This window comes from Mauremys mutica, chromosome 6 (assembly GCF_020497125.1).
Source record: "Mauremys mutica isolate MM-2020 ecotype Southern chromosome 6, ASM2049712v1, whole genome shotgun sequence".
Lineage (NCBI taxonomy): Eukaryota > Metazoa > Chordata > Testudines > Geoemydidae > Mauremys > Mauremys mutica.
Window position 1 is genome coordinate 69,336,118 of NC_059077.1, and position 69,503 is coordinate 69,405,620.

Below are 69,503 nucleotides of genomic sequence, written 5' to 3' on the forward strand. Positions count from 1 at the left end.
AAGTTTCAGAGCTTATAACCACCTACTAAGATTTCCAGCGCCCTCACTCTTATTTCAGAATCAGTCAAGTCATATGGTATTGCTCTTTAATAGCTGTATTTATTACTATAAGTATAGTAAGCAACCTCAGGAAATCACCAGTGTCACTGGATTGTTTTGAACACGGAATTCTATTACTGAACAGTTCTTGGTTGTGTCTCCTAGAATAATCCTAGTTGTACAAGTTTTTACTTGACAAAAATTGCACACACACACTGCTCATTAACATAAATGGAAAAATCAATATCAATCCTGCTTCTTAGTAGTGCAGATCATATCATTTTCTCCATCTTTGTGTTATTTCATTACATCTTTTATCTTCAAGTGCACGCATGCAATCACACACATACAGCCCTCTGCCTAATGAAACTCAGATTTATCTGTTTTGTTTAATTAATGCCTTCAAAAGTATGTTAAGCAAGAACCACAGCCTAAGAGGAGCATTTACAAGAAATTAGCTTTCCTTACACATGCAAATACAGAGATTCTTACTTTGGGAGGACTTAATTTTTATGATGAACAAAAACCTGGCATTTTTTGTTCAATAAGATATTCATAATGGTACTTTTCTTTAGCAACAATAAAGAATTTTCAGTCATGAAGCAACCCGATATAATGGGGAACTAAAGAACAAAATATCCACCCCATTATTTCTTTGTTTTATTGCCAGAGCAATCTGCACAGCACCTGATAGGAAACCAACCAGTTACACAATGCATTGCATCTCAAGTAACAGTTGTATATTAGTGCAAACACACACTTTTTAGAGTAGAAGTTTTTGTTCAACACACGACACAGACAGTGTAATTGCTATAAGCAGTGTAGAATTCTATAGCATGAGAATGTAGTCTGCAGCATATCCTTCCAATGGTCGCAGAGGCAGCAAAGCAGAGATTATAAAAGGACTTTAGAAAATCATGAATTCTGACTTGCCAATAGCCAAAGCAATAGTCTGGTGCCATATCCCAGTTCAGAACTACGACTTTGACCCTGCAAACCCTTCATCATGAAAGTAATTTCTTTGACTAGCAAAACGAGATGTTTGTTTCTGTCTGCATTTGAAACAAGCATTAGATATACATATACTTCCACAAACAATACATTATGGATTAGTGTGGTATATAGGTTCTATTTGCATGAGTTTGGGATGGTCACATTACTCACACATGGCAAAATCAGGCCATCCCAAATAGTAAAACACCACCCCCTCTCCAAAAACACACACACACACACCATGATATAGTCTCTATATGCCACATAGGTTACAGAAAACTACTTTGGGAATGTTTTAGAGAGAGCCCTTTAAACACACTGTGATGGGGTGGACTAGGCCCTGAGGCCCCTACTGGAGGCCTTGTGGTCCTGCCATACCCCACCCCAGAAAACAGCAGTAGAGAGGTCCTCCAAGCTGCTTAGAGTGGCTGTGTGGGATGCAGCCAGTCAGGAAAGGGGCTGCAGAGAGCAGCCAGTCAGGACCCAACAGGCTCCTATAAAAGGAGCTGCAGGGCCCGCATGAGTTCAGTCTGCTGGCAGGGACTGGGGGAGCAAGACGTGCTCCTGTGGCTGAAGCAAGCAGTTACTGGCAGGGAGCAAGAGAATAGCTTCTAGCTGGTTGCCGAGACTCAACTAGGATGGGCTACAGGGAAGTGGCCCGGGGATACGTAGAGCGGCAATTAGTAAAGGGATGCAGCACAAGGCTAATATACTTAAAGGGTGCCTGGGTTGGGACCCAGAGGGTGGGACTGCCCCCCCCCAGCCACTAGGGGGAAGTGGCTGTGCCCTAAGGAAGGGAATTAGAACTGTGGCACCGCAGAGAAGGGCACCGCACTACTGGGACTACTCAGCAGGGAGCTGTGGTCAGCAAACTGAGTCCAAGAAGGGTGGCTCAGCAGGAAGCCTGGGGTCACTGAGGACTTAAGTAGAGATAAGGAGTTCCCAGGGAAGAAACCCTCTGGGCGCTGCTCAAGTAGGAGCCTTGCAAACTAGCCGGACCAAGTGAGGGTACTGTGATGGGCCCTGTTGGACTCTTTGAGAAGACTGAGCGCAGGGAGGGCTGCAGGACATTGAGGACATTTTGGACTGTGTACACCAGAAGGGGTTTGTTTGTTTTGCACATGGACAGAGTGTGACTCGGCCAGAGGGCTGAGTCACCATAGACCCACCTGATGAGCACAGCGTCCGACGGGGGGCACCAGGAGCAGAGGAAATTGAGAAAAAACTGAAGGCATGCACACTTGACCAAGTGGTGCTCCCAAGAGGTGAGTGCACCCCGTTACATTCACACACACACAATTTCTTGAATCTCTCAGCTTACAAAGCCAGGTATCTTAGTCACAATGAGTCCAGATGTCATGAGCTCAGAAGATCTCTACCAGCAACTAAAATAGCTTTTCTAGCCACAAAATGTCAGGACTGCACCGTCTATGCCTAGTAGTGAAAGCTTATGCTCAAATCAATTGGTTAGTCTCTAAGGTGCCACAAGTACTCCTCGTTCTTTTTGCTGATACAGACTAACACGGCTACCACTCTGAAAACAGATTTGGAAATCCTCCCATCCTAAAGGGGTAAAACTTTGATTTCTAGTCCTATAGAGAGATGAGATTCCAGCCTTTAATGTCATGATGTTGTTATGTATAGGAAAGCTGATACTTGTGGTTATAGGTGCAGGATCAAATCTCATCCATCCTGGGCCTCAGGCAGTGCAGCTTGGGAGAAATATCACACATCAAGGTCACAGATCTAGGACTCCTAGGTACTCAGTATTGCCCACTCTCCTGTTGGAATTTCAGAGGGGGCTGGAGCTCATCTCATGCTGACATGAGAAACTCAAGACTTCTCATCAAGTTCAGCCCTTTCAGAAGCCTCTTTCTCATGGGCTGCCCCCAGCTCTGCCCCTTCTGCCTCCTCCCGTGGCCTGAGCCCCCCTGCCCTCCCATGGCTGGAGCCCAAAGACTTCCTGCCCCCCAGCCCCATGGCCAGAGGAGCCGTGGGACAGCCAGAGCCCTGAGGCCGCCCCATATGGAGGAGCCTCCAGAGCCGCTCCTCCCCGTTGCAGACCCCAAGCTGCCACCAAAATTCAAAAGCTCTTCTCTTCTTCTCTCTTCCAGAAGAAGAACCTAAGTTTTTGCTATGCCCCATGCAGCTTATGGGGCAGCAGAGGAGGTGGTAGGTTTTACTCAGCATCCCAGGTTCATTAGTAATCTCCCTGGAGTCAGCAACCCAGGAAGCTGAATAGCACATACTGCCTCCTCAGCCGCCACAGAACCTGCATGGGGCATAACAAAAAACAAAATTTTCCCCCACCAAACCTGCAACCGGGGACCCACCGCAGTGGCTGCGCTAGGGGGCAGAGCCTCCCCTGGCCTATTATACCTACCACCCATGCACTCTCTCCTTCACTCACTTTCTCCCTGGGGGTGGGGAGAGGGAAGAGGAGGGAGCAAAGAGCGCAGCAGCTCAGGATGGCTCCACTCCCCCTACTCTCCTTGGTGAGCAACTGCAACAGGATGATGCCTCGGCTCCTTCCCCTTCCCCCATGCAGCAACTGGCCTGGGAAGGTGGGGCAGGGGCTGAAGCGCTCCTGGAGCTGCTCCCCCAGTCTGTGAAGAGGGAGAGGGGACCTCACTGCAGGTCCCCAGGCCTGGGGGACAGGGTGTGAAGAACCCCAGGAGGAACAGAAGTGAGCTTGGGGCAGGGGCAGAATTGATTGGGATGTAGAAGGCTGAACTGATGTGGGCAGTGCTGGGTAGGAGTAGGATTGATTTGGAGTTCATGGAGGGCAGAATTAGCTGCTGGGCACAGGACGGACATGCACACAAACCCTTAAGGAATCTATTAATGGTAGGGTGGGCAAAAATTGAACCCCTCCCCCCCCCGACAGGTGTGTAAAAGGCTGGAACAGCAGCGGGGTGAACTTAAATGGAGCTCAGTGACAAAACAACATATTTAAATACAGCATAATTGAGTATGCTCATGAGGGGAGTCTGAGAAGGAGATATGGACTACGGGGCACACCAGGCCTGCAGCGCTTCCACTTCTGCAGGTAAGTTTTCCTCATGGCAGGTTTTCTGCTACAACAGCACTATCTGAACTTCAAGGGAGCAGAATTGCCTGAGAACCATCTAGGAGTCAGGACCTGAACTGTGACGATGAGAGGTTGGGGTGGATTATAGTGCCCAATTCCTGTGTTGGGGAAGGCAAGAAGGCACACTGCTGAGACGTCTATGCCATGGGAGATGCACCAATTCCATAGCTTTATCAATGCTGCACAAAGACTCAGATCCTGCTTGTCCCTAGCCACTCTGTTGTCTAGCATTACTGTGGCTGAGTGGCCCCTGATGTGTAGGAAGTGATGACAAATGTGGCAAGCTGCCTGAGTTCCAGAATGTTGATGTGGAAGGACGACTCTCAGGGAAGTCTGGGGTGTGACGTCTTGGAGATGAGCACCCCAACCTAACAGTGAGGCATTCATGGCAATTTATCCTCATTGAGGATAGACATGAAAAGGAGACTCCCACACAAAGTTTATAGTGTTCTTCCAGCAGTTGAGAGCATTGAGACACTCGTTTGGAGAGAGAGAGAGAGAGCTGGATGCATAAGTATATGAAAGTATGCATACTGGAGGTCAAGACGTGACAAACTAGTACCCAGGATCGAAGTATGGAATTGTCATTGCTGAGGCCGCCATCTTGAAATGCTGCAAAAGTATAAAGGTGTTCAGAGTCTCAGGTCTAGGATTGGTCTCAGTCATCCTGTTTTCTTAGAAACCAAGTAGTACCTGGAGTACATTTCCCTATGAAATCAGGGGAATGGGTTTGACTGCCCCCACAAGCAGGATAGATTGAATCTCCTACCTTAAGAGACCCTCATGAGAAGGGCCTCTGGATAGGGACCGGTGTTGGGGAAGTAACTGGAGTTGAATTGGGTGGAATTTCCAGTTGTCACCACATCTAGGAACTACTTGTCTGAAATGATAAGCTCCCGGGCAGGTAGGAAATGAGAGAGAAGGTTTCCATAGGGTGGAGGAAGCATAGTTTCATGCAGCATGAGATCCAGAATAAGGAGTGATCTGTGACCCTCAACCATTGGGTTAAAACAGTCACTTATAGGCAGCTGTCAGTTGCATGGTCACTGTAGATGAAGGCCCCTTTTTATGAAATCTGGACCTTTTTCTGGGTGGTTCTGTTGCTCTCAGGGAAGTTTGGTATCAGACTGGGAGAGATCATTGTGCCATCTGTGATTTACTGAATCTTCTCTTTGTTGTATGTGCACATATACACTGAGGAATCAGTCACCCTGGAGTCTTTTAGTGAATGAAGAGAATCATCTGTGCCATTGCTAAAGAGCTTACGTTGGTATTTTGCACCCACTGGGAAGGCGAGACGCTGCAGTCAAGAGGCTTGACACATATCAATGGTGGTAGCCACTGAACACAAGGTTGTGTCCTCCATATCAAGAGAAGCCCATAACAAAGATTTTGCAATCATCTGGCCTTCCATAAATAGTGGTTGAAACTGCTCTTTTTGGTCCTATGACAATAGAATGTGAAAATTTACTGGAACTGTTTAAGTAATATTTTTCCATCAATGCCTGATAGTTCACAGCTCTAAATTGGAGAGCTGTTAAGGAACAGCTTTTGTGATCAGAAAGTTCCAAGCACTTTTTATTGGAGGCAGTCAACCTGTCAAAATGTCTATTTCTGTCTCACACAGCATTGACTACTAAAGAGTTAGTGTTACTGCCCAAAAGGGTCCGAGGTACTCTGCAAGAACGAGACCGACTCCACACTGAGAGTAATTGGCTTTAATGAAGGTAAAGTGACACATCTGCAACGGGGACCCCAAGCGTTGCTGTCACTGAGACGGGGACCCAGCGCCCTGTAGCTCGGCCTGGGGTGAAGTCCTAAAACAAACACAAAGCATGCTCATTTTATACAAAACAGCAGCATATCAGCTCATACATAATGCAATAGAAACTCTCCACCCTCTGGGGCTGCCCCCCTGGCCAACAGCCAGGGGCTTGCCACGCAGCAGTCCCAGCCGGTTGAGGCAGGTCAAAGCTAGCATGCTGTGTCCTACAATAACCGGAGGCTGAGAAAGCGGAATTGCCTGAGCTAAGCCATAACAAAATCTTCCAAGGTTCCCTAGACTGCTACAGTTAGGGTTGGAGATGGAAGAAAAAAAATACTCCAAACCCTTAGTCGGCACATAATACTTTTTGTCAGCCCTCTTGTACATGGGGGAGATGATAGCTGGTGTCTACCATAACATACGGGCTGGTAAGAGTAATGCTTTGTTAATGGGAAAAGCAATATTTTCCTGAGGGGTGGTATTCAGAATATCCACAAAGGAGTGTTGAGTTTCTTGTATCTCCTCCAACGGAATTTGTTGAGATTCTGCTATTCTTTTCATCAGGTTTTGAAGAGCCCTGAAATCATCCACACAGAAGGGTGGTGGGGGCATAACCACCTTGTCAGGTGAGGAGGAGACATGTTGGATGGTGGCATGTCCTCCTCAATCACTAGCGCCTGCTACAAGTATCCTCCTGGCAAGAAGGTCCTGCAGTATTGGTGACTGTTTGTTAGTCTGGACAGATCATCGTGGGTGAGGGCACGCTATAATATTGGTCACCATAAGGGGCCATGAGATTCCAAAAAGTCCACTGTGGTGGAGTGTAGGGAATGGGAGCAGGACCCCAAAGGTGTTCCTACCAGAGCTGATGTGGAGGACATCGGTTTGTTCTGGGGATCTACTCCTCAGGAAATACCTCTGGCAAAGAAGATTGGAATAGGTAGGTGGTGGACTCCTGGACAGAAATGTCCAAATCCGAGAAGGTGTCATCTCTCCTATCAGATGGAGGAGTTACTGCTATCAGTACCAGCGGTCAAGGCGAGACTGGCAACCAAGTTGGTACTGGAGGCTAAGTCTTAGGATGGGGGTGCACTAGCATGGACAGGTAGAGTCCTGCATGGATACAAAATTTGTATCCGCATCCAATCCGTGATCCAAAAATATGGTCTGCAGATATCTGCATCTGGATATCCATGGATATAAAGCAGATTCCACAGATTTGCAGGGCTCTATCAATAGGTACTCCATCCCCAGAGGGAGTGTGGGTACGAGCCAGCGTTCTCTATTGGTACCCCTTAGAAGAAGAGATTGGGGTTCCTCCACGCCTTGGAGGTCCACATGGGAGAGGAATCTAGTCAGCACTAGTGAACCTGGGTGGAGCTCTACTATGACACTGAGTGGTACCAGGAGACAATATGGGATGAACAGTCTGTACATTCTTTGTGGCCATGACCCCCAAAAGATGGTTCCACAACATTTGTCAAGGATGATTTCTCAGAGTCTTTCCTCCCGGAGGAGTCCTGGTGCTTGGAGGGCTCTGATTCTGGTACTGATGACAGTGCCTTGCAAGGTTGCTTGCCCATTATGAGTTGAGGGTGGAAGTCTTTTTAGGAAGTACCAGTATCTCAGTATTAGAGCCAGTAGAAATCTCAGCAGTACCCACATAGGGCATAAAGTCTCCTTGTTCCCTGACTTTAAAGGTGACTTACCCATTCTTTTAGAGTTCCCTCTCCAGGGAATGGGTTTTATTTTTCTGAATACTTCAAAGTGTCCAAATCTACCCCAGGGTCTCTGCTTACCTAGGCCACAGAAGTCACCTGAGTGCCCTGAGTGGTTAAGGCCGATGTACAGAAGGGAGATTTGGATCCCACAGGTCTCAGGGTCCACTCCATGAGGAGGCGCTTTAGTCTATCTGCTCTTGTACTTAGATCGGACATGGACCTCTCTGAGGCAACTGGAATGCCAGTCTCTAAGGGGAAATGACATGTGGCAGATCTGGCAGGGTTTGAAACCAGGGGTCTTTGGCATAACTCACTCAGAAAAGGCTTCAAACAAACCAGGGCCAACAGCAAAGGAGGCCTTGACCGCAAGGAGGAGAAAACCACCTGGAAGCATAACCTTGTGTGAAACAACATAAAATGATATAAAAAAATGTAAATAATTAAATACATTTAAAAAATTGAAGAAAGCTGCAATGCTAATAAGCGGACACCACAAAGCTCCATCTCAAGCCAAAGTCTGTTGAGAAGGAACCAGAGCAGCAGCAGGTCTCTCTCTCCCTATATATATCCTCATAGGGTGCAGGAGTGGACTTGTGGACACTAACAAATCTCCAGTCAAGAGTGACAGGCGCACACATATCCTGATGCAGAGCACCCATTGGGCTAACAACTCAGAAGAACCCCAGAGTACATTGTGGGGAACGAATCACTTCCTGAGTCTTGCAGGTGACGGGCGGATTCTAAATATTGTACAGATGGTGTATGTACCATTTCATCCACTCTGACTTCCCCCTTAAGCAGTACTCTGCAGAATATGACAGTTGAAGGTGCCCCTCTACAGAATTTTGAAATCTCTTCCCTCGTGATCTTACGCTTCTTTACATTGAATTTCATAAGCAACTGACCTTTCCATACTCATGGTTTAAGTAGGGCATTCTGAATTTAGTTACTGTCCTCCTTTTGTAGAGATCCAATCTCCCTTTATATTTCTGCAGCTATCACTTAGCTGCACTAGTTTACTACTAGTTATTTTATTATGGTAGCACCTTGTACCTCCTACTGGGATCCTGGCTCACTGTACTAGGCACTGTACAAACACATAGTAAGACACAGTTCCTGTCCTGAGGAACTCAACATCTGAACAGATGAAACAAACAAAAGGAAGTATTATCAGTGCTTAATTTGTGCCAGGCTTCCCAGAAACTGGAACTCCATCAGCTGCTGTGCTTGGTCATTGGTTCTCCACAGATAATGCAGGAACACTCTTCCCTATCTCACCTCAGCCACCTAAGTTCCTTGTGACAACTTTTAAAAGCTCCACCAGAAACCTTCCTTACTGAGCAAGGACCAAGAACAGAGGGTTCATCCTGGCCTCCATTCTGAGATAACTTGGATATGGTGCCAGTTCCTGGAAAATTATGACAGTTTCCTATGGAATTAAAGAGACAAGAGACAAGCTTGGGCGCTTAAATTCATAACTTTGTTAGACACTAAAAATCATACACTTAATAAAGACCCTGGATTTATGGCTCATTGGAACAATTTGTAACCCATTAACTCACCTTTGTCCTAGAACTTGAGGTATTAACTACCCACTTCACCTTGGTCTCCTGTAACATGTTAATTCTTGATGCTAAACAATCTGTTCCACCTTTTACTTAGCTGTGACACTCTGAGTACCTTTCCCAGATCTGAAGAAGAGCTCTGTGTAAGCTCCAAAGTTTCATCAACAGAAGTTGGTCCAATGAAAGATATTACTTCACCCACCTTGTCTTTCTAATATTCTAGGGCCAACGGGGCTACAACAACCTGTAAACGAATATGGAATTATGGGAGTTGGACTTCTGCCACAATTCTACTGAGTTGTCAAGAGGCCCTTTGAAATCTCCCAGAAGTCACTGCATCGGAGAGTTGTGTTGGGACAAGCAGGGCAGTGTACCATCTACAGCAGACTACCATGCAAGTAACGATATGGGGCAAGTTACAGCCAAGGTAGCACAGCTTATGTTAACACATAGCACACCAGTGGTGCTTACACCATATTCTTTAATTGGTTCATTTCTCTAATGTAGATGCAGCTTCTGTTTATCTAGCATTTGGTGCTTGCTTTCAGCATTTTCCCCTCTACCAATTATTGACAGTAGATGTTATAGCTCAGTCCTCTTAAGAAGAGTAAAAAAAAAATCCAACAACCCAGCTCTTCAACACTTTGTACAGCACAGACATACACTTTACTGGAAAAATCTCAGCTCTCAAATCTTCTGGGGTATATTGTATATAAACATATCAACTCGGTCAGAAAAACAATTCTCTAAATAACATGGCCCTGGAAGTCCTTTTAGTTTAAGGAATGAACCATCTGTAAACACAGAACTAGTTAATTTAAATCTGAGATTAGCTGATTGTAAACCAAGCAGATTTTTTGAAATAGAAACTCTTCTGCGCTGATTAAATGCCCTCTTCACTGAAATATGAATGTGTTCATTTTAAAAAAAAGTCATCTATAAAACTGCTATATTTTTTAGCATTGTGAGCTAGGCTGCTCTAGCCATTTCACATTAGGGTGACTGCATTCAGAATCAGCAGTAGTGTATTAACAAGCCACCGCGTATTTTAACCCTTTTCATGACTCAGGTGATTTCTGCGCTTAGTCTACATGTACACTTAAAACACTACAGCAGCACAGCTGCAGCTGTAGCCCTTCAGCGTAGACACTACTGCAGCTGTAGGTAATCTACTTCTCCAAAAGGCAGTAGCTAGATCGATGGAATTCTTCCATCTGCCTAGTGCTGTCCACATTAGGGGTTAGGTCGGCGTAACTACATCTCTCAGGGGTGTGGATTTTTCACACTCCTGAGAGACGTAGCTATGCTGATGTAATTTTGCAGAGTAGACCAGGCCTCAGTCTAAAACCAAGACTACTGCTACTGGAGCAAATCTCTCTCTTGAGACTTGTCTACAGTTAGATTTTATAGCGCTCTAATTGAAAAATCACCCCCCCTGAGCACAGCAAGTCTGAGCGCTTTAAAGCGCTAGTGTAGACAGGCTCCGAGCTCTGGGAGCCGCACTCCCAGAGCTCGGAGCTAATCCCCTCGTGAAGGTGGATTACCAGGAGCACTGCAAGAGCTCTGCATTTCAAAGTGCTGCCGTGGGAGCGTTCCCGCAGCAGAGCTTTGAAGTTTCCAGTGTAGACATACCCTTGGACAAACAGACCCAAACCCCTAATTTATACCTGAGACCAAAGCGTGAAGTTCCATCCCCCACACAGTGGCAGTGGAACAATTTTTATAGTGAGGGTGCTGAAGGCCATTGAACAAAACTATAAACCCTGTATGTGTTGGAAACCATTTCAAGCCGGTGGTGCTGCCACCAGCACCCCTACTTCCAGCACCCCTGCCCCCATGACAAAACCCTAATGAGTTTGTTACATCTTTCTTTGTTTAAGGTAGTTTGGTTGTGCTCCAGGAAAGGTTCTACATTACAATGTTTTATCAAATTAAGCCAAAGATTAACAAAGATAATAAAATAATTCCCTAGAAAGCTTCTGTAACAAGATTAATTTGGTTCCATAGAGGATTTTCCTTTTTATAGATTCTCTCTAAATTAAAGAACTATAAACAGAGGAATTGTAATTGACAATGAAAGATTTTCCCAAAATACACACATATTCCTTTCTATTGTACTTTCAGAGTCTCATTTTCATTCAAGCGTGTATACGCACCGTATATTATATCCACATACAATGCAATAAGAGAGCAATTTCTAGCCCAAGATATTAGTTTATTTCTATCTGATTCTGGTTATAGCATTACACTTAAAAATATTCTGGTGCTTCCAACTATTATATCCAATATCGCCTTTCTCTATATGACATCTGTCACAAGCTGGTCCAATTCCACTAGCTGAAGAGACACCAGTTTGTTGTGAAAGGATCCAGCCACTGAATCCTATGTTCTGCTGGCTCCCTGGGTCTGGTTAGTGACTTCTCGCTGTCCCTAGCTCTGGGTCACTCCCCAGATGCAGATCTTATGTCTGACATCCCACTTGGCCATTGGGCCTCACAATCCACTGCCTAGACCCTGAAACCAGTGCTTCAACCCTCCCAAGCTCCCTACTTGCTTAGAAACATCTCCCCAGAGTCCAACTCACTGTGGGAGCTTTGGGTGTCTCTAGTTACACCCTTCAGGGGCCAGGAGGCAGTAAACCAAGAACACACAGGTTTAGCAAATAAATTTCTTAAAACACGCACAACTCTTAAAAATGCACAAGAGGTACAGATATATGGAAAACAAACTCCTGAATGTAAGCTCCTTCATTCTAATCTCACCCTATTTTGTGAATCCCTGGTGCAAGTCCTTTAAGCAGGGATGTCAACTCTCACAGTATTCATTGCTTTTCTGAAAGTCTCAGCTCCTGGCATCCTGTGATTAGGTGAGAAACTCAGCTTTCATTTAAAAAAAAAAAGTTTCCAGCAATCATGATTTTGGAGAAAAGCTTGAAAATGTGAGACTTATGCCCCACAAGTGCTATAACCCCAGAAAAAAAAATCCAAAGCTCTTTGGCTTAGAAATCATTAGGGTTTTTTTTTTTTTGTTAAATTTCATGATTTTGGGGTGCCTGACATATGATTTTTCAATGTTTAGGGTTGGCAATTCTGTTTAAGGAGGTAAGGTCCCTCCTGCCGCCACTCCTCCATCTGGGTTTTCTGGTCCTGGCAATGAAATAATGGCCCCCTCCGGGAAGTTGGAAAAGCCTACCTTCTCCAACAGCTTCTGCCTCACTTAGTCAAGTGGTCAGCTGAAGAAACTGCAGGTCTTCCAATCACCTGCTCAGGCTGGAGAAGATTCCAGTATACCCAGCAGGTCTCTGTGACGAGATAGTCCATTCAAAGGCAAAGGCCTTGCAAGTAGCAACCCCTCTGTTTCACCTGGGAAGGGCCATTCAATGCTGATGGTCCTTGATTGCTTTGTCACAGTTCTTGAGACATAGCTTCCCTGTGTGTCCAGTTACTGCTACAAAATGGATGACTTACCCCATGATGACAGTTACCGAGTACAAGTAGCATTCATAATACCAAATGAATTCGCAGCTGGACACAGACATATTCCCCCAAACTGTCAAACATTGCCAACACTTTTTTTCATTTTTACAGTTAGATCATGTAGTATGGACCAATGTTATATGTTGCACTAATGGTGATTCTTTTTTTTAAAGGAAATGTTTTGCTGGCTGTCCATTTAACTCAATCGCTTCCCGGATTCCCAGCATTATTTCCTTTAAAATCTTTTAACAAAACACTTCTAGTGAATAAGAGTAAATGTATCTGCCCATTTCCTGTGAGGCCATCAGTGCTTTGTCCAATCTAAATCAATTTAAACCAGCGTCATAATCTGTCCAAATCTGCCCTAAAAAGGTTATGTTAAACATAAAAACCATATGTATCTATTTGATACTATTTTATTTTTCCATAAGCAGCTAACATCGACAAGAATTTTATGTAACACTGATATCAGACAACTGTATATGCGTTTATGTAGAATATATGTTACCATGATGAATATTAACCCCTCAACACTAACACACAAGCAAATATGAAAACACATCAAGAGTAAACAGAGTGGCTATTAATAGTACTAGTACTTATGTAGCCATTTTATTTTGCAAATATTAACTCAGGCCAAAATGTTCTGAACCTCAAATTAGTGGCCAATATGCCAGTTGTTGGATGCCCAGTCTGAGACACTTCAAGTACCTTCAGCTCCCGTTGACTTCAGCTGAAGTTGTGAGCGCTCAGCACTTCTGAGAATCAACCCTAAGATGTCAAGTTGGGCACTCAAAGTGAGGCACTCATAATCAGTAGGCAGTTTTGAAAAAGTTGACCTAAATGACTAGCTCAAGGCCCCCGCATAAGCCATTGTCAGACCTGGGATTAGAACTCAGGCCTTCCTGGCTTCTATCTGGTGTAGTTAGCTAGACCATGGTGCCTCCTTGATGTAAATACAGTGGTAAATGTTGATATTTTCAATAAATGTGTGCTTACATTTCATGACAGCAGCATGAAAATTGTGATCCATAGAGCCAGAATTAGTCACGTCTCAATTTGTTTCCAATTATTAAAGATTGTTTCCTACTCTATATGGACTTCTTCTCACACTGTTCAGCAATGCTCTTTCAACTGAGTTACCAGAACTCAGTTTAACAAGGAAGTAGGGTGACCAGATAGCAAATGTGAAAAATGAGAACACTTTTTTCTGGTGAGGGGGGTGGGTATAGTTGCACATATAAGACAAAGCCCCTAATATTGGGATGTTTTGAAGGAAGGCACCATTTCCACCCAGTTCCACTCATGTAACTAAGTGGCAGAGTCCTGAGTGAAGAGTCTGTGTTTCCCTGGCTACTGCCAAAGCCAACCACTTCAAATACATTGTGCAGAGGGCCAGCAGGAAGCTGAAGGAGGTCTGATCATTGGTCAGAGACTGGGTTAGTGAGCAGCCACTCACGCCCCAGACTGGCTCCTGAGGAAGCTATGCTGGAACTAGGTTTCCATTCATGTGTTTGGAAAAAAAACATTTCCATTTAAGGAAGTGATTTCATTTCAAATAGCCAGAAGAGTGGCACAGAATGATTTAAAGAAGTGGTATCTTTACCTTTGGAAAGAAAAGTGCTTTTATGGCATTCATTTGTTTTATTCTCAGTTTGTCATTAAAATTATAAGCCACTTTCTGCAGAGCACAGTAGGAATCCAGTCTCCTAGCAACACCCCTCCCACAGTCAACAAGAAGGCAAGACAGTATTAATTCCCTCACAGCGTTAGGAGATTCCGTAAACGATACAGATCGTGCTGTACGTTTTCCATGGGAAGCGGAGCTTGAAAGAAGCTGTCCCTTGTTGAATAGATACCACATCAAAAATTCTCTCTGTGACTAAGACAAATTCCAACCTTGTCCTAAAAATAGACTTGGGAAACTGATGTCCTTTTTTCCTCCCCCAGGGGATTCCATGCACAGAGTTCTGTGAAGAAAATGTGTATTTAATATATACAAGCCCCCACTACCCTAACATTGATTTAAAAGAAAGGGTTTCTTTTAAAACAGGATGTTTCTTTTAAACAGTGTGTTCCTTTTCTAATACACCACCGTGATTTACTGGCTGACATACACAACCATACAACAATTCTATTAATAGAGTCTGGACCCTCATGAAAAAGTCTGCAGCCAGCTCTTTTCAAAAATAATTGTCTGACTCAGACAGCACAGACTTTTAATGATTGTTTGTCTTAATATCTAGGCAAAATGCCACCCCCACCCCATATTTATGCCACAGTCTGCTTGAGGATATGTGATATTCAATCACTAAGGCCTAAATTCAGCCCTCAGATACATGACTCCAATTTGAAGGCAGAATTTGCCCTTAGTCTAGGACAGTAGCAGGTATTACGTGGTCAGGTTTGCAGGGTTTTTTTTTTAAAACCTTACCTACATTTCTCCATCCATTTAAGAAAGCAAAATAACATGGTAGGGCAGTTCTCCAATTGTCTGTTGACCACTTGTGGGTCTGGGGAGCATATCTAAGCTATTCATTGAGCTACTTCTGTCACATTGATGAAATCTGTCAGTGTTCAGGCTGTAACGACTCCAGTAGTTGTAGCCCCATCCAGGATGTTTTTAGGATTTCCAAAGGCTTGTTTAATGAGCTAAATTAAAGAAACAAGCACCTCTACACACTGCACCGTCTTCGTGCCTTGTTTCATTAGGGGCTTCTTAGTGTGAATCCAACTATGATCAAATTTGAAGACAGCATCAAAACTGGAAGAGCAGACAACATTCTGGAAGCCAAAACCAAACAGCAAAGTGACCTGGAGAGATTAGACTAGAAGGAACTGCAAACAACATGAGATTTGGTACGAATAAGTATATAGATCAATATAACTATCACAGCAGGGGGCAGACAACATAACCAAGCAGGTGTAGCCATTACAATAAAACAAGTGTAATTTAACCTTGTCTCCTTTATGCTACCCTACTAACACTATTTCATGTAAATAAGCACCACAGTAACTACACTGCTGGGAGAGGAGGTGAGCCATAAGATGATGCAGTCTCATCATATGGTGATAACATTCTTTTCATTCCACTAGTATCTCTGGAGGATGTTAAACAGAAGCTACTAAAGTTAGACATTTTTAAAATCTGTTTTAAAATAGCTGACTGTGGAGCTTAATGGACTGCTAATGTTGATTTTCAATAAGTTTTAGAGCACTGGGCAAGTTCCAGAAGACAGGAAGAAAACTAATGTGCCAATTTTTAAAAAGGGTGGATGGGGTGACCCAGGTAATTATAGGCCTGTCAGCCTGACATCAATCCCAGGCAAGATAATAGAGCAGCTGTTATGGGACTCTGTTAATAAAGAATTAAAGGGGGGTAATGTAATTATTGCAAATCAGCATAGGTTTATGGAAAATAGATCATGCCAATCTAACTTGGTATCTTTTTTTATGAGATTACAAGTTTGGTTGAGAAAGGAAATAGTGTTGCTGTAATATACTTAGACTTCTCTAAGGCATTTGATTTGGTACTGCACAATATTTTGATTAAAAAATTAGAGTGATATAAAATTAACATGGCACACATTGAATGGATTAAAAACTAGCTAACTGATAAATCTCAAAATGTATTTGTAAATGGGGAATCGTCATCACGCTGGTGTGTTTCCAGTGGGGTCCCACAGGGATCAGTTCTTTGCCCTACACTATTTAACATTTTTATTAATGACCTGGAAGAAAACATAAAATCACTGATAAAGTTTGAAGATGACACCAAAATTGGAGGAGCTACAGCCCACTTCATCAGATGCATAGATCTGCATAGATATGGCAACTTCCACCTTTTCATGTTCTCTGTATGTGTGTGTATATTATCAATATCTATATCTATCTTCTTACTATATGTTCCATTCTATGCATTTGATGAAGTGGGCTGTAGCTCACGAAAGCTTATGCTCAAATAAATGTGTTAGTCTCTAAGGTGCCACTAGAAATACAGGGTAAAATGGAGCTCTTGCATCTCAAGTGGCACTGACATTCAATAGTGACATACATAACTATTGGCTTTATTGATCATGTCTGCACTGTACGAGTATCCATATGACTATGCTCATGAAAACCTGCTCCAGCATGCATTGAACTCACTAAAATCTGGGAAGCTTTCTTTGGGGGTCAGAGGAAATGACTCTTAGTTGGTACTTTGAAATCCTTCTCAAAATCCCAGAGTAGATGTTCCCAGATAATACTAAGTAAAGTGAAGAAAAAGTATTCTTAATGATAAATTACCCAGTTTGTTCCTTCAAACCAAATTCCACATGACTGATTGACTGGACAGGGAAGGTTGAGTACAATATATACTGGATTTGAAGGGCAGTTAGTTAAAAACATAAGAACGGCCATACTGGGTCAGACCAAAGGTCCATCAAGCCTAGTATCCTGTTCTCTGACAGTGGCCAATGGCAGGAGCCCCAAAGGGAATGAACATCAAGTGATCCATGCCTTGTCACCCAATCCCAGCTTCTGGCAAACAGAGGCTAGGGACACCATTCCTGCCCATCCTGGCTAATAGCCATTGATGGACCTATCTTCCATGAATCTATCTAGCTCCCTTTTGAACCCCATTACAGTATTGGCCTTCACAACACCCTTTGGCAAGGAGTTCCAGAGGCTGACAGTGCGTTGTGTGCAAAAAATACTTTCTTGTGTTTGTTTTAAACTTGCTATCTATTAATTTCATTTGATGGCCCCTTGTTCTTGTATTATGAGGAGTAAATAACACTTTCTTATTTACTTTCTCTATACCACTCAAAATTTTATAGACTTGTATCATATCCCCCCTTAGTCGCCTCTTTTCCAAGCTGAAAAGTCCTAGTCTTATTAATCTCTCCTCATATGGAAGCCGTTCTATACCCCTAATAATTTTTGTTGCCCTTTTCTGAACCTTTTCCAATTCCAAGATCTCTTTTTTGAGATGGGGCAACCACATCTGCACTCAGTATTCAAGGCATGGGTGTACCATGGATTTATATAGAGGCAATATGATATTTTCTGACTCATTATCTATTCCTTTCTTGATGATTCCCAACATTCGGTTCACTTTTTTGACTGCTGCTGCACGTTGAGTGGATGATTTCAGAGAACTATCCACAATGACTCCAAGATCTCTTTCTTGAATGGTAACAGCTAATTTAGACCCCATCACTGTATATCTATAGTTCTATACATAGGTATATATGTATAGAAGCATAACTCCTCTCTGGCACACACACCCTTTTGAAACTAATATCCCTATTTTGGAACTCCTGTAACTTTAGCCAAATTGTTTTTATTGCCAATTTTTGCACTAAACCCCACAGCTAGCTCGCTGTGTTCCAACTAAGAATAATTTTAAGGACAAATTATACACCTCTGAACGTAGAGTCTTATAACATCACCATTTAGACAGCTTACACTTGCAGAAGCATACCAGACACTACTGTAACATCTAGGAAAATTAAACCTTATTCTATACATCAAAAGAAAAATAAAGGGAATGAAGTTTTTAACCCTACTGGTGAATCCAACAGTAAAACAGGTGGCTTCAAATCACTTGTGTGGCTGAAGTATCATAGACCACTACTCTACAATATTTTCCTGTTGATTAAGTTGTTGAACCTGCATCAGTTAATATACAATAAGAGTAAGTTTGATTTGCTGCAAAAGTTTGACTACACCTAAAACTATTTTTGTGATTATATATTCTCATAGCAGAGCTAGAATGTAGGTCTCTCAGCAACCAGTAATCATAACAAATGTGGTCACTTGATTATTTAAAGTGTATTCTCTTCCCAAAGGATCTAGTTTTTTCTGTGGCACCTGTTGCGTGAATGTTTAACATTTTTGACCTGAAATGACAGGCTCGGCATTATGCTCTAGTAAGTTATCACTTAACATTTACAAGGTTGTCATGCAGCATATGTACAGTCATCTCTGACTCATAGCATACTATAGTTACTCAAATCACATTTCAATACATGCATTGCCAGATGGACCAGTCGTATAGCGTACACTATGTAATTACGGATCACACACAGAACTGATAATAAAATGACATCTTTTTTCCAGATCTTAGTATAGCTGTGCTATCATTTTTCCATGCTTCTGAGTTTATTTTGTATTGCTCTACTACAGGGGTTGTAATGTCACTTTAGGCCCTATTCGTACTGAACACCGCTGTTCAATAGAGCACCAGAACAGGTATTAATGATGTAGCTAAGGTAGAAAAGCCTACCTGAGTCAAAAGACATACATAAGGGAGTGTGGAATGAAGGTATAGTTGATGCCTAAAAGCAGTACACGAACCATTCCAGCCAATGTCAATGCCACCATGAGCCAAACATTTCACCATGTGTTTGTCCTCACACAAATGCAGGGTCTATATTGGGCATCCAAAATTAGTGGAAACTTCTGACAGTTTTGGTCTTAATCTCTCTGTGCCTCAGCTGTAAAATGGGGATATAATACTCACTCATCTCACAACGGCATTGTGAAGATAAATTCATTAATATCTGTGAAGCAATCAGGGTTAGACCCTCAAAAGGTATTTAAGGAGGGTAACTCCAATTGAAATCAATGGGAGTCAGGTGCCTAAATGCCTTTGAGAAGCTGAGTTTTAGATTATCTCATGAATGCACCATAGAACCACCCAGGAGGAAATTAATAATGTAGTAGTCAGTGTAGGTTTGTTAAATAAAGTCCAGGGTCACACACTGAATGAGGATATTGAACAACTGCCCATTTGGTGAGCACTATCCCTCCTATGCATTGAATGAGGAAGGGGTCCTGTGGAAAAAATAGTATGTGATCATGTAATTAAAGACTGTATCATAATATACCAGGGCCGACTCCAGGCACCAGCACAGGAAGCAGGTGCTTGGGGTGGCCAATGGAAAGGGGCGGCACGTCCGGGTCTTCAGCGGTAATTCGGCGGCGGGTCCCTCAGTCCCTCTCGGAGGGAAGGACCAGCCGTCAAATTGCCGCTGAAGAATGAAGCAGTGCGGTGGAGCTGCTGCCTAAGTGCCGCCGATCGCGGCTTTATCTTTTTTTTTTTTTTTCTTCGCAGCTTGGGGCGGCAAAAAGCTGGAGCCAGCCCTGAATACACACACACACAGGGCCTGAATTAAAGTTGCACAGGCAGCCTTAATTCTCCCATTTCCTAACTTTGGAGTACTTGACCTTAATTTTGTGTGTGTAACCACACACACACACACACCGACCTGCTTGGTGTAAATCAAACAAGTCAAGGAAAAGATCTGAGATATTTGATGCTTCCAAGCGCAGGAGCATGAGATCAGAAAGGCAATAGGAAAGTAGAAGTGCATCTGAGATATGGGGAGCTGCCAAGGAGAGATTAGAGAGACAAGGAAGTGTTGGGAAGAAATGAGAGGCTCAGATGAGATCAGACTCATTAGAAAATTCTAGGGTGAAGACACTTGCAGTTTTGACTCATCAAATAAACCTTAACATCAATTTACCAAAGTAAGTAGGCAACTAGCAGCTTAAACCATACACACAATTTATAATGCATTTCCAGAACTTACTCTCCAGAGCATAGCAACGAATTCCACACTAGTCAAGATGGAAGCAGAAATTACCATACAGACTACGCTACCGCTACGCTGACTCTTACAACGCACACACAGAATTTTGCAGCCATGTGCAGAAAACAAGAATACCCATGAAAGCCAGCAGCAGACTTGGAGGATTCCATAAAATATACATATAATTTTAAGTTTGATGAGGAATCTGCAGCTACAAAATATGCTGTGTACTATGTGCACCCACAGCCATTAACTCAAGGCCAGATTCTGAAAGCCTCATTCGTACTGGGTATTACTCAGGTGAGTATTTCCAGCCTCCTTGATGTCATTGTCAACAGACCTATTCTTGTGAGGAAGGTTTGCAGAATGAGGCCCTTAGTTACCAGACTACTAGAAAATATAAGACAAGAGGCCAAGGTCAGTAAAGTTGCACCAGTATAGCAGAGAACAAAAGTTGGCTTAATGTACTGAGACCATCCAAAAGAGAAATCAGATGGTGCAAATTTGCTTGACAATAGCAATGCTGCAAATATCTTTTGAAAAATATTCATGTGTCTGCAAATGCATAGCTACAAGGGGATTTTATCTGAGCATTTTATAAGCTGCTATAGATACTGTCTTTGTACTATTAAATCACTTTATATACTAGTAGCTGGTAAGATTCCCTTTTCATAGAACATTATACTGCATTCCTAATTCTAAGAGTGAGTTAAGCCTATTTTAACACGTTGTGGATTGACACAGACTGAACATGTACAAATATTAGGGACTATATCCTACCTTCCTGTAACGAAACCCACACAAAAGTGACAGGTTTGACCATCTAGAGCCTGGGAAGGATGGGCCACCAGACTTGACTAGACTCTGCAAGAAAAGAAAAAAAAACAGCTCTCCACAGCAAGTGCCGCTCTTTAGTGAGGGCTTGCCTTGCCCCACCCATGGCAGCGATACTGGTTCTCCCCACCTCACCTGTGTGGCTCCTCCCTTGCAAGCTGAGTTCGATGTGTATGAGCAGGTGCAGAGCAAAGCTGATGCTTCTTCCAGCCCCCTTAATGCCTGTGTGGGTATTTGTCAGCTCACAAGGGGCGCGTGCTCTGAACTTCAGCTGATATGTTGGCACCATCTCTGCTGACCCACACAACCCTAATCCCGTTGATTGAAGACAGTACTTTTTGAAGGCTCAGGAGGAAGGAAATTATGACTGGAACAATTGCCTCTTCTCCCTGCCGTAGCCCTCCTCCAATTCCACTAGCTTCTTCCCAGCCAGAAGCAGGAAAGCACACAGCTCTGAGGGTGTAGTGAAAAGGACTTGGAGAATCACTGAAGCTCCCTTATAGCCCTGGACTTATTGTCCTATGCAACAAGATGTATATTAAGGACCTAGGAGAATGTAAACTGTGTAAGGACACACACAAGGAAAGCAGCTCTCTCTTTTGGTTTGTAGGTCTGACTCTTTTGTTAAAAAAAAAAAGGGGGGGGGGAAGAGGCATATCTTAAAGCAGGGTGCACTCGAAGTGGCCTGAAAGGCAAGTTGCCAGACAGAATACTCAGGAGGCTACTCTGAGGCTGTGCTCAGCTTTACTCCTATTTACACCTAAAGGGTCTGATTCTCCAGTTTTGCACCTTCTGCAGCGTAACCAACTATGACTTTCTGGGGTGAAATCCAAATCAGTGAGAAGTTGTGTCACCCCTGCCCTGCAATTTTGGGTGCCTCACAATGCTTTGCTGCTGTAGCTCCCACCTGGACTGCTCACAAACAGCATGCAGGTCACATCCTGAGTGTCTGTGTATAGCCACGGCCCTGGTCCAGCAAGTCTGACCCCAGCAGCCTGTCAGCAAACAACAGCCACCTTCTAGCAACCTTGATTACTACTTGCAGGGTGACCCCAACACACTCCCAGTCCTGAATTTTCCCTCTAAAGGGTGTGTTCTGTACTGTGCAGCCCTCTCCTTGACAGTCTAGATATACTAGGTTTTTTGCCTCTCTAAGGGGATCACCATACAACAGTCTGGTACCTTAAATGGAGTTACCCAAACAATTCACAACACTGGATTAGTGTTAAAGAATGAAAATTTTATTTTACTACAAGGCGTTAGGTTTTGAGCACAAGTACAAGGCATTAAAGTCAGAAATGGGTACAAGAGAAATAAAGACAAAACACTTTTAAGGACTAAAACTTAACAAGCTAGACTTGGCTCAAGATAAAATTCTTACCACATGCTCCCAGCAACAGGGCTGACCAAATTTCAGGTCAGGATCTGCTCCCCAAGTCCAGTGGCTGTCTCTCTCGTTTTCTTAGGTAAAAGAGAGAGCTGAATAGGGAGAGAGAACTTTGGGTGGTTTTACCCCTCACTTTTATAGTTTCCTGAGGTTACCCCTAGATAAAGTTTATTCCCACTATGTGAATGGAAACAAGGAGTCTGGGGGTAAAAGATTCCATGCTCTTGTTTGCTAAGATGCAGATCTGTTTGTCCCCGCCCCCTTCCTTGCCAAAGAATGGCCACTTGATAGGTGATTGCCCAACAGCTTTGAGGACACCTGGCCAGAGGCATCAGCTTATTCTTTATCTTTGAGAAACAGGTTTACCCAATCCCCAGACTTGTCTGCTAAACACACTTCACTCATGATTTCAGCTTATGTTCATAACCTTACATAAAACATTGCTACATTTCACCATGATATTAAATGACCAGCAAGTTATTAGTTTACAAATGATACCTTGCATGGCATATTTTGTACAAATATTATTACAATGGTGTATAGCAGTGATGGGAAACCTGTGGCCCACACACTTTTCATAGCTCCCATTGGCTGGGAACAGCAAACCGTGGCCACTGGGAGCTGTGGGCAGCTGTGTCTGTGGACAATCAATACAAACAAACTGTGGCACAGCCCGCCAGCGGATTACTCTGGCAGGCCACGTGCAGCCCTTGGGCTGCAGGTGGCCCACAACTGGTGTATAGGGTGTGCATACAAGGATGCATTCCGTCACACCAATTTTCATATTTGGGGGTTTTCTTAAACTCTCAGCTCCTGAAGCCCAGCAATTAGGTGAGACTCACTGAACTTTTGTTTCTTAAAAACAGAAATGTTCTAGCCCTCAGATTGTGTAGAAAAGCTTGAAAATACAACTGAAGAGCACCCTATCTCAGGAACTAGAAGACAAACTGAACATAACATTTATTATTTTTAAAACATCTCATGATCTTTTGAAGCCTAACTTGTGATTGTTGAATGATTGGGGCTGGCCACATTGCTTCTATACCCATCTGCACCTATGTAAAATGGATGGAAACCATTAAGATTGATTTGGCAGCATATCACAGCCTCTTGCATAGGTGTAAATGATTGGAATGGGGCAAGGCAGAGAAGACTTGGGCCCAGTAAGTTTTAATATTTTATTTGTTCCTTGTTTTGCTTTAAGGAAAGCTGCTACAGCAGCTGCTGCTCCTTCAAGGGGGCTTCTTGTGCTGTGGTGTTATATTACATCTCCCCTTCTATTGATAGATTCCTGGGACGTAGCAGATAAACTTTGACCTAGTCTACACCTAAAACTTAGGGTGTGAGAAAGTCAGGGGTGTGAAAAATTCAGAGACATAGTTATGTCAACCTAACCCCAGGATAGACTCTGTTAGGGTAGAAGAATTCTTCTGTTGACTTCGCACAGTCTGCACTGGGGTTTAGGTCAGTATAGCTGCCTCTCAGGGGGGTGGATTTTTCACACCCCAAGAGACATAGCTATCCCGCTGTAAGTCCCGGGTTTAGACCAGGCCTCTGTTATTACGAGTGAAACAATGATTTCTCCAATAGCAAAGCAGATAGCAGCACAGGTACCCTGCTCGAGGAGGGGCTTGCCCCTCATCTGATCCATAGTAAGTGTGGAAGTTATAAGAGGGTCCATAGAGATTTGGAAGAGGGAATGTGTATGAAGTGAATTTATAGTTATGAGATAACATCTCAACACCTGGGAATTTAGAACTATCCACAACATCAGGATTCTTTTAAGAAGAAATAATGTTCTGCAGGAGTTATTATTAGAAGCCAGAAAGTGGGGGGGGGGGGGGGGGAAGTGATGGTAGTCTCCTGTGCCCTACCCACTTATGACACCCCTATAAGCAGCTAATCTATAGATTACACAAATTTTCTACTCTTCCCTCTCCTCTCTTGAATGCTTTGGCCAGCGGCAAAATAGTTAACTGTGTGGACATAAATAGTCATGATTGGGTTTCATAGTTAACTTTCCCACTGAAAGGATTGGAAGACAGCCCACCTCTCAGAGATATTGTTTCTGGCACTCTGCAGCCAGGGCAGCATTGATTTGCCACCAGTTCACTTTTTAAAGTCATCTTCTCAACCATAAAGGTTAGAGTTTTAATTTACTTTTAAATAAAAGATAAGATGCAAGCAGAAGAGAAAAAATACCAACTCTGTGAGCTGCTCTCTCAATTGCTGGCTATTAATTCCTGCACTTGTGTGTTTTCACCATTAAAATCCCCATTTATTTAAGAACCATCTCTCACCACCTAATATTCTCCAGCCTAAAATTTCTCCACTGCCACATTTAATAGTAGTAATCAAACATTACAAATACCCACTAAATCTATTCTACCTATCCTTTCTACTAAGCAGCTTGCAGATTTCACAGGTATTGAACTTTCTCAGACACTGGAGATAAACAGAAAAATTACTAACCTCACTTTCTATGGAAAATGAAGCAAATACCCTAACGGTTGTGCTATTTTGCAAGTGAGCTATTTTACTAAGCAAACCACACTTCCACTTTTCAACAAATGTGACCATTATGATGTAAAGACAAGGTCACATAAGAGTAGTTCCTCATTTATGTACAAGAACTAAAGGGCTAGATCCACAAAGGGACTTAGGCACTGCAATGCCTACCTTCTAGGTGTCTTGCCACCCAGGGGAATCTACAGTCCAGCATTATGCAGCTAGGCTTCCTGTACAATGCATGGAGAGAGGTAGGTACTTATGCACCCTGTACAAGGTATGGAGACCAGGGCCGGCTCCAGGCACCAGCCCAGTAAGCAGGTACTTGGGGCAGCCAAGGGGAAGGGGCGGCAGTCGGGCTCTTCGGCAGCAAGTCCCTCGGTCCCTCTCGGGGGGAAGGACCTGCCACCGAATTAGAAAGCGGCACGGTGGAACTGCCGCCAATCGCAATCGAGGCTTCTTCCCTCCCTGCCGTTTGGGGCGGCAAAAACCCTGGAGCCGGCCCTGATGGAGACAAAGAGATTCAGAAAAGGTGAGAAGGAAGCCACTTGAACTAGCCAGAGAAATGCTGAGGAGCAGAAGGGGGTGATGTAAACCCTGTCCTCTCGAGAACTAGGCACTAAGTCGGGGCTGTAGGGAGGCACCTATCACTGCTTGGGATTCTCAGCCATGAACCCTTTCCTGGAGTTAGGCATTGAAGCTGGTTTTTGCAAGAAACACCAGAGAAAAAGAAGGAGATGGTACAGCCCACCCCTCATTTGTAACTTTTAGCCCAGTGGTTAGAACACTCACTCAGGATGGGGGAGACCCCGCTTTAATTGCCCCTTTGCCTGATGTAGAGATTTGAACTTGTGTCTCCTCTCAGGAGGGAGCTCTAACCCCTAGACTCTTAAGATATTATGGGGCAGGTTTCGCAAAACGTCTCCTGTTGAAGCTGTTCCATTGTGTATATGTAGTTAAACAGTTAAAGAGCCATAGCTATGCTCTGTACAATAGCTGCTGTGTTTTACACCAGATATACCTGCACAGTAGTGATGACCAAACTAGATGCAGGAGTTTTGCAGCTGAGTTTGTAAAGCACTGTAGAATCCTTCAGTGTGTAAGATCATGAACACAGTCTAGCAAAGGCTGAAGTTACTTTGTGTTTCCATTATGTACTGTCACATAGGCCTAAGCATCTTTCTTCACAACTAAGAGTATCCCCTATCATTAGACAAAATAGTGTTTAGATGTGCCGTTTTAAGTGTCATGTTATTAAAAATGTTAATCTTTGTAAACCATTTCTACTTAAGAGGATGCACCTGTCTGAACATCTGGGCTTTCTATGCAGCCAATAACTGGCAAGCAGGTTAACTAATAGGACACAGTTTTGATACCATTGCTTCTCCTCAGCCCTTGGTCTTTCTATCCAGGGTGGTGAGCCTTTTTAAAAAAAGTCACCTTGTGGCCACTCTTAGACTAAAGGCATATGAAAAGTGAACACGAAGTTCCGTAAATGCTTTATAACCCATGTATAAAACAATCCATTTTCCTGGTGATTTATACAACTCAAGCCACAGGTGCTGGTCCCTCACGAGGAAAACTAAACATGAAACTTCTTAAGAAATGATTCCTAATGGTATTAAAGACTGTTTGGTACAGACTTTTATGGCTGGTGCTAAATCCAAGCATTTTATAGTATCTTTCAGCAGACTAGTGTGTGTGTGTGGGGGGGGGCAAGGAATAGTTAAAGATGGGGGAGTACTAGGAGTTTTAAAAAAAGTCTTGTAAAATTGTCCAGCTAGTATCAAATGGTACAAGGTCCTTCTGCAGAGGAAATATCTCCCTCCCACATGCATTGAAAAATGGATTTTAGAAAGGGCTATTTTTTATTTTGCTCCAACAGATTAGATTTTTTACAAACAGTATAAGGAAATGGTCCCTGTTGCCTATGGAATGCCTACATTGCAGGCAGAAATGAGCCTCCCAGCCCAGCTCCCCAAACTCAGGCTAGCAGGGCTCACACTGGTGCTCTAAAAATAGCTGCAACAGGCCACAGCTCTGGCTTGAGCCTTTTTGGGTGTGGGGTTTGAAAGCCCAACCCACAACATGAAATCAACAGCTACTTCTAGAGTGCTAGCATAAGGCCCACGAGTGCCTGGCTGTGAAGCCGCAGAGGGAGGCTCACTCTCACATGCAGTTTAGACATAACCCTACAGTTCCTAGCTGTAGGGACATTCCTCCTGAATTCCTACAAATGCTGTTTTCACCACAAACTAAGTTAACATTCAGTTGCTCTTTGGCTTTCCAAAGAAGGCTAAAAGTTAGAGCCTAGAATAACTGTGCAGACAAACTGAGGCAGAGAATTTGTACTGCAAGGCCTTGTCCACAGAGATCTGTATAAGAACACTTACTACAAGGATTACAGTAACGGTCAGCAACATACTAGAGTACTAGTGCAGAGAGGATTCAAGAGTTTTTAGCACCATGTCATTCAGAGTTCCTAATGGCTAACCACTGGTGCTAAAACACTAGGGTAGAAAGATTCTTGTTTTCACCTTCCTTTTATACTGCAGAAACACATACTACCATTAGGAATACAATATTTCATCTGTTCTTTTCAAACCTAGGTATCCATGACATATCAACAAACATAACATAACACCATTGCTTGCTCCTGATACTGTAGGGACACTTTTCTAATGTAGAGGCTCCTCCACAAATAAAACAACCCTGTTGCCAATAAGTGAGCCTAACACTGCAAGAGCAACACACGCTCTCTTTGTCACACAAGACTTTCTTAATGGATGTTTTCAGCTACTAGAAAAAAATCCATCTGATATTGTTCATGTCTGAAAGTGAAGCAAGAAGCATGATTCAAGTGAAGGAGTGATGGGAAATTGCATTGGGATGTTGGGTTGCTCCTTGCCCTTTGTGATTAGAGCAATATGCCCAGTTATCTAGATTGGTGTCACAATTTAAGAAAAACTTTCACTTTTTAGAAATAGGGCACTCTTCTCTTTGATAAATAAAGAAGTTGGTGTGTGGTTCAGCCTCTGAAACTGACTTGCAGATAGTCTTTATTGGAGATTTTTTGCTATCCACCAGTTGGAACCAATTCTTTCATGTTATTCTGGAGCCTACTAGAAAACACCTCTCAACCAGCTGAAACTTTCCCTATCAATAGCAAGGCAAAGTCAAGCGTGATACACAGCAAAGGTTGGTTTTAACAAGGTCCCCACTTTTACGTAGCAGACACACAATTTTAAAAGAAGTAGATAGATGAATGGCACATTCTTATCACATGCTTCTGCAGTACAAAAGAACAACAGAAGGTCACAAAATAAAGGAACTGGAACTTCCTGACTAGACAAAACTAGTGAAACTTTTAAAATATATTGAAGCCCATGTCTCTTCTGACACACCCATTTCCCAATACAGTTTTGTTTTTAAAACAAAACACCTCTAACACTCGTAAGGAGCAAAAGTACAAGCAGCTTGATTTAGCCAGGGCCCAATCCTGCTGATGCCCTCAATTCCCATCTCAACATCAACCAGAGCAGGCAGCAGCTGTGAAAAAAGTGTGATGACAGAAGGGAGAGAGGAAGAGGGGGGAAACGTTAAAGACAGAAGGGGCACAGAAGTGGCATGGAAGAGAATGAAAAGAGTGGGAATTAAGCCACAGAAAAGCTTGGGGGAGGAAACAGAGAGGGATGGTCAAAGATGGAGGGATCAGGTATAGGAGAAACTGGGCTCCCCAATTTTAAAATTTCCTTAGCGAGATTCATTCATTCCATACACAGAAAAGTAAATTAAGAGGGAACACGGGTTGCAGCTCTTGGATACTGCAAGTGGGCTGAGCCCTGATTAGAGGTATTGCTCTCTGAAGGGGTAGGAGAACACTCTGGACCAAGGACTGGGATGGAGTGTGATGGTACAGGGATTTTTCCACATTGACTAGTATGATTAGTTTTCAGAATGGTAGGTGGCAAGTGTGTTTTTTCAAGCCATAACCCTTCCAAGTCTTAACCTTTGTCAGCCACTGAAGAGTTTCCTCTCCCAAGCCCCATTTCATAACAACTTTAAGCATGTTAAAGTAAGGAAGAGTTGTCCTTCTTGAGTAGGTCAGACATTTTATTTGCATCACTCCATACAAATCTGATTACTTAGTGTTTCCCTGAACCTAACTCCTACTGAAGTTGTCATCAACCTGAGTGTCAACAGTATCAGAGCTCACAGAGTTAAATTTGAATTCACTTTTCCTCCCCAACCTGATTAGCAGGCTTTTGTAACTTGTCTGCAACTATTAATTCCAGACAAACTTGACATACATTGTTCTTTTACCTTATTTAGGAAAACAGACAGATAAACCTCTGTGTGGTTCTGGAGAGTTTGTGTTGCTGCAGATTTCATGTTTCCAATTACATTCCATGGCATAAATAGAACATAGTTCAGCACAGTAACTTGGGAGTCAACAGCATGAGGAAAATGATTTGTAAAAGTGCTGCTGCCCCAGTGCTTAGATACCAGTGACAGGCACATTATAAGAACTAAACAACAACAAAAATTAATACTTGTTCCTGTTTTTTTCAAGAGACTATGCATATGAAATTAATGAAGTAAATTTCTAGATTGAGGAAGCTTGGTCTTTCAGTGAAGTCACAGGATAGACATGTTCAGTATATCTGATACATTCTCCAGGGAATTTTTTTTTCACCAGACAAAAAAGTATATTTTTATTTTTATATTTTATATTTATTGCACTTGAGTTAGATAGATGGTGCACTGAACATGGCTGAAAGCATAACAAAAAGACTGTGTTGTGCCAATGGTAAGAAATGACAACCAACAAGCAGCAACAGAAAAACAAATCTATGTTTGTATGTCAGTTTATATTTAGGGTGCAAGATTAGGCAGAGCCATAATGCTGCTGGTCCACACGTTTTCCCATTGCTATTTCTTCCAAACTTAGATATGGGATTTGACTGAAGAGAAGCCACATCTTGCCTCATCAACGCCCTGGTCACTCTACTGAACTTCTGGTTCACACAGTACAAAACTCCTTTCTTCTATGTTACCCCAAAAAGTGAGTTAAATATACTTGAGAGAATATTTGAACCATTAAAATGTGCAGCTGCTTATCTGAGTAACTGCATATTCTCACTGTACAACTCCTTGGTCTACCTCATCCTCTCCCTATTGCTTGCTACTCTGACTCACTGTGTCATGTCTAAATCTAAATGAGCAAACGTGAGTACTGAGCAGTACCTACTACTCTTTGGGGCACTACAAAAATAATCTAACTCCAGAGATCCCAAACAAACAATGAAAACATGGTTCAAAGCTTTGCATTCTGCAGCCCGCTTCATGAGAGAAGATTGTCTCATGGCTCTATACACCTCCACTCCCAGCACTCTGTAAACTTCAGGAAAAAGGCTTCAAAGCCCACACTTTTTTGCTAACTTTTTGGTGACAGATTATGAGTTTTCCTAAAGTTTGTTCTGAAAACTGCTAATTTGGTTTGGTTATGCTGTAAACATAAGCAGATGTAATATTTAACATTTAAAATGGCACTATTAACCGTCGGTTATTTTTGTGTACTTTCTCTCCATCAGCTACAATGTCTTTTGGAAACCTGAAGTTAATTTTTCCCCCGATGCCTGTATTTAGAACTCAAACAGTTCCATTATAGACAGCAGTCATGTTTATTTCCCTTTTGGATACAGTCATTAATAGCAGCAGGAGGAAATGTCGAAAGCTGTAGCATCAGCGTTTAGCCATTCTTACCTTGATAGAAAATGCCCTCTTTCTTAGAGATGCTACAGTAGCCCTTAAAGAAAACAGATATAGACTCAGCCAGTTGTTCTCCAAAACAATTTTAATTTAATTTGCATTTTGGAGCCTAAAGAGATTAAGAGCAGAGAAAAGTTTGTTATCCCTTTTTTACATTTCTATTAAAGCTTAATTACTTCATGTAAAAAAGAAATTGCAGTATTTCAATACACTGAGCTAGCCCTGCATAGGAAGTCTGTGACATGATGGGACGTTTATACAAAATGAGTTAAAAATCAGGTAAACAATCACTTTTCCACTTTGCCATCAGCGAAGGGTCCAAATCCATACAACAGTTATTTTCACGTTTACAGAAGCCAAAGGATTTGTACAGTATAAAATAGTGTCCTTCAAACTACATCAGATTATCTCTTCCCCTCATTTCAAATGTACTGCCATCAACTCTTTTCCCAAAAAATTACTTTGTAATACCAATTACCATGCCCTGTCAATTGACTTTACAGTAAAGACGATCAACATTAGTACAATGTCTTCATATTCACTTGTCAAAATTACATAATCTAGTCAGCGTTCTATTCCTTCCATTTGAAATATCATTTAATGAAATTTGCAGCATAAAGTAGTCACATACACAGCCACTATTACTTTGCAATTAATATGAAAATCAGATGTTTTTCCCAATAAGGATTTTATCCTTTTGTATAAAGTCTGCCATGACATTCCATTCCTTTTTTAAATAGCTTTTAAAAAAAAATGGAAATAATTTATGTTCATCCCGTTTTAAAATGAGTTGACTGTCTCATTTAAGTGGCTAGAGAATGGATGTCTGTATCACAACAAAAGCATTTAAAATGCTATCTGAGACACTAAGGATTGAGTACTGATGAAGACTAAAAAATTACCCTTTCCCTCAAAAATTTTGGTCCTCCAGTTCAGGAAGGATGTTTAGTGCTGGAACAGAGAGGGAAAACTTACATTAGTACTGCTGTACTTAATCTGCAGATAACAGATGGCTCTCAGTTCAGCCCCTTTCACAGACACGATATTGACTTAAAATTAGAATTTGAATGTCAGAAAGCCTACCTTTTGCATTTGCTGAAACACCATCACACTCATACTTTAAAAAGTATCTTTACTTTGTGCACTACTGCAGTCAGAACCACCAAAGATAGCACAAACATATGGAGAGTACTTGCTATTAGGATGGCAACAACAGAGAGAAATATAAATTTTACTGTAACATTCTGAGGGAGAAGAAGAAAGTTTCATTTTATACCACTGTAATTTTCATCTCCCTGGCTGAAGTATTCCAATGAAAACTCTGAGTGGGATGAAGAACAAAAAAAAAAAAATCCTTTGAGTGTGTGCGCGCACGTGCATATATGTATTAAAAAATCCACCTTCACATCTCTCAACAAGCAGGCCTCTTAGGGGTATCGATATCCCATCTTCTTAGGAACATGCTGTAGATTGTTTAAATACTTTAAAAATGTGTTGTACCCCAAAAATGCATACGGTTGTATATAATGTCCTTGACATGTGTGGCACTGGGTTGGTACCTCTGGAACTGTACATTCCAGTTACAGAAATATGTAACAGGAAGATAACAGAGGGAAGGGGAAAGAGGGTGTTAAGTAAATAATGACAGAAAGGAGAAGAGAAAATAATTCACCATGTTCTGAAGGTCCTTTAGTTCCTTAGCATGCTTCAGTTTCAGCTAACAGTGCTGCTTCATTTTTGCATCCCTGTGTTGTACTAGGATAACTCCATTCACAGCATTAAAGGAGCAACATGACCAAGAACAAAAGTAATCAGAACCTTGTTTCAGGTGGTGGACAGCTAAATTTAGAGCCTCATTTACAAACTCAATGAAAGCCCACAGCACCCTAACTTATTACCTTCCAATGGAGTCTGGACTGCTTTAATTTGAAAGTGAAATAAAAATTAAGAAAGGTAATGTAAACGTTGGCGGCTAAGTGGCAGACAGGTTTAAATGTGCCAGCCATTACCTTCTGGAAGCCTAGGTTTAAATACCTGGAGATCATAAAAGTTCATTAGGTGGCCTCATCCCATTACAAATGCAAAATTCAGAACAACAGAGGTGCTGTAGGTCAGGATAGAGGTACATTGGTAGATATACAGGGAAAACATGCACAGGAGATTAGTCCCTCCCATACTTTACGATATTTGCATACATTTCTTTAAAAACAAACAGTAGAATAAACTTTCATACTAAGACTTGGCAATCTTCATTGGATCACTATTTAAAGAAAGTGATCTGTTCCCTAAGGTTTTTGTAGCCAGAAAACTCATGGGTACGTTTTTTAATTCAGAAATTTTGCTAGCACCAGAGTAGCAGCACAGTATTCCTGTTGTTTTTAAAAATCACAGTTCTGGACTCTCAAAGGTAAAACTCTTGGAGAAAATTGTCCAACCAAATAAGTATAGCTATCTATTATCCCATTTAAAGTTAGAAATTTAAATTATTAACAATGAAGAGCAGCACAGATTCTAGAATACAAAAAAAAAAGTTCTAGAATCCCTTTTTCTACTATGTTGGAGCTCCAAACACATTGTGGCTCATTCCTACAGTGTGGTGGTGATTATTAATTAAATCTTCTTGCAGAATGGTAAGCGAAAGAGGAAGAATGTTGAAAAGAAGAAACTGAAGTAATGAAACTTGTTCTTACGATCAACAATTGGTGTAGCATGTGTTTTAATAATTATAAATCAAAGAAATTTAGATAATTGAATAGAAATTTACTCGTATCCTTGTGAAATTAAGTTAACTCATACTTTGCTTTTCATACAAAATGCAAATGTGCCATGGGACAAAAGATAGAAAGTTGTTTCAATATATTTTATGCAGTTTTCAAACTTTGAAATATGTAAACGACAGTGCTTCTGACATGACTGCTGGCTGTTTAAAAGTCATCAAGATCTGAAGGTGACTCAGCCACTCCGCTTCACTTTCCATCACAAGCTAAGAGAAGGAGAGAGAGAATACCTAAACAGCCAAAAGGTAAGGAAAGCACTGCCTTTTTACACACAGTCAAAAGGTATGCTCATCACCAATGCAATTCACAATCAAAGACAAAAATATTATAAAATCAAATTAAAAAACTAAAACCACTAAGTTCAAGTCACCTTCATAAATTTCATTAATTTGGCTTTTGAAATTCCTCTGCTATTATCTTTGCAAGTTCATAATCTGATGAAAGTCCAGATAAACCCACTGAATTTCTGGAGTTAAAAAAACCCATTAAGTATGGTTACTGACCATCACTGAAAAGAAATGCCAAGTCAAATGACATCCACTGTGCTTGACCATTGAACTGGCAGTAAGTTGTACTCTACTCAACCCAAAATAATTTTTTCTCTTGAGAACATTTTAAAAACATTTGTAGGGCTAATGTGCCAGAATAAGTTTTACTCTGAATCAACAATAAAGTGCTGAATTATATTAATTACCTGAATCTTACTCATTTAGAATCTTCACTTGCGGATTTCTAATCAAGTTGAAAGAGCCCTTTCTGCTGAGATAGCTAAGCTGTTGTGCAAATATTATAAAAATAGGTAACTTTCAATAGAAGCTATGTACACACCACAACCTCTGGTGTTTAAAGTATGGCTGACAATACGAGAGGTGAAAAATGCATGCAAATTATCTACAAGGGTATATTTAAAATGAAGGAAAGGGACACTGCTATGGAATTTTTGATACATTATGAGTGGCTCTCTGCCAAGGTAATATAATTATACTAGATGTCTAAACCTGGTTTGACAAGTATCATGCCACCAACATGCTTTAGTTCCTTTTGTAGGTAAGGAAGTTGATTTGTAATTTCAGACTACTGCATACATTCAATTTCTTATTCAAGTGTATTATTAAGTTTGAGGTTAAAAATTTGAGCAAACTCTCTACATCTAGTCACACAATCAGCACAAACAAGACATTAGTGCAGAGGGAAAAAGTCAGATGTACATGATAAAGACTCTTCCCTTTGCTGCATGACGCATCAGAATGACTTAGACTTAAATTTCAACTGGGTTACCAAGACAACAAGAATAGATTTTTCTCCCAAATTTAGCACGTATTTCCAGAGGACTAAGAGAAAGCAACCTCAGATACAGCTAGAATAGAAGTCAACCCAAAAAGTTTGGACAATTGACACGTAGCTCCAGAAATTGTCATGCTGTGAAGGAAGTGTTCTCAGAAAAAGCTCCATAAAACTGCAAAAAAAATGCTGTTTGAGCTGAAGTTGGCCAACTGCTGCATAGAAATATGCTAACACACAACAGTCATGTTTAAGCCAGTGCATAGAGAAGATAAAGCACTTATGGTAATTGCTAAACTGAACAAGTTGTATGGACTTGTTAACATTTGCAATGAGTTCATAGAAAAAACAGAATTTGAGTAGAAATGCACAAGCAAAAACAAAAAAAGATGACCTTCCAAACTGTATAAAATCCACATACCAGTAATAGTAAAAAGACACCAGTGAAAAATATTAATCTCAGTCCCAAACACCCAACAGGCAAATAAAACCAGAGTAGACAAGCCTTTGGCAGACAATTTTAAGAGAGAGTCTAAATATGGCATTACATTTCTAAATAATCCACAAAATATATTATATGGCATATTCATATTAAATACTGGGTAGCCAATTCTGCAGATCTGATGCTAATGATTCTTTAGCCAATGAGAACACGATAGGTCAAGCTAAATGAACGCTGGTGTATCACAACAGTGCTTTAGAAAGCAACGTCACCAACTCGTGCTTCAACAATTGTCACACTATCATCTATGGAGCAACACAAAGTTCTCTAGCTTTTCAGGGACGTGCCCTTTATAACATATGCTATGATTCACTATAACACGAGCAGCAAGACACTGCAATGTAGTATGATTTATGGGCTGGATCAAATTTTTTGCCATTTCCTTCTCATCCAGCAAGTCACTAGCAGTTTGTTTATGCAAGTTTGTGGTGTCAAAGTGTGAACCTGACTTGATAAGAAGATTCATGATGTCTGGATGGTTGTTCAGTGCAGCAATGTGCAAGGGGCTGTTATCATCAGAGTCTCTGACATTTACATCAGCACCACATTCCACCAGTATAGCAGTAACTTGTAGAGAGGGGAATTTGCAAACAGGGTAACGACCCACACATGTAGTATTCTTATCAACAGCAAGATGAAGTGGGCTGAAGTTATTCTTTCCTCTAGGCTGCAGTTTAAGAAACCTGTAAATAGTCTGCTTTTTAAAATGGTCTTGTTCTGGACTGCAAGGAACTTTTTCCAGCAAGCAAATTAAATGCAAAATGATAGAAAGAGCTTTGTTCAGCTGTATTTGGTCAGGTGGACACTGAGTTTGTTTGATAGCCCGATCTATTTCGAGGACACTTTTGCACAGTATTCCCATAAGATCATCAAATGTAACAGTGGTGCCTAGGAGGCCTTTTGCCCTATCCTGTAGCATGAAGGAAAAGAGTTCCGCAAATGATAGTAAACTGCTGGCTGTCATAGGGCTCAGGGGGTCTAAATTGCTTTGCTGCATGTCCAACGCATATTTCCATAGGTTGATGCATCGTTTAAAATTTCCAGAGTCTGCATAGACGGCACCTCTGTACCTAATATAATAGGATGTATCTGGGTGAGAAGGACCAAGAATACGTTCTCTAATTAACAGCGCTTGCATTCTCATCTCATCAGGGTCTGCAATAAGATTTTCTAGCTCTTCTGCACTATTCACCTCCTTGGCATAGTCATAAGCCATAATTAGTGTTTGTGGCACAGGTTTGCTGAGGATATTAGTCCTGTCACTGTACCTCATGTCCATAGCTCTTTTCCAGTATTTCAAAGCACCAAGCAGATCTCTCTTTTTGTCCACAAATGTTGCTCCTAAAAGCTCCAAAGCATTAATACGTTCTGCCTTACTGGTCTGTACATGCTGTGTCAGGAAGTCCACAATATTTGTATGACCTGTCACACTGGCTGACAGAAGGGGAGTCATTCCATAGCCATCTTTTTCCATCTTTGCACAGTATTTAAGAAGCATCTTCATGATGTCCAAGCTTCCAGATTCTGCACAGTCATGTAATGCAGTATTTCCTGACAAGAAAAGAAAATCATAATTGCACAAAAATCACGGTAAATTTATAGAGCTATACTAACAGCTAAAGGAGAAATACTTAGTGCATAAATGTCAAAACAGGGAAGCTGCAAGTTAATAGCTGGAATACGCAGGACTTAATTAGAATACCAAAGCAGCTATACAAGTGCAAAGTTACTTGATAAAATTAAAGATGTTTCAAGTAAGCTTTTGTCTCATTACTTCAAAAACAAAACAAATCCTGAATCCTCCATTCTGTGGTAATTTCGTATTTGCTTTTAAGGATAAAACATTAGCTCTAAACATGCTACCTCTATGCTTCCAGACTTTTCGTATATCCTTCCTTCTTTCCTCTACCTAATTTAAAAAAAAAACCCAATAGATATAAACTTATGACAACTCTTCAGCAGGTTCATTTACTTGCACACGGTACCTACCTTTCATCTGGGTCTTCAGATAGAAAAATCCCTGCCCTGAAAGGCTTACTTTCTGTATTTGTACAACACTAGTATAATGGGGCTCAATCCCAACGGGGGCTTTTTGATGCTGTCATAACATTTAAATGATCTAGGAAATATGGCTATTTCATTTGTCTAACCTATATAAATTCAAACACTCTCACCTTTGTATTTGATTAAATTATTCTACAGACACTGGGTTGATGAAGTAAAATGCATATAACATTTTGTCCACCTAGTCTTTATCCTAAAGTCCTAAGCTTTATCACCCTGCTATTCTGGTTAGGATTCCCAAAGCCAAGAATAAGTTAATAGAAGAAAAAATTAGCACATTGTTTCTTGAAAGATATCATGGGTGCCATATACACAAGAGTGGAAATTGTAAAACACACCTGAAGAATGCATTTTTAGCTATGGATTATTTCCCATCAGTACCACACTTCAAATATATCTTGTAAAATGTACTAAGTGTTCTAATGCTGTGTGTTGGAAGAATCCAGAAAAATGACAGCAAGCATTAATGACATTTCACCAAAAGCCATGTTTGCAGCAAAGCTGAAAGGAAACATTACAAGCTACAGTCCACCAAATCTTCCATACACGCCGAAGTACTGTAGCTGAATGTCTTAGTTTAAATATGTACATTTCACCAGCAAAAAAAGATAACCAAACAATGTCTCTAACATAGCTGATTTCTTTAAAAAGTCCACAATTTAACACAAGCTGTTCTTTAGCTCTTCATCTGGTACATGCATGTGTTCCATTTTAACACAGGACTCCTACTGCATTAACAGGACACTAATTAGAGAAGTATCAAAGTTCACACAAAAATCCAGCTACAATTGCAGTGAAAATTCTAGCAAACAGTACATTTCCTACAGCATCAGAATTAACTGGAAGTCAATTGAGAATCATATAACCTATTAGAATTATTTCCTTGCTAGCTGGTCAATATTTTTGGTGGAAAAACTGTCACTCCAAAAGAAATTAGGTATATTATCTTATTGTCAGTCATTTTCCCCAACAGAAGAAATGATAGTTTTCCACTGGAACCTACTATTACAGCTGCTGCAGCTTAGATTATTGTTGCGCCAACCAGCCACTTCACCATGTTCTCCTGCTCCATATTGTTCATATATTCTCTGGGCCAGATGCTCAGTTGCATTCTAATGGTTTTGTGCCACCCAAGAGCACAAAGATTCTAAATCTGGTCAGCTAGGAAATTCTCTGGTGTGGAGGAGGTCCCAAGCTGATACAAAGCCAATATACCTGCCTCCTGCACCACCTACTCACATTCAACCCAAATGTAGGTGGTGTGTCAGGGTCGGGAGCAGGCATAGTTGGCATATGCTATGCTCCAGCTATGCTCAATTAGTGTAGTCTCTTAGAACTACAGCCAGCTGTCATTGTAGCACAGGCCACTCTACGTTAGATTGTAGCTCAATCCCAGTAATGAGAGATTGGTGACCAATTTCTCTGATAGATCCTCCTTTTCCTTAGCACAGCAGACAAACATTTTCAAATTACACCTATTTATGACATAGTATCAAATATTGTTATATGCAGTGTTGTAGCTGCATAGGTCCCAGGATAAGAGAGAGAGAAGGTGGGTGAGGTAATATTTTTTATGGTTTCTCTCACCAACAGAAGTTAGTCCAATAAAAGATATTACCTCACCCACCTTGTCTCTATAGTTTCAGATAGTCATTTACAGAATCTATATACCTTTACATGACTTCTCTAATCTACAGTTAATCTTGAATGAACTATAGTTCATCAAGATACATTTGCAGTGTCCTAACCTGACTTCTCATCACAGTATGAAATTAATTTAGTCACATCATCCCTACTGTCCTTGAGAGTGTAGGGAAAATTCTTTTTTGTCCCCGAGCAGCCTACCCAATTTGCCAGAGATTTCCAAACTCCAGGGACAGGTCTCAAAAGTAGATGGGATTATGGGGCTTTTATTCTACTTCTACTTACTGCAGCCATGTATGGGTCCAGAGGATTCCTCCTTGATGGATGCCCTTAGACTTCATTAGGAATTAACAGGAAATACAGGACAATGAGATCAAAACAACAACTGGGATTATCCATAATTTAGTATAAAATGTCACTTCACAAAATAATGTAATGTTTTGTGGACCTCTTACAGTCTTCAGATCCTTTCTTGGTGGTGCACAAAATAAAATATTTTGAGAACCAAGTAATGGAGTGGAGGAAGGATCAGAACGTTGGGTGGGGAATATAAATAATAAAACTGTCTCTCATATACAAAACAGTCTGTAAAACAAAAGGATGGAAAATGTTCAAATGTTACTGATCACTTTGTAAATGGTTTAGTCCAAAAAGACAGACGACTCTCCTGTGAAAATAAATATTCTACTAGAAATTGGCAATGGCCATAAAGCTTATCAAAATGTTAATCTTTTCGTGGGGGGGGGGGAAAAACCCAACCTAGATCCTGGTCTTGTCAGCACTTACTACTGTGCTTACTACTTACTACCAAAAGTGGCACTATTGATTTCCAGCAGCAGAAGTACTATACTTTACAGGCCTGAACCTGAAAACACTGTCATTTACAAAATACTATGAAAAAAAAAAATCTTTCATTTCAACACTTGTCTAGTCCAGTAAACTGTCTTTCAAAAAGTGTTATAAACATAAACTTTAATACTGATTTTGGTTGCATTGTCAACCAAATATTCACATCTTCACAATGTGTTTTTCCCCTTGGGGGGGTCTCGATCTATTCATTTTAATCTGATTTTACTTGTATAGTTTATAAGGAAGTGTCATTCTCCCACTGTTCCACACCTCCCCGTTTTCCTTTTTGGCAGGTTCTCAGCTGTGCCTTCTGATGGAAGCTCTGCTATAATATTTCAAACAAGTTAACTGTCCCAAAATAGGACTGAAATCAAAGTGACAGTCTCGCAATCTCCACATAAATTTTGGGACAAGGATATTTCCTGTAACTGTGTCCTATCAGTCTAAACACATTCGATTTACCTTACAATTTTTGTTAACTTTTTCCTTAATTTTAGACTCTTAGAACTGCAAAGCATTTATTTACTGCAACTGAAGTGAAACGCTAAGATGTGCCAGACATATCTAGAAAATGGAACAATATATGGGCATAACAATGAGGTATTAGCTTTGTAGTAACTCCTACTTTCTGATCATCTATTGTATACAAACATGGAGACCAAAAAAAAAGGGGGACGACGACAGACAGTGTTGTAGGTTTTATTATGTATAAAAATATATTTGGTATTATGTAATTTGCACACATACATGAAAAAAGACTTTAATACCTTGTGTTCTATTTTCAAATTTTATTTCACAAGGAGGAACAAAAAAATCCCCCCCCCCCCCCAACTCCACTTGCACTTTGACAATTTTAATTACTTTTGTCCCCAGGGCATCTTGTACAGGTCAACAATGTCAAACGTTCTTGAGAATATCTTGTCTTTTTGCTATTTAGTTTATGTGGATAACTATGTTTACTACCAAGGTATGTCCCTTACCAGAAGGGAACCCACTGGAGTCATGCCAACTTGACAGCAGTGTCCCAGGACATGACTTCCCTGCAGTGCCCCCTTAGGCAAAGGGTGGCATTTCAGGTACTCCCTCTCAACAACGCAGTCAGTCAATCTCAAGGTCTCTTGACTCAATAATACCCTCCCTGGGCTGGTTTATTATAAAACCTTGTGAAAACAGATCATAACAAAAGTCTCAAATAAACAAAAGGTTCTTCTGGCTTTCAGGGTATCCACTGAAGCCCACCCTCTGAACTCTGTTCCCAGTCCCCTCAGTTGCCATTCAGCCTTTGTCTCTCTCCTTACAGCAGGAACCCCAGCCCTCTTCCTGGAGATGGGAAATTCAGCCACTTATTATCCCACTCTTTAAACAAGAAATTTCCAGCTCTGCTGGATCTGGGTTGTAATTTAGTGCTCTGGAGGGCCTTAGCCAGTTCCTCCCCCAGCTGGCACTTTCCCCCTAATTAGCCCTCAGGGTATCAGCAGGCCCATCTTCTACTGCTGGTGTCTGCCTTATTATGAGGTAGTAAAGGCAGCATATATACTACTCCCTATCTCCCAGCTAATTCCAGATTGGTTGGGTGAGGAGGGGAGCTTTGCCCCTCTGTCTTTGCAAGGTCCTCCCCTAAGCCCCTTAAAGATACAGTGGTGGGATTTCCTCCCAAGCACCATTCATTCCCAGGACCTCTTCCTCTCTATCCATATCCCCCTAAGGTCCTTATCTTGGACATTTTAAATCTGTAAAGAGCCATGCCGCCTGGTGAGGCTGGTTGACCACTAGGGACTACTGCCTTTAAGGGGCAGGCTACTCTGTCACAGGCAGCATAGTTTCTTGTATTTCCTTGTATTTGTTTCCAGCAGTGCCTGCTATATGCTTAGCAGGAAGAACTTTCCTTTATATATGGAGATATATCTATCTCACAGAACTAGAAGGGACCCCGAAAGGTCATCGAGTCCAGCCCCCTGCCTTCACTAGCAGGACCAAGTACTGATTTTTGCCCCAGATCCCTAAGTGGCCCCCTCAAGGACTGAACTCACAACCCTGGGTTTAGCAGGCCAATGCTCAAACCACTGAGCTATCCCTCCTTGCACCATTAGAACCACAGCCATGGTAGTGATATCGTATGGAAGAGAACCTTAAGTCCATACCTTTTATGACCAAGAATACCAAGCAGGGTAGACTCCCTCCAGTCACTCTTCTTCACTACCTGTTCTTAAGAGGCATGAATAAGGGTAAAAAAAATATTAAATAGCTACCTATTCAGTGACTACCATTCAACTTGGGCACTGAATGAGGCAAGAAGCATTTAGAAAAAATAGTATATAATCATATAATTAAAGACTGCATCCTAATGCATATACATAAGGAGGCCAATTTAAGGTGGCACAAGTAACTTTAATTCTGGCATTTCCTAACTTTTGAGTACTTGACTTTGCCATTTTAACATCAGTTTATTGTAGCTTTCTTTTTTAAATTATAATTTCACAGGTTTTTTAAAAAGCAAACTGAAAAAACAAATGTCATCATGTAGAACCATTCTCACTTTCCCTATGGGTCATCAGCAGTGTTGGAAACATTAGATCCAAATCACAGATCTCTGCCATTTGAGCGTATAGAGTAACCAACACTATGTGGACCAGCCACTAGAGGAAGGATGGGATGCTTTTAGCCAATCGGTTTTACATGTATTTGTTAGAGAGCACAGAACAAAGGTACTCAGATATCCCAAGTTCTATTTCTGGTTCTAGAAGGAAGCATGTCTAGGAGTTACAGACCCTTCTGCCCTGATCTCCAGAGCCTGCTCCCTCTTTAATCTCTGCTCTTGCTTCAACCTGTTCCTGCTCCTCTGCATTTCAATGAGGCTGCTGCTTCTTCTTCCAAACTGTTTGTGCACCAGCAGGAGGAGAATTGAAACGACGTGTGACAGTGTCTCACTGCTCACAATGCCAGTGGCCAGGACCACTGTGGCCACGGCAGTGGGGAGGACAACTCCAGGAAAAATCATGCTCAGCCCTGGAGTGGGGTATGCTCACTGTAGATAGAAACTTGGGAGAATTTCGCTACCAGCCTCTAACACAGATCTACTGAAGATGTGATAATGTTTTTCCAGAGGCTTACAACTGAGCCAAATTCATGTGAGTTTTCACAAGAACAGCAAAAGGCACCTCTAACCCCAAGTTGATTCCCTCCTCCAGGATTTCAAGTCCCTCCTCCAAGGAATGAAAGCACTAAAGCTTCTCAATAGAACAAGTGTGAGAACTTTTGAATATTGGCAACATAACATTTTTCCCTAACCTCTTTCTTGAAAATGGTTAAACTGTTTTCACTGATACTTTCCAAAACAAAATTCTGCCCAAGGTAGACACCCAGCATAGAATGTTCAGCCTGAATGGGTAAAGTATGGCTAAGTTATAAGTAACTGAAAACAGGGTCTTACAATGGGGCTGCTCTTGGGCAGGCAGGTTGAGGGGTCCAGGCTCTCCAGACCCCCTCCAGCTTCTGGCTTGACTGGGGGCAGGGAAGTGGAGGGGCAGGGGCACGAGTACAGAGGGGGCGGGAGCACGGCTACAACACTGCAAGGGACATACATTGTCATGACACATTGCAAAACCCCCAAACACTTAAAACTAAAATTAGCAGCTAGCTGAACAGATTCAACTCTAAATCAAACATCTTTACAATCTCATGAATTTACCATAAATGGACACACAGAGAACCATGAAAAAAGTAGAATATTCCACAGAGAATCTCACTGCCCTCTCAAACTAGTCTTCCATCTACAAACAGATAATTTTCCTTTTTACCTATGCTGAAAGAAACCACTGTTCTACCAGTTATCAGGCTGGAACTACCAGAAGTAGTTGGGTTTTGTTTTTTAATTATTTGTATTACAATAGTATTTACAGGACCCAACTGTACAGAGAACAGTATAAGCACAGTAAGGCAGGGTGGGCAAACTATGGCCTGTGGGTTACATCCAGTCCTTCAGCCTGTTTAATCTGGCCCTCGATCTCCCACTGGGGAGTGGGGTCTGGGGCTTGCCCTGCTCCCATGCTCCAGCCGGGAAGCAGGGTCGGAGACCGCTCCACGCACGCGTGCCAAGCCTCCCAGAAACAGCAGCATGTCCCCCTCTGGCTCCTACATTTAGGGATAACCAGGGGGCTCCACACGCAGCCCTCATCACAAGTGCCACCCTCTTTGGCTGGGAACTGCGGCCAATGAGAACTGCAGGGGCAGCCCCTGCGGATGGGGCAGTGTGCGGTGCTGCCTGGCCGCACCTCCACATAGGAGCCAGAGAGGGAGGAGGGACATGCCGCTGCTTCTGGGAGCTGCTTGAGGTAAGCGCCTCCTGGAGCCTGCACCCCAACCCCCTCCCATGCCCCAACCTCCTTCTGCAGCCCAGAGCCCCCTCCTGCACTCCTCATTTCTAGCCCAACCTCAGAGCCTGCATTCCCAGCCAGAGCCCTCCCGACTCCTCAACCCCAATTTTGTGAGCATTCATGGCTCACCATACAATTTCCATACCCAGATGTGGCCCTCGGGCCAAAAAGTTTGCCCACACCTGCTCTAAGGCTACATCTACACTTAAAACACTAGAACAGCACAGTAGAGCCCTGCGCAGACACAAAATTTGTATCCGCATCTGATCCATAGTGCACAAAAATAATCCACAGATGCGGATACCCACAGATATCCATGGGTTTGCAGGGCTCAATAGCACATCTCACAATAGTGCTTCGGTTTAGACACTCACTAGAGCAACGGGAGGGGTTCTCCCATTGCTATAGTTAGTCCACAGCTAGGTCAACAGAAGAATTCTTCCATCGACTTAGTGCTGTCTACATTGGGGTTAGGTCAGCATAGCTACATCCCTCAGGGGTGTGGATTTTTCAGAGATGTAGCAATGCCGATGTAAGTTTTCAGTGTGGACCAGCCCTAAACTTTAAACTAAATTAAGATGAAATGCAACAAGTGTTCGGAACAATCAGAAGGGACACAAGGAGAGGCTAGGGGAAAGGTTACAAGAATACACATTTACATTGGCCAGATATATACACAGAGAGATGGCTTTGGTTTGGCTACATTTTAGAAATAATATATTGTGAACTTGGTGAAACCTCGTTATGGGTTGGGTTAAAGCCTCTTTGAAGTTGAGAAGTATGAACTCACTCTTCAATTAACGTAACTGTAAATATAAGTCAAGCCTAAACCAAAAGGGGTGTGTGAACCTGTCCAGGAGCTTTTGGGATGAGTACTGTTTTGGGTAGGTGTGTGTGTGTGGGAGTGAGAGAACACACAGATACTAAGGCTGCTCACAGACAAGAACAGCAAGAAAAGGCAGGGGAAAACAAAAAGCCTAGGAGGACACAGGGGCCAGTAAGCACAGTCTGACCCTGGAAAAAGCAAGACAGAACTTTTGGGTCTGGGGTTGGCTAAAGAAACTGCTCCTTTTGTTCTTGGTTCCTTCTGGATTCAAAAACACAGGACTTTGTAAATAAATAAAACTGTATCAAAGAAATACCTGATCACCAATTTCTACTTCCAACTGGAACATCTCCAGGGCCCCAAACTTTGATTAGCCACTCAGGTCAAAAGGGGCAACAGTCTAACAAAGTCTATCAGTTATCTATCTAGTAATCATCAATTGTCAATTTGAGGGAGAATTTGAAGGATGGGGTGGTGGCTGTAAGGACTAATTCTATCCTTAAGAAGGCTATTCCGTGCATTACCAAAGAATTTTGAAAGTATTACAAAAACACACCTATTAATAAAAAGTACAAATGTTAAATATTAAGACTATAAAGTGGCTCAAATATCAATATGACAAACAGCCACTAAGTGGATAATTAGCAGACTACTCTGGTTAGCATCTGTGAAGAATTTTCACCCTGAGGAGTATAGGGATTAGTGTGGAGGAGAGGACAGTTTGTTTAGAAAAATATTCATACGAAAGGTTAGTTATATTGCTAATAATTCTCTGTCCCTGTTACAGGTGCATGTTTAAGCAAGCATTCTTTCAGTGTGAGACTGCAGTTAAGTCACAAGCATGACATTAAAAGCAGCAAAGAGTCTTGTGGCACCTTATAGACTAACAGATGTTTTGGATGCACGCATCCGATGAAGTGGGTATTCACCCACGAAAGCTCATGCTCCAAAACGTCTGTTAGTCTATAAGGTGCCACAAGACTCTTTGCTGCTTTTACAGATCCAGACTAACATGGTTACCCTTCTAAGACTTAAGCATGACATTAGTTTGTTGCCACAAACATAATTTGTAACAAATTCAGAATTATAACTCTCTGCTAGATCAAATGAGGAGATAGCTGGCAAGGCAGGAAAAGCCTATGTGAAGCACCTCTCTTGATATGTAGTTTCTATACCCCACTTTTCCAAGGGAAACAACATACAACAGTTGTTAATGTATGTTAAAGAAATGGTGTCAAACATTTTAAAGTCTTTCTAAAAAAATTTAATTATGATACTATCACCACCTTAGAAGGCTCAAAGTGAAATCTCTATTCAAATCAGTGTCTTCTCTTTTCCAAGTTAGTTTTCTTAAACCATGTCTAACTCCTTTTCCTTCCTAGAGTTATGGAATCTGACCACACATCTAGATTCTGGATATTCACGTGGATCAGTATGACAACGAACATGAGCATGCACCATTCTGAAGGGCATAAATGCTCTCCTCAAACTACCGTAAGGAACAGAATGTAACCAGAATTGTTAATCAGTTAGAGAAGTGGATGCACGTACACATTAAATTGTTATTCATGTTTTTGGTATTTTTTAAAAAATAGGAATAAATTAAAAAGCTGTTGCCGATTTGCACAACACCACTGTTTCACCCTAAAGAAGTCAGCAACTTCCTTCACTAATAAAAAAAATTAAGATACTAGTGAATTTCAACTCTCACCTAGTCCTCCCAAATAGAGAGTAAATCTCAGTTGGCTTTGGGCCTTTACATTTTAGAGTTATATTAGAGCCCCTCTTTAAAATAGCCAACACAATGAAAAAGCACTACACAAATGCTACATATTTCAGTGTAACTAATTCTTTAACTCTCCAATGCTACCAAAGTCCACCTGGAGATTCACATTTATAATGAAACTATTTTTCTCCCCCACATCCAGGTCGCTATCAGAGGCAAATCATTCCAAAATAAATAATTTGCCTGTGACAGGGAAGGGAAAAGAAGAGAAGCAGTAACACAGATAGTGATTTGGCTGGACTTGAATGAACATTTTGTAAATGTATTAAGTAGATTTAGTTAAAGCTTGATCATGTTTCTGGATTAGTAAAACAATATTAGAAAATTAAAATTAAGTCATTCTTACCATTTCACATGCAAGGCCCTACTCCTGAAAATACCTGGTTCAGATGCTTAACATCACACAGCTGAAGTCACATTGAGTTCAACAGAATTATTCAAATGTGTAAAGTTAGGCACGTGCATAAATCTTCACAGGTTCAGGACCCAATAAAATTAATGATCTTCTTGATTTAAAGATTGTTTATATTGCACTAATTTCAAGCAAAGCACATAAAGGAAATAAGTCATCTAGTAAATGTATTACTTTAGTTTTAAAAAGACTGATTATATAAACATATTGATACGCATATAAACTTCAGGGGTAGAGCCACAAAGGGACTTTAGGCACCTAAATCCAACACTGAGGTGCCACTGAGATCCTCTAAACCTTCTCTTAGCTGCCACTTAATTCTGGATGTGCCGAAGTCCCATGAAACCTACATTTTTGCCAGTGAACAAAGCTGCCTAGGTCCCAATGCCACCAAGTGGCTTGGCACTCTAATTCACACCTGAACTCCAGAGGAATTGCAATCTAGGCATTCTCCCACCTCTCTCACCTGCGGGGGGTATGGGGGGTTAATCCAGTAGGTGTTCTCAGAGTGCGCCTAACCCCATAGATGGCAGAGGTGGTGCTCCTCTTACACTCAAACAGCCCAGCTATTAGGGACTCATCTGGAGGTGGGAGCAAAAACCTCTTCTGGCTGACATGGAACAGGAATCTGAACCCACCTCTCAGGAAGAGTGTCCTAACTACTTGGCTGTTGGATATTTTGGGGCTGGTCTCCCAATCTCTCCTATGGAAACTCTTCCAATTGTGCAAGTAAATATTAATTGAAGCAGTAGGACTGAAACATGGGCATTCACCCGGTATGTGGGAGACCCAAACCACCAGGCTAGTGCAGAGGTGGCTAAACTTACTGACGCTTCAAGCCACATACAACAATCTTCAGAAGTTTGAGAGTTGGGGCATGCCTTCCAGGGCTTCAGCCACACAGGAGGTGCCTATTGGGGCTTGGGACTTCAGTCTCCTCCTGCTGATGCCTTGAGCCCCAGCAGGCACACCCTGCAGGGTTGAAGCCCCAATAATCCCTCCCTGATGGGCAAAAGCCAGAGGTGATGCATGGGGCAAGGCACTTGACCCCACATGATCTCTTCCTCTCCCCCCCCCCCAATTTTTTCCAGGGTTTGCTGGCCCCACTCAGTCACATGGTGCCACCAGACCCCCTCCCTCCAAAGCAGCTGTTGGAGCTGACAAACTGGGAGCTGTGGCCATGGGGAGAGGCAGCAGCAAACAGCTGGGAGCTGCAGCTTTTGTGGTTTCCTCTCCTTACAGAGCTAAAGCAGTGGCCCCTTCCTGCAGCTCCAGGCTCTTTGCCGCTACCTGCCCACCTGGAGCTAACACCTGGGAGCTGCAGGGAGGGGACACTTGCGATAAGAGGGTGGGGGGGGAGTACCTGTGTGTGTGTGTGTGTGTGTGTGTGTGTGTGTGATTCAAGCTGTTGTGGGGAGTGAACCTTTAAATTGTGCCCCCCAACTCACAGCAGGCACCAGTCATCTCTAGTAGAAGCCCCTAGCCCCACTCCGACCCTCCCCGCAGTCTGGTAGGTGGAGAATGGGGAGATACTGGGCGGCTCTGTGAGCCACACTTGAACTGTAAAAGAGCCACATGCAGCTCGTGAGCCAGAGTTTGGCCACCCCTGCTATAGTGTATAAGGAGAAAAACACACCACCTTCATTTTTCATGAGAGGACTGACCCATCTTCCGCCCCTAACATAGGAAAGGATTCACAGCTGTGAATCCCAGCGGAGTGAGGTGCCTCCCTGCAGCCCAGAATTAGGCACCTAAGCTCCTCACTTCTGCATATTCTATTGGCTATCCTAGGTGACCCCCAGCTCAGCTGCCTAACTCTCCCCAAGCATTGTATAGTGAGCCTGAACACCTGACTTGGATCTGTGGATTATAGCCATAAATGCCCAGCCGCATAATATATCCACATTTAAACTGCTACACCAGTGCAGCTACAGTGCTGCAATTGAGTCACTGTAATACTTTAGTGTAGACACTTACTACAGCGAGGGGAAGGGTTCTCCCATCACTGTAGTTAATCCACCTCCCCAAGAGGTGGCAGCTAGGTTAACACAAGAATTATTCCAATCAACCCAACGTTTACACTGGGGGGGGGGGGGGTTAACTCATCTTAGCTACATCGTCCAGGGTTGTGGATTTTCATAGTCCTGAGCAACACAACTGAGTCCAGCCTATCTTATTAATGCAGATCTGGCCTAAAAATTAGGTGTTACAATGCTGAAGTCCCTTTGTGGATCTAGACCTCTGTTTTATTGATGTGTACTTCTCCTCCTACACTTACTGCTTTATAATTACAAAACAAATAAAATAATGCAACCATCAAAGTAATTGGTGCCCCCATTCGTTATTGATTATGGCTTTATCTGGAAGATACTCAACTGAACCACTAAGAATTTTTATAGTATGGTATTGCAGGAAGAAAACTAAAGCTGTGCCCTCATGAATAAGCTTAAAAATCAAATGGGATAATGAAATAGACAAGTTACTAATATCAACAAATCTTCATGGTTATGTTTTAATCTAATTTCTCAGATCATGAAAATAAATGCTATGGAACAAAGAACTTTCTGTTCACAGATCCAGCTCTCTCTAAATTGTATTTTCAAGATTATTGATGTCTCAACATTTATGAATAAAGTACAAAAGTATTTGAATCACTTAGTTTCAACATTCTCCCCACTCCATTGCAAACTAAACATTTTCCTTCTTTTAACTGCATCTTTTCACTATTTAATTTATAGGGCTGGGTAATAGGCATTCCTGCTACACTTTAGTTTCACATAGCCTTCATGCTCAAAATATCCTCACAAATGTAATGCAACGTGTCATGTAATACATCCAGGAAAAAGACAGAATACATTTAGAGCAAGGCCTTTATTCCCAGGAAGCAGAGCCTTGTTTTTCAAAATGAAGCTTGGCAAGCAGGCAAGATAGAAAACCCAGAAGAGAAACAAACTTGTCAGACTTCTTGATGTTTACAATTAGGTTAATTATTTTTAATATACAATACACTACATGCTGATTTTGAAGAGACCAGAGTGGCTCTACCCTATTTCATCATTTCTGGAGCTAACAGGTATTTAGAGGCAGCGATTTTGCTTTTTAACCCCCAGCTTAGGGAATGTTACACACTTTTCAGTCTCCACCTAAGTTAAAGCCTTAATATAGTCTTCGTACTTAGCCATAGAGTCAAGTCTGTATACATATCCATATGACAAAATAAACTGAACAAGGTCTGCAGCTCTCTGTTAATTTAGAGAGTTGCTATATTGGATTTTACATCAATGACATCTTGTGGATTTTGCCAGAAGCTGGGAATGGGTGACAGGGAATAGATCACTTGATTACCTGTTCTGTTCATTCCCTCTGGGGCACCTGGCATTGGCCATTGTCGGAACATGGGATACTGGGCTAGATGGACCATACTTGGTCTGACCTAGTATGGCTGTTCTTATGCTATAGGTCTTATTCGCAGCCATAAGAGAATATACAGCTTGCAAAACATGATTTTCTCCAAAACTATCTCATGCTGACAGACCCATTACACCTGTCTTCTATACTCCTTCCTGGTAAGCAGGGAAAAATTTGCCAGACACCTACTCACCAGAGATTAAAGGGTGTGAAGGAAAAGAGGAGACAGGGAAAGGAAGGCTGTCAATAAGGTCCGGGAGCAATGCCTTAGTTAAAGAGACTCCTTACTCCTAGCTGTTGAGAAATGCAAGAGTGCTGTTCTTGGACTCCGCTCAGACTATCTTCATATCCTTCGAAGCAGCAGCTCTCTTTCCCTCCCAACCTAACCACCATACAGAGCCTCATGGCTGTTAGACAGTGTTCATCAACTATACCCCAATATCTTGGCCAATGAAAAGGGATGGTGGAATTTCCACTACTCTACCCCTCATCCTTTAACAATGTCAATCTGTAACATGACAAATGACCAAAATATAACACCTGTGTTTTGTTGAGTGTTGTGTTATAATTGACCACTTATAATGGTTTTTACATTAAAAACAGATTTTACAGAAGGTTTCTTACTGTGAGAATTAAATAAACCAGTGTTTTTAAAAGAACCCACATGGATCATCAACAGGGTTTGAATCCTCAGCCTTCAGAAATCAGCACAGACCACTACCACTTAAACAGAAAAAATGTTTACTCCTGTAGTTAATCAGCCACTATAAAGGCATGCTGCACACATTTTGCCAGGGGGTTACACAGCTATTCAATAGCAAATGCTTGGATCAAGATTCTTGAGTCCTGTTTCTGACTCTGGGAAGGGAGTGCTGCCCAGTGTGTACATAACACTGCCACTCTTCCCAGTGGAGTGGGGAAACAGTCAGCTGAATTCATCCAAAATTGCAGAACAGTCCTGAAAAATCCAGTACACTTGAGAGATCTGTCCTTCACTTAGGGCCTGGTTTTGTGGTCCTCACCATGAAAAACTCCAAAGCTACTACTCATAGCTTACCCAAGTAGGGTGACCAGACAGCAAGTGTGAAAAATTGGGACTGGGGGGGAGGGGGAAAGAATAGAAGCCTGTATAACAAAGACCCCAAAATTGGGACTACCCCTATGAAATCAGGACATCTGGTCACCGATTACCCAAGCAACATGATTCTTGACAGTTCCTCTACTGTCCAGAAGCTTCTATGAAACTTACCACAGTATTGTTAATTTCAACCTGCTGCTGCTAAAGCCAAGAGTAGTTATGCTGGAACAGTCTACAACATTAGGAAGACAATGCTGAATTGGTTCACACTTGGAAGTTTTGTTTTTCAAATTAAAACTTCAGTTCTACAGAAACTGTAGATATTCCCTCATCCATACGCAATACTGAGTGGGCAAAAAGGTTTTTCAAGTCCTATTTGTCATTTTTCTCTCATCCATACTTTTTGCGTGACCTAAACAAGTTCCTTTGTGACTATCTGAACTCTTTCCTCTATCCTCCATAAGAATCCGTGGAAGCTGTAGAAGAGGATTCTGGAAAATGGTGGTAAAAAGTGAAAGTTGAATACACCTTGAACCAAGATGATTCAATACTCAGAAAATTTCAGAGTTATAGGCCATCTTCCATAGTACAGCACTGTTGTGCATTTTAAACTTTTTCCTCTCTCCCACTGCCATCACCACCTATGAGGCACTGTTATCATTTGCTCTTATCTTGATCTTGACTCAGCTGAAATCCTCCTGTCTTAATCACTTACTATCTTTACTACTGCACTTCATCATATGCTGTTCCCAAATCTCTACTTTCTAAGCTTCAGTAGTCCAGAATGCTATTGCTAGACAACTCGCGCATTCCAGGGAAATCCATCATTTTTAACTGCTTCAGTATCTATCTTTTCATTGAAATTTGTCATCCTGATTTTTGGAGCTCTAAGGACCTACCCCATAACCCATCCCATCTGCTCCAACCCTAAATACTCGTCGCTAAAAAGTGGGTAGTCATTTTTCCAGAAGTGAGGATCTGGGGGTAAACGGAGAATCATGCATGGTACAGTAACTCCCCACTTAACGTCCTCTCGCTTAACGTTGTTTCAGTCTTACGTCCCTGTTCAATTACAGAACATGCTCCATTTAAAGTTGTACAATGCTTCAGTATAGCTTCATTTGGCTGCCTGCTTTGTCCACAGCTGGCAGCCACCCTATCAGCTTCCATATGCTCTTCCCCCACAGCGCCTCCTGCCCACTGGCAGACCCCGCGGATCAGTGCCTTCCCCCTGGTAGCCCCCCCACCTCCTGCCTGTGGCAATCAGCGGGCTTGCGGTGTTCAGGAGGCAGGGGGAGCCTGCGCACCATGTCCTCACTCCTCCCCCCTCCCTCCTGAATGCCGCACGCCAGCTGATTGCCGCAGGCAGAAGGCAGGGGAGGGAGGGGGGAGGAGCGAGGATGCAGCGTGCGGAGTAAAGGGGGAGGAGGGGGGAAGAAGAGATGGGTTAAAGGTGGGGGCTTGGCGGAAGGGGGGGCGTGGGTGGGCCGAGGGTTGAGCCCCCCACCGCTGGTGCTTGCAGAGTAGGGGAAGCTGTTGCTGCTGCGAAACATGCTTCTAGCCTACAGCACTGTCAGCCTCCTTGCCTGCCTCATTGTCTCCAGTGCCAGTGGGCTGTGCCTGTGTGGGGTACGGCGGGGGCACCTCCTAACTATAGTACTGTACGGCAAAAAAAAAAAATTCCCTGGAACCTAACCCCCTCATTTACATTCATTCTTATGGGGAAATTGGATTCGCTTAACATCATTTCTCTTAAAGTTGCATTTTTCAGGAACATAACGTTAAGTGAGGAGTTACTGTACGTTATAACACACATTTATATATATAAATTGTTTGGAGCTTTATGCTCCCCCCCCCCCTTCCTGTTTTCAAGAAAATATCTGAAAGACAGCAGCTTTCTAGAGGTACCCCGTTTAATGAAGATATAATATTTAGTAGTCTTACGCTACATCTACACTACAGCCAGGATCCACGCTCTGAGATCAATTCACCAGCAGTCGATTTAGGGGGTCTAGTGAAGACCTGCCAAACTGACAACAGATCGCTCTCCAGTCGATCCCTGTACTCTGTCTTCCAATGAGAAGAGTAAGACAAGTCGAGGGGAGAGTTTCTCCCGTCGACTTCCCCACGGTAACTTGCCCTAAGGTACCGCGACTCCAGCTACGTTATTCACATAGCTGGAGTTGCATAGCGTAGGTCGACTTACAGCAGTAGTGTAGACATAACCTTAGACAGCTTTACATTTTCAAAGTGCTGTACAAATAATTAAATAGAAAAGCTTCAGCAGGTGTAAGGCAGAGGGAAACACTAGAAGGCTCCCCCAACAGCCAGGTTAGGAAGCAGGGGCAAGAGTCAACACATGCACACACATGCAAGCCAGTAGTAACAGAATATTGGGAAAACCTACTTCTTAGATACTTAGGGCTTGTCTACACTTACTGGGGGTTCGACACCCAGTGACCGATGCATCGACAGTTGACTTAGTGGGTCTAGCGAAGACCCGCTAAATTGACCGCCGATCATTCTCCCATTGACTCCTGTACTCCACTGGAACAAGAAGCACAAGGGGAGTCGACGGGAGCGCGTCTCCAATCAACATCACATAGTGTGGACCCCACAGTAAGTAGATCTAAGTACATCGACTTCAGCTATGTTATTAACATAGCTGAAGTTGCGTAACTTAGATCGATTCTTCCCCCCCCCCCCTAATGTAGACAAGGCCCTAGTAGGTACACTCCCTTAAAATCTCCCTCCTGTGAGCAGAGACAAGTAAATATTAACATATCCAAAGAACATAGTATTTGTAGGAAGAGCAACAGGGACATCTATAATAACTGGTTTCTTTGTCCATAAAAAGCAGCAACCTGGACTTTTCTTTCCCACCCTCCTACTATGAGGCCTCTCTACTCACCATCAAGGTGGCGCTTTCTTATAAAATGGGAGAAGGAACTGAAGATATGCCTGGCCAGATTCTCTCTTTCCCCCAGCACTACTCAGAATAAGGAATTCCAGGAAGCAAGAAAACTGCGGACTCATCTACACAGCATGGTATTGAGCACTAGAGGGGTGTGAACTCTAAAGCTCTCCAACAGTTTGGTCAAAAAACAGCCCATGTAGACCCTTTTGTTGCATGCTAGAAGTTCCCTAATGCATGTTAAAGTAATACTGTTTCAACAACAGACATACTGAACAGTGTAGACAGCTGAGAGAGGAATCTCCATGTGATGTCATCAGCAAGGGGTAGGGTCTATTTCCAAAGAGCAGGGACGGGCGGGGCATACTACATACAGGGGGTGGGTGGGTGGGTCTGTCTCTCTCTCTCTCATTTTTATATATATATACATATATATACACACACATATATATACACATATATATACACACACATATACACACACATACACACACACTTTAAAAAAATGTAATGGCCTTTACTAGGCTGTAACAAATCCAAATCTGACACACTTTTTTCGTAACACAAGGATCAGCTATGCTGTAGCACTTCAAAAATCTCACCTTAAAAGCTCTCATCTTTAGATTATGGTTGTGTGACAATACTATAAGAAAGATGAATGCTTAGCATAATAGAGAGGTGTATAGTTCTGATACCAAGTGCCTTTAGCAGCAGTGTGCTTCTGCTGTTCACAAAATATTGTCTCTCTTGGGTGTTGCTGAATGGGTGAGACTTGTGCAGTTGTGCTTAAGTCATGAGTCATGCAGAAATTGAATAAAGTGAAGAGGAGAAATGAAAATAATAGAGGAGATGAGACCAGAGAGATAAAAAATGCTTGTAAGTAGGTGTCTATATGATGGTTGTTTAAATAGAACAAAGAACAAATAACGTCTGCATACTGGTATAAAAGATATTAAGGATCAGTAAGTCTGAGACTATTAACAGTCCACTGGCAGAGAGAGAAAAAGGGATGGCTTAAATAAATGATTTTATGATACATCAGACCTTTACGCAGCTGTCTGGTAATCACCCCCAGTATATAGTTGGAACAATACACAAGTCCATAGTGACTCATGAGTGGCTTTATGGCTTGGAAGTTACTTCTGCTTGTAAGAAGAATAAGTTATTACATTCTGTCTGCTGTGTATCTCATATTTCTACCACCAATTAGCATTTAGCTTTCTTTATATTACTCCCCACATATTTTCACTTGTACAGTATGTCTTTAAGCCAATGAACATTTGCAGTGCTGTTTTATCCATGCTGGTCCCAGGATATGAGACACACAAGGTAGTGAGGTAATATATTTTAGTGGATCAACTTCTGTTGGCAGAACAGACAAGCAGAGGTGTTAATTTCCACTTCATTTGAAGTGGTTTCTTGCAACATGTGTTAAGCCACTGACACACTCTGGTTACCTTCTCCAGATCTGAAGAAGAGCTCTGGGAAGCTCGAAAACTTGTCTCCCTCACAAACAGAAGTTGGTTCAATAAAAGATATTACCTCATCCACCTTGTTTCAGTCAGTTAAAGTGTCATTTAGGTGTTCATCTTTTTTTCTGCTAACAAATCTTTGTACTTGTTTAAATGAAGACATCATACAATAAACTATATTCTAGAAATTATATTTCATGTTTGGGAAATTGTTAACAATAAAATTAGCCAGAAACAGGAATTAGAAGTACTATGTCATACACAGGCTTTAAGGAGAAATACCCTTGACATGTATCAGAAATCAACTGTCCAAACACAGACCATCATTCCAGGGTTAAAAATGTGTGGTACTCTGCACTAACCAATACACCTTGTGAGTCAATACAACATTAGTAAGTGCACTGGTGATGCAATTAAAAAGCAGCAACATGCCCAAAGTTAGAACAAGAGGTCCATGCAACTATGATCATAGCAATAAGGCAGAAGTCTTTGCTTTGAACAATAGTGCTAGGACCATTGTAAACAGAAGCAAAAAGACATCTGTTGTGATAACAGCACCACTGTTTACTGAAACTCTTTTTTGGCATGATCACACTCGCATTGGTCCTTATTTTTCCACCCTAATTCTCATTTCTTAGTTACTGTAGCTAATAGATCAACTGAAGAATTCATGAATTGGGTGGAAATTTTAAATACAGAAAAGGACTTCCTCCATTTCCCTATTCTGATCTTAACAGTGCAGGCCAGTGAATTTTATTCAATGCACAATATATTTGTTTTGCAAATGAACAAATTTTGCATGATATAAGTTTATCTACTTTAAAAAGTGATCACATGACCCACTACATTTTCAGCAAAAAAACAATTAGTTTTTTACCTACACACTTTAGCCAGGAGTATGAATCTATGTAGCAAAATCTTTTAAAAACTGGGGTTTATAATTTTAAACTTGTTGATTTAGAATGAAATTTAGTAACTTTTTTTAAGTAATGAAACAGCAGGTACACTGGAAGATCAAACTGAAAAAACTTATATAACTACATACAAACTACAAACACAACACTATAATTGATAGCACTTTGAATAATTTACATTATTAAGTCAGAAGAACATTTTTGGATGGTGGTCTCCTACCAAAAAAAGAAAAAAGGTAACAAGAAGATAGCCTCAGGAACTTTGCTACAAGAAAAATAGGATATTGATCTTACCTTTAACACTTTTTCTATTAACATCAGCACCTTTTTCAAGCAAATACTGAGCAATTTCTTTGTGTCCTTTGTAACATGAGATCATCAGGCATGTATGCCCATGTCGGTTTGATACTTCCAAATCAGCTTTATGCTCCACAAGGTACTTTACTATTTCCAGGTGCCCATCAAAACAGGCTGCCCTAAGTGGGGTTGAATTTGTCAGTGTTGTGTTGTTGACAGATGCTCCATGATCTAACAGACATTGGACTACCTTCAAATGACCAGCAGCAGAAGCTGCCCATAATGGAGGAGCCCCCTCGATGGTCTCACCATCAAAATTCACTGAGCCACCAACTTCTATAGAAGCACAGCAATGCTCCAGCAAGTATTCCACCATATCAAGGTGTCCATAACGGGCTGCCATCAAAAGTGGTGTAGCACCACTAGTTTTTTCAGACATCAACAAGGCCACCTCTTCTTTAGTTTTGTTTGCCAGTAACTTTGCAAGGAGCCGCAGTTTGCCATCACGAGCTGCATTGAACACTGCTGTCTTTAGATCCATTTAGTCTGTGCCGCTTTTATCCTTCAGCGAACCAGATAATGGGACTACTGGAACTACAGAGTCCAAACAGAAGACCCACACCCTTTTCTTAGATCTGTGTTATCTCTGTGAACAAACATGAAGATTGATTAACTGAATTAGGTCCTAACAATTATACAGACTGCTCAGCAACCTGCAAGAGAAAATAAAATTGAAAAAAAATTTTTTTGACTCTTTAATACACAAAATCAGTGGTTTTAAACCCGGAGGGGGGGGGGGAATCCGTGGACTAGGGGGGCCGAGAAAGGAGGTCGAACAGTGATTTCCAATCTGTGGTCCGCAGACCCCTGGGGGTCCCCAGACTAAGATTCCCAAAGGGATCCATGTCTCCATTCGAAATTTTTGAGTAATCCGCAAATGAAAGAAGGGTGAAAACCACCGCACTAAATGCAGTGACACTTTCCTACGCCTTTACTCAAACTGGCCGCCCACTGCCTGTGCTATACACGGCACCAATTCTCCCGAGAGGAAAGGAAGTGCCACCTTCGGGGGCTTCCCCGGGCTTTGGGGAGCGCCCCCTCCCGGGAGGCTGGCGGGAGTGAGCGCTAATCCTCCCCCTGCCTCATTCACACGGGTTGCAGGAAAGCCCCCGCTCTGCGCTGGCTGCATGAGGAGCCGCGACAGCTCCACCAACTTGTGCCGGACCCAGCCCGGGCAGGGAGCCGCCGACCGCTCTCTCTGGCCTGGCTCCTCCGCCAAGCAGCCCCCGACCGAGCCGATGCTCCCGGCTCACCGCCCGCGGGGGCACATCTGGGACCAGGCAAGGGGAACGAGCCCGACCTTGGCTCCGCACCCGCCCGGGGGAGGCAGCCCCGCCGGCCGCTCGCCCCCCGCCCCTCTCCTGGCCCCACGTCGCCCCTGCCCAGGCAGGTTCCCAGCCCCCCCGGACCTGCCTCCTTGTCGGCTGGGGCCCAGGGATCCCGCCCGCCCAGAACAGGCTCCGAGCTACCTTCCCCAGGCGCGGGCGCCCCGCCGGCTCCCTCTGCCCGGAGCCGCCTTCACCGGGAAGCCTCCGCTGCGCCCCGCGCCCCATCCAGCTCCTCCATGACAGGCGAGTCCCCACAGCAACGAGCCTCGGCGAGCGCCCAGCCTAGCGCCCAGGCGCAGCCGAACGAGCTGTCACGCGTCCTCTGCCAGGAGCCCCAATGGGGAAGGGGCCGCCCCCCAGTCAGCCACTTAGAGCGGCGGACTGCCGCGTGGGGGGCGGGGCTTCGCCTGGTTCAAGCTAGGCTGAGAGCGCGCAGAGAGGGGGAGTTGCTCCGCTGTGGGCGGAGGGGGCTTAAGTTTCCCTGCAGCCGCAGCTCGCCAGGGGGCTAATGGGCACCCAGGGGAGCCGCGCGTGCTGCCTCCTCGCCTGGAATACAGAAGCCGGCCTGGGGTAGCAGGTGCTAGAACTAGGGGAGCGCTGCAGGATCCCCCCCCCTGCTTGAAGTGGTGCCCATCATATACAGGGAAAGGCTCTCAGCACCCCCACTATACAAAAGCCTGGTCTACACTAGGCGTTTAAACCGGTTTTAGGAGCGTAAAACCGATTTAACGCCACAACCGTCCACACTAGGAGGCACCATATATCGATTTTAATGGCTCTTTAAACCGGTTTCTGTACTCCTCCCTAACGAGAGGAGTAACGCTAGCATCGGTATTAACATATCAGATTAGGGTTAGTGTGGACGCTGATCGACGGTATTGGCCTCCGGGAGCTATCCCACAGTGCAGCAGACCGCTCTGGACCGCAATCTGAACTCGGATGCAGTGCTCAGGTAGACAGGAAAAGCCCCGCGAACTTTTGAATATTTCCTGTTTGCCCAGCGTGGAGCTCCGATCAGCACGGGTGACGATGCAGTCCGAAATCAAAATAAAAAAAGAGCTCCAGCACGGACCATGCGGATGTGAATCGCTGTAAGGGCAGGCAAATCCGTTCTATCAGCGCTCCGTTACAGAAGATGAAATTCAGAATCCTTTTTTAAAAATCTCCAGACAGACGCCATAGCAGGGACTCAGCGCACTGCAGCGTGACAAGCATAACGGAAAGCCAAATAATCAAATGGACGCTCATGGACTGGAGGACTGAAGCTATCCCACAGTTCCTGCAGCCTCCGAAAAGTATTTGCATTCTTGGCTGAGCTCCAAATGCTTCTAGGGTCAAACACAGTGTCCGCGGTGGGTCAGGGCATAGCTTGGCAATCTACTCACCCCCCCCACCCACCCCCAGAAGCGAAAGGGAAAACAATCCTCTGACTCTTTTACATGTCACCCTATCTTTACTGAATGCTGCAGATAGACACGATGCTGCAGCCGTCAACACCAACATCCTCACTCCCCCCCTGCCATGGGTGGCTGATGGTACAAAAGGACTGGTAACCGTCCTCGTCATCAGCCTATTGGCACATGGGGCAGTAACCATGCTGACTAGCATCCGTCAGGTCGATCAAGGGCTCCTGGCCCTAATTTTTTCTGGTGGATGGTGGATGGTGCAACAGGGGGCTGAGCTCCATCAGCCCCCACCCTTCATGTGTAAAGAACAGATTCAGTTGCCCCTGGACTAGCAGAGGGATGCTGGGCTTCTCTCCTACACACTGCTTAATGTCCTGTCTGGACTATCATAGCAGCTGGAGGCTGCCTTCCACTCATTTCTCACTAACAAGTCACCATGTCTTTTTATTCCTGCATTCTTTATTACTTCATCACACAAGTGGGGGGACAATGCTACGGTAGCCCAGAAAGGCTGGGGGAAGAACGGAATCAACAGGTGGGGTTGTTACAGGAGCACCCCCTGTGAATAGCATACAGATCATAGTTTCTGCAGGATCTGACACAGAGCAGCTGTGCTCTCTGGTTCTATGATACAGTGGTTATCTAGTACACTTGCCTATATTCTAGGCAGGACTGATTCTATTTTTAGATACCAAAAAGGAGGGATTGACTCAGGGAGTCATTCCCAATTTTGGCTTTTGCGCCCCTGGCTAAGAGCAGCCAGGGGCACTTATGACAGCAGCAAATGGTACAAAAGGACTGGTAGCCATAATCATCCTCACCAGTTCCAATTTATGGAAGGGTTTGGATGGTGCAGTATGACTGGTAACCATCTCTGCTGTCATGCAAAAGCAAAAGCATGCTTCTGTGTAGCGCTGCTGAATCGCCTCTGTGAGCGGCATCTAGTACACATACGGTGAGAGTCACAACAAAAGGCAAAACAAGCTCCATGATTGTCATGCTATGGCATCTGCCAGGGCAATCCAGGGGAAAAAAGCGTGAAATGCTTGTCTGCTGTTGCTTTCCCAGAGGAAGGAGTGACTAACGACATTTACCCAGAACCACCCGCGACAATGATTTTTGCCCCATCAGGCACTGGGATCTCAACCCGGAAGTTTCAAGGGGCGGGGGAGGCTGCGGGAACTATGGGATAGCTAGGGAATAGCTACCCACAGTGCAACGCTCCAGAATCCGACGCTAGCCTCGGACCGTGGACGCACACCACCGAATTAATGTGTTTAGTGTGGCCGCGCGCACTCGATTTTATAAAATCTGTTTTACAAAACCGGTTTATGCAAATTCGGAATAGTCCCGTAGTGTAGACGTACCCAAAGTGTCCCAGCACCACTGTGTGGTAGGGACGAGAGGGGTCTGGCAAGGCCATGGTCCATCCTAAGCTAGTCACTGCACCTCTCTGCCTCAGTTTCCCCTGGTCTGAAAAATGATTTCCCACCTTTGTAAAGTGCTTTGAGAGCTACAGAGGCAACAGAAATGTAGGCGCTGAGCATCATGTTTAAGGCGACCATATTTCCCCAACGGGAAAATGGGACACTGCACAGGGCTGACCCAAGGCCCCTGCACCAGGCCGAAGCTCCCCCTGCCTCCTGCATGCACAGGGCCAGCCCAACGGCTCCCTCCCGCATGTGGGACCCACCAAACCCCACCCCCCCACCACCTGCCCAATATAGTGGCAAAAAAAATACAATAAAAAAGGCAACATATCATAGACCAGGCTGATGCTAGTGCATTTGTATACAGCACTGGTGAGACCTCCCCTAGAATACTGATTACATTTCTGTAAACCTTAGAATTAGAAGGATTAAAACAAATTGGAGGGAATTCAGAGAAGAGCGATTAAAATGATTAAAGGCCTGGTTGTATTAATGTATGAGGAAAGATTAGAAGTAAATATCTATAGCTTGGTTAATTGTTAAAGTAGGGGTAAGAGGAATATAGAACTGCCTACAAGTATTGAAAGGGAGGGAAGGAATATTTAAGATGGTTCAGGGGTTTTCATGAGCAGTAAGGGGAGGAAATTAAGCAAAGGAAAATGTATGCTTAATATCAACGATCTTTTGGTGATGAGGATTGGATTTGGATTGGAATAGTCACCTAGTAGGTTGTGGAAACCCACAGCTTTATTCATTTAAAGTTAGACTGTATACTGTACAGTCTAGATTGTAGATTGTATATACAAAGAATATGCTGTAGGGAACAATTCTATGCTGGCAGGGAGATAAGATAACCTAATAGGTCTTGTCTTTCTAATTTTTAGAGTATTCCACATGATCACCTGGAGAAAATGTAGGACATAATCTTTCACACACTTCCTACTCCTCAGAGGCTCTGATCCAATAATGAGCCCTGCTTGGGAAGACCTCTGTGCTTGCATGAAACTCATTGTAGGACTGGGCCATTGTACACTGCTGTAAGTAGTCCTGTTGATGTCCGAGGGAATATTAATGGTGGTAAGTACTAGATCCAGCATTGCTTCACGGGATTGTAAGAAATTGTAGACACAGAACTGTCATTGCATAAATAAGACTGGAGGAACGTTGTGGCAAATTTCTGAGGGAAATAAAGGATTTGTCTTGACATTTTAGAAAAGTAATTGAAAAATCCTGAGTGCAGTCTTTGATGGATGAATGAATGAATGAAAGAAATAAAATGGCAGTGGCAACCTGTGTGGAGCCCTTCTGCTATCCTTTTCTCCCATTCATAGTTCCTTTCCATACTTAGGCATCCATATATCTTTTTTAATTCGTTCAATACCTTTATAAATGTAGTACTCATGAAAGTGAAGAATTTATAGGGCTGTAGGTATATTTCTGACAATCCTGCTAAATCCTGACCTGCATCATCCCCTGATATTCCATTCCTGAGCTTCCACACTATTCTGTTGAGAGTGTACCTAACTGGCAATGCCTGGCCTTCTATTACTAGAAAACAGAGACTGTAATCATGCCAAATTGTATTAAAGTTACTGTGATCTGGATCCACTAGGATCTAGAATGGATCCCCCCAAAGCCATTTTGCTGTATCTAATGTATTTTGCTGTTCTCCAGACCTATGTATTAGTCTATTGTACCTCAAGCCCTCCTAAAAACAGTTTCGTGGTTACCACTTCATCCTTCAAGACCTCAGTTTAAATTTTGATGAGGCACACTGTTCTTTCCTCTGACGTGCTCTCAGTATTCTGGCTGTAGATAGGTGTTATTAACAGCATGTGAAGTGATAATTTCTATCACTGCCACTGGGTTCCTTCTCACCCTGAGTTATTCTTGGTCTCGCATTTATTCATTCTCTAAATCAGGGGGTCCCTGATAATATGTTCCACATATAAATAGGGAGTGTGCCTTGCGGATATGTACTGTTCTGTTTTCAATTGCCAGACATCTCATCTCCCATTTATGACTGTATATTATCTCTGTGGCAACTACAGCAATTGGTTACATGAAAAGTAATATTAAAGGAAAATACTTTAGCTTCTTTAAATGTGAGTTAGCAGCTGGAAGTAAGTTTGTACCTATAACCTTAATTCCAGCTTAAAGAAGGTGGAGGTTTTTTTTTTAATATTTTGATTGTTTGTTTGTTTCCCCAGAAATAATAATAATGCAAGAACAAAAACTTAAGCCATAGCACTACAACTGATGAGGTGCCACACTCTGAGATGCATGAATCAGTGGGAGAGCTCTTCAAGAGTATATTTTTGAAAACTGTTTGGGAGAGGGATTGTGATGGCAGGGGGGCAGAAACTGTAATTTAATATCCTTTCTTATTTGCTGCCATTTCTTCAGTCCTAGCGGGTGCTAGTCAGAGCCCAAGGGACATAGAGACCTGGGTGAAGCAATTCTCCTTGTCTCAGGAGACTAAGAGAGTTAGTTCCATATCAAGCGACCATAGATTCTAACTTCACTAATTAACACACTCACCTATGAAAACCACAGGTAAATTACAGACTATACATTTTGTGCCACCAGCACCTGAAGTAGATGCTGGATATGTCCTAGCTACAGCAAGCAGAATCCTCTATTCTCTTATCTTTTTGTGCTTGAAGTAATTTTCAAAGCAGATCAAAAAATGCAAACACTGTTAGGTTTGGGCACATGTGAAATGTAAAAGAAGCTATATGTTTTTATACCACCTATATTATTAAACAGTTGTCCCTAGGGGTGGGGGCACAAATAACACAGGAGACAGTAGAGCCCTCTCTGCTAGTTTTATACCAGCTGAGAGTTTCTCTGCATAAGGGAAATTCTTCACTGGCTCTCTTTGACCACTTTCTTCCTGCCTGCTTGGAAGTTATAACAATATTTTGCTGTCTGATTTCATGCTGTTGTACTTTGTATTTAAAGGGGGGCAGAGATGGGGGATGGGGAGGTTGGAAGAAAACATACAATCTGTTTGTTTAATGCTACAATTTTACACATTATACTAGTTTTACAGATAAGTATGATTAACTTAGAAACAATGACCAATAATTTCAACGCTGTAATGAATGAGGCACAGGGCCGGTGCAAGGAAGTTTCGCGCCCTAGGCAAAACTTCCACCTTGCACCCCCCCAGCCCTGCAGCAGCTTCCCCCCACACCCTGAGGTGCACACACCCCCCGCCCGCGGCAGCTCCCCACCCCCTGGCCTGGGGAGCCCTGCGGTACCTCCCCACCCTAGCTCACCTCTGCTCCGCGTCCTCTCCGAGCATGCTGTCCTGCTCTAATTCTCCTCCCAGGCTTGGCGCCAAACAGCTGATCGGTGCCGCAAGCCTGGGAGGCGGGAGAAGCGAAGCAGCGACTGCGCAGTGGAACCCCTGGGCTGCCGGCGGCGCGCTGATCCAGGGAAATCCCCGGGCTGCCGCCGCTGGCGCACTGACCCAGGGGAACCCCCGGGCTGCCGGCGGCAGCTCAGACTCCCTCTCCCTGCCAGGGCAGCGGCCGCTCAAACACTTAATAATTTTTTGGGGGGTGCCGCTTTTTGGCACCCCCAAATCTTGGCGCCCTAGGCAACCGCCTAGTCCGCCTAAATGGTAGCACTGGCCCTGATGAGGCAGCAATGGACATTCTTGGGAAACACCATAAGACAAAATCTTGGGTCACAAATGAAACGCTACAAATGTGTGACATTAGAAGAGAACTCAAGAGAGACAAGAACAGCACTGAACAATCTGATAAATACAGAGCGATGGGCAGAAAGATCAAGAAAGGAATGAAAATGGCCAAGGAGATACGGATTGAAAAACAATGCTCTAAAATTGAGAAGCAACAAAGAGTCCTGTGGCACCTTAGAGTGTATCAATAATTAAAATAGCAAACAAGACTTCCACGTTGTAAAAGATCCAACGAAGGAAAGATGGACCAAAGCTAACGCAATTCAAGACAAGGAAGGGAACAGTCTTAAAGAAGAAAGGGACATCATCAATAGGTGTACATACTACTGCTCTGATCTATGCAACCACCAGACAAATGGAGATCCTAGTGTCCTAGACAGCCCAGATTAAACAGAGAATGATTTTCCAATACTGTATGAAGAAGTGGAGACAGCTGTGAAATCACTCAAGAACGGAAAGGCTACAGGTATTGACAACATCCCAGCCGAACTGATTAAATTTGGAGGAGAAATAGTAACAGATGTACTCACCAAGATCTGCAACAAGATCTGGCAGACAGGTGAGTGGCCCTCCATGTGGACAGTTACTAATCATCACTCTGCCAAAGAAAGGCAACCTGCAATTGTGTCAAAATTACCAGACCATAAGTTTGATTAGCCATCCCACAAAGTGATGTTGAAAGTCATATTGAACAGATTGAAGCCACAAGTGGAGAATATCATTGCTGAAGAACAGGCTGGCTTTCGTGCTAGAAGAAGTATAACAGAATAGAGGAATAGAATAGATTTTCAACCTTCGTGTTCTATGTGAGAAGTACCAGCAGGACATCTACCACGTCTTTGTTGATTTCAAGAAGGCCTTTGACAGAATATGGCACAAAGCTCTCTTGGCAACCATGAAGATGTACAGTGTTGGTCGTAAGCTTATTCATACCTTTAAACAACTGTATGCCAAAGCCAGCAGTGCAGTTCTCATCAACGGCACAATAGGAGAGTGGTTTCAGACCATTGTTGGAGTCCAGCAAGGCTGCCTTCTTTTGCCCACACTGTTCAACATCTACTTGGAGTGCATAATGACTGATGCCCTAGAAGATCACATATGCACAGTCAGCATTGGGGGGCGAACAATCTCAAATCTTCGGTTTGCTGATGACATTGACGGCTTGGCAGATAGCAAAGATGAATTTGCCAACCTTGTGAAATAATTGAATGAAACCTCCACAAAATATGGCATGGAAATCAGTGCAGAGAAAACCAACCTGATGACAAACAAATGTGACGGGATCAGCTCACATATCATTATCAGTGGACAAGAGCTGGAGACAGTGAAACAGTTCAAGTATTTGGGGGCAATCATCACTGATGAAGGATCAAAGGCAGAAATTCTGGCAAGAACTGCACAAACAGCAGCAACAGTGGCAAAGCTAAAGCCAATTTGGAGGAACAAGAACATCTCCCTGGAATCCAGACTGAAATTGCTGCACACACTAGTCAGCTCCATTTTTCTGTATGCATGTGAGACATGGACCCTTACAGCAGAATTCAAATGGAAAATACAGGTAGTAGAGATGAGATAATTCCGTAAAATCCTGGGCATCTCCTACGTTGACCACGTCACTAATGAAGAGGTCCGCAACATTATCACCCAATGAGCTGGGTCATATGAAGACCTCCTGACGACCATGAAGAAGAAGTGCAAGCTGAAGTGGTACGGCCATGTAACAAGATTATCTGGCCTATTCAAGATCATCCTCCAAGGGTCAGTACAGGGGAAGAGAAGAAGAGGTAGCTAGAAGAAGAGATGGATTGACAACATAAAAGAGTAGACAGGAATGGACTTCGCAGAAACCCAAGCACTGACACACACTCATCAGGGGTGGAGTCAATTGGTTGATTGATCATCAGTGATGGTGCCCCAACAACCAATGCAGTTATGGGAGTGATGATGATGATGAACTTCCCCAAAAGGCATACACTTGTTTAGTAGCAAAAGCCTTGTGTAATACACATTGTTGGGTTGTTCAAGTATACCATGTGAAATTGATGCTGCTCCACATGAAATGGATGTTTCTGTGAGGGTATGTCTACACTATGAAATTAGGTTGATTTAACAGAAGTCGATTTTTTAGAAATTGATTTGATACAGTCAATTGTGTCCCCATTAAGCGCATTAGGTTGGCGGTGTGCGTCCACAGTACCGAGGCTAGCGTTGACTTCCTGAGCGTTGCACTGTGGTAGCTATCCCACAGTTCCCGCAGTCTCCGACGCCCATTGGAATTCTGGGTTGAGCTCCCAATGCCTGATGGGCAAAAACATTGTCGTGGGTGGTTCTGGGTACATGTCATCAGGCTCCCCATCCCTCCGTGAAAGCAACAGCAAAAAATAGTTTCTCGCCTTTTTTCCTGGGTTACCCGTGCAGACGACATACCACAGCAAGCATGGAACCCGCTCAGCTCACTGTTGCCGTACGTCTCCTGGATGCTGCTGGCAGATGCGGTACTGCAGTGCTAACACAGCAGCATCCCCTAGCCTTGCTGATGGCAGACGGTGCAATACGACTGCTAACCATCGTTGTCGTCCCGTGGGTGCTCCTTGCCAACCTTGGTTAGGTTGGTCGGGGGTGCCTGGGCAGACATGGGTGCTCCTGGCCAGCCTCGGTGAGGTCAGTCAGGGGAGCCTGGACAAAAATGGGAATGACTCCAGGTCATTCTCTTCTTTAAGTTTCATCTAATGGAGATTCAGTCTTGCCTGGAATATCATGCCAGCTCAGGCTGCTCTCCCAGTCGGCAGCACCACTCAGTCGCATCTACCGCAGCCTACCCCTTGCTCCCATGGCTCATGAAGCCTGGACAGTAGTAAGGAGCAGTTCAACTATAGGCTGAGCAAGTGCATAATGGTGGTAGAATGTGCCTTTGGATGTTTAAAAGCTCGCTGGCGCAGTTTACTGACTCGGTTAGACCTCAGCCTAACCAATATTCCCATTGTTATTGCTGCTTGCTGTGTGCTCCACAATCTCTGTGAGAGTAAGGGGGAAGACGTTTATGGTGGGGTGGACGGTTGAGGCAAATCGCCTGGCTACTGATTACACGCAGCCAGACACCAGGACGGTTAGAAGAGCACAGCAGAGCACGCTGCGCATCAAAGAAGATTTGAAAACCAGTTTCATGACTGGCCAGGCTGCGGTGTGAAAGTTCTGTTTGTGTCTCCTTGATGAAAACCCTCTCACTTGGTTCACTCTACTTCCCTGTAAGCCAACTGCCCTGCCCTCCCCCTTTTGATCTCCACTTGCAGAGGCAATAAAATCATTGTTGTTTCAAATTCATGCATTCTTTATTAATTCATCACACAAATGGGGAGATAACTGCCAAGGTAGCCTGAGAGGGGTGAGGGAGGAGGGAAGCACAGGGGTGGGGTATTTGTAGGAGCACCCCCTAGAATTACATTCAGCTCATCATAGAAGCGGCAGGTCTGGGGCTCTGACCCAGAGCAACCGTTTGCCTCTCTGGTAGGCTTGCCTGAGCACCTTAATTTTCACGCAACACTGCTGCAGGTCCCTGTTATAACCTCTGTCCTTCATGCCCTTGGAGATTTTTTCAAATATTCCGGCATTTCGTCTTTTGGAACGGAGTTCAGATAGCACGGATTGGTCTCCCCATACAGTGATCAGATGCAGTACCTCCCATTCGGTCCATGCTGGAGCTCTTTTGTGATTCTGGAACTCCATGGTCACCTGTGCTGATCAGTTCGCCACACTGTCCAAACAGGAAATGAAATTCAAAAGTTTGCAGGGCTTTTCCTGTCTACCTGGCCAGTGCACCTGAGTTGAGAGTGCTGTCCAGAGCGGTCACAATGGAGCACTCTGGGATAGCTCCCAGAGGCCAGTGCTTTCGAATTGCATCCACACTAACCCAAATTCGAGCCAGCAGGGTCGATTTCAGAGCTAATCCCCTCGTCGGGGAGGAGTATAGAAATCGATTTTAAGAGCCCTTTAAGTCGATAAAAATGGCTTCATCGTGTGGACGGGTGCAGGATTAAATTGATCTAATGCTGCTAAATTCGATCTAAACACATACTGTAGACCAGGGCTGAAGGTACAAATAGGGCAGGTACATTGATACTCTGAAAGGGAAACTCCAGAGTGTTGAAATTGTCTAATTAATCTACATTTCTGCTTACTATTCTGATGGTCTGTAGTCAAACTGCATAAGATCAGTATTTTTTTCAGGAGTAATTATTCAAG

General features: G+C 43.0%; 1 protein-coding gene across 1 annotated transcript; it reads right to left on the minus strand.

Annotated features, from left to right (window-relative positions):
- Window positions 1-30,798: 30,798 nt before the first annotated feature.
- Window positions 30,799-59,038, minus strand: FEM1C (fem-1 homolog C). The gene is made up of 3 exons (XM_045021628.1): window positions 58,858-59,038; window positions 57,326-57,974; window positions 30,799-36,842 (listed from the first exon to the last, which is right to left on the minus strand). Exons 2-3 carry the CDS (start codon window positions 57,867-57,869, stop codon window positions 35,533-35,535), a joined length of 1,854 nt encoding a protein of 617 aa, XP_044877563.1. The 5' UTR covers window positions 57,870-57,974; window positions 58,858-59,038; the 3' UTR covers window positions 30,799-35,532.
- Window positions 59,039-69,503: the final 10,465 nt, after the last annotated feature.

Coding starts and splice junctions, on each gene's coding strand:
- FEM1C (XM_045021628.1), bottom strand. CDS start 57,869: ATGGATCTAAAGACAGCAGTGTTCAATGCAGCTCGTGATGGCAAACTG. Junction 36,843..57,325: donor TAATAGAAAAAGTGTTAAAG/GTAAGATCAATA, acceptor TTTTCTTGTCAG/GAAATACTGCATTACATGAC.